General features: G+C 39.9%; 1 protein-coding gene across 9 annotated transcripts; it reads right to left on the bottom strand.

Annotated features, from left to right (window-relative positions):
• Window positions 1-31,950: 31,950 nt before the first annotated feature.
• On the bottom strand, window positions 31,951-55,475 carry ASNS (asparagine synthetase (glutamine-hydrolyzing)). 9 transcript variants are annotated; one of them, XM_077998057.1, is made up of 15 exons: window positions 55,350-55,475; window positions 54,676-54,996; window positions 52,929-52,964; window positions 52,053-52,324; window positions 47,427-47,664; window positions 42,409-42,594; window positions 42,048-42,149; window positions 41,478-41,605; window positions 39,906-40,032; window positions 38,553-38,659; window positions 37,775-37,875; window positions 36,444-36,525; window positions 36,192-36,347; window positions 35,456-35,665; window positions 31,951-32,209 (listed from the first exon to the last, which is right to left on the bottom strand). In XM_077998057.1, the coding sequence occupies exons 4-14, from the start codon at window positions 52,299-52,301 to the stop codon at window positions 35,456-35,458; spliced, it is 1,686 nt and encodes a 561-aa protein (XP_077854183.1). In that variant the 5' UTR covers window positions 52,302-52,324; window positions 52,929-52,964; window positions 54,676-54,996; window positions 55,350-55,475; the 3' UTR covers window positions 31,951-32,209. The 9 variants fall into 9 exon arrangements, with proteins under 9 accessions (XP_077854183.1, XP_077854184.1, XP_014989796.3 ...); XM_077998058.1 differs by lacking the exon at window positions 52,929-52,964; XM_015134310.3 differs by lacking the exon at window positions 54,676-54,996.
• Window positions 55,476-72,089: the final 16,614 nt, after the last annotated feature.

Genomic DNA, 72,089 nt, shown 5'->3' with positions numbered 1-72,089 from the left:
TATGTTTAAACATTTGCAATGGAATAACATTGTGTCTTCCTCTATAACTTGCATCTTTTGTTCAAGTTCAAACCTTTGAGATTGTCCATATTGATGTATGTACTGGAGTTGATTCCTTTTCACTGCAGTATAATTTTGCTGTCTAACTATTCCACATTTATATATGGATCTTACTGTTTATAAACCCTTGGATGTTTCCAGGTTTTTGCCTATTAAAAACAATGCTGCTTTAAACATTTAGGTAGCCATCTCCTAGTACATGCATGCCAAAGTTTCCCAGTACTTGGTAGTAGAATGGCTGGGCCATACAGTATAGTCATGTTCAACTCTCCTAGGTAATGCAAAGTGTTTCTTAAGAGTGGTTGTACCAATCTGCATGCTCACCAGCACTGAATGAGAGTTGCCACAGCTCTGCATCTTTGGCAGCACTTGGTATTATCAGTCTTTCTAGCTTCTGCCAATTTAATTGACTCATTCGGCAGCATTCAGTAGCACTTCTCTCTTTTTTTTTTTGAGATGGAGTTTTGCTCTTGCAGGCTGGAGTGCAACAGTGCAATCTTGGCTTATCACAACCTCCGCCTCTTGGGTTCAAGTGATTCTCCTGCCTCAGCCTCCTGAGTAGCTGGGATTACAGGCATGCACCACCACATGCAGCTAATTTTGTATATTTAGTAGAGACGGGGTTTCTGCATGTTGGTCAGTCTGTTCTCAAACTCCCGACCTCAAGTGATCTGCCCCGCTTGGCCTCTCAAAGTGCTGGGAATACAGGCGTGAGTCACCGCGCCCAGTCCATACTTCTGTTCTTTTTTTTTGCCCATTTCCTCTACTGGATTGATTTCCTTTTCCTTATTTATTCATAAGCGTTCTTTATCTCTTCTGGACACTAACCCCTTGTTAGTTAACCAGGGTGCTGAAAATAGGTTTTCCCAGTTAATGGCATATCCTGTCCCCCTCTTGATGGCATCTTTGATGTCTATAAGTGAGATAATGCTGGTTGGTTGGTTGGTTGGGGGTTGGGTAAAGAGGGCTTACAGGGAATACTAAAAGCTTGGGGTTGGAGCAGGTAGAACAAGAAGTCATAGTAGCAAGGAGAGTCAGTGTCTGGTATGAGGTTAGAATAAGCTGGTCTGGGCAACATTTAAGTATAAGTGAAGATGGCACCAAATTACACCCAGGTGTTTTCCTCTAGACACCTGATCTACATTATTTTCCTTTGAATGTAATGTTTACTAACATTTTTTAAGTTAGCTATATTAGGGGGATTTTTGTAAGGAAGAAAAGCATGCTTGCCTCCACCCTAGAGACCTTCCAGAAGGCACTCTCACAAACTTATGGCAGCATCCTCTACTTGCAGATTTATCTCTATGGAAGCAGGTGAATCCGAGGAAAGCAAAATCTTCACATCTAAGCATAAAGTGTGACAGTGAAAAATATAGTGGGGCTTAAGGTTTGGTTTTATTGTTTCATTTTTATTCTGTTTGTTTATGACAAATGAGCATTCATTCATCTTATGTATTTTTTCCTTGTAGTCTTCCTCCCATCTCCTTTATAAGTTCTTATTATATCGCATCATCGGAGCAATACATTAATTCACAAATGTTTTGAGCACCAGCCAAGCACTGGGTTGCCCACTACCACCCGCAATAAAACAATAAATGAAACTGGTCACTCCCCTCAAGAAGCTCAGCCCCTCATTACCGGAATGAGATAAATCTCATATTCTGGGTGAAAACAAGGTGCTATGAAAGCAAATAATAGGGATATCCAACTCAATCTAGTTCAATCTCATTACCTCATTCTGAAAGTTAGTTCTCCAATAACATTTTTGAACAAATTCATTCCTCCAAATCTCCCCCAAAACCCTGGCAAACACTGATCTTTTTTATTGTCTCCACATTTTTGCCTTTTCCAGATTATTATACAGTTGAAATTATACAGTAGGTAGGCTTTTCAGATTGACTTCTTTCATGTGGCAATAAGTATTTAGGTTCTTCCATGACTTTGTGTGGCTTCATAGCTCATTTTTTAAAAATCAATGAATAGTATTTCATTGTCTGGCTATAACATTTGTTTATCCATTCACCTTGTGAAGGATGTCTTGTTTGCATCCATGTTTTGGCAATTATGAATAAAGTTTCTATAAACACCTGTGTGCAGTTATTGGTGTGGAAATAAGTTTTTAACACATTTGGAGAAATTCCAAGGAGCGCAATTGCTGGATTGTGTGGTAAAAGTATACTGTATTTATTTTTGTAAGAAACTGCAAATTGTCTTCCAAAGTGGCTATACCATTTTGTATTCCCACCCGCAATGAATTAGACCTCCCATTGCTCCACATCTTCACCAACATTCAGTGTTGTCAGTATTTTGGATTTGAACCATTCTAATAGGTGTATAGTGGTATCTCATTGTTGATTTAAGCCCCAAAACATTTTTGTTTCTGAAGAAGTAATTGACTTCTCTAACTACAAACTTTGCCAGACTCTTCATCAGAGTTTTTGAAGGAATTTTAAAACCCTCTCAGAAGTTAATATGAAAAAGCAAAAGGCAAATGATAATAATCAAGATAAATACGTAAAATAAGAATAAACTCTCAGGAAAATATGTATATATAATTTGCTGCCTTTTTCTCCTATGTTTATTTAATTGCTATCCAACCCAGCTTCATCTAACCTTATGTCAAAAATATCCCTGAGTTTAAAAGATTTAACTCCAATTTTGAAGGAATTTCCATGGTGAGTAAAATACTATCAAACAATACTGCATGTTATAGAAAAACTTGTTGTGAAAGGAAGTGTCAGTCGATGTGGCAAACTTCGTTGTTGTCTTATTTTAAGAAATTGCCACAGCCATCCTATTCTTCAGCAACCACCACTCTGATCAGTTAGCAGCCATCAAACATTGAGGCAAGACCCTTCACCAGCTAAATGATTATGATTTGCTGAAGGCTCAGATGAATGTTAGCATTTTTCAGCAATAGCATTTTTAAATTTGAGAAAACCCTAATATCAAGGTTTATTATAAAAGCTATAGTAAATAATACCTAGTAGTGCTGGCATTAGAATAGACAAGTAAATAGTACAGAATCTGGATGCTGCTAACGTACCTACTGATATATAGAAACAGGTTGCCTTCACAGATCAGTGGGAAAAGGATGGACTTTTCAACAATTGTGTTAGGACAATGGGTCATCCATATTTAAAACATTATTTATTACTTCACATTTTATATACAACAACAAATTTCAATGGATTGAGGACTAAATTTAAAAATCAAAACTTTAAAACTTAAGACAATTTGGAAGAACATCTCTATAACCCTAAGGTAAAAAAGTACAATCTAAAAGAAAAGATCAGCAATTCAACTAAATTAAACAATGCCTATTTATAGAGAGACACCATAAAATAAAAGAGAAGTCACTGGTTGTTATGTATAAACTGATAAAGAACCGGAGTCTAGAATAAATAAATAACTCCTATGAGTTAATAACTGTCCCTTGCAATAATCTGGATAAGTTTTACATGCACAAATTCTATGGTCTAGAAATTCCACTCTTAGGCATTTACCCTAGAAAAACTCATATACATCTATCAGTAGGAGGATAAATAACGAATTGTGGAATATTTATTCAATGGAATACTATGCAATGATTAAAATGGGTAAATTTCAAAAACATAATGTTGAGCAGAAATAAGTGAGCTTTGCAGAAAGTATATACCCTTAATTTAAAAACAATTTTTTTTTTTAGATGGAGTCCCACTCTGTTACCCAGGTTGAAGTGCAGTGGCATGATCTTGGCTCACTGCAACCTCCACCTCCCAGGTTCAAGCAAATCTCCTGCCTCAGCCTCCTGAGTAGCTGGGATTACAGGTGCACACTGCCATGCCCAGCTAATTTTTGTATTTTTAGTAGAGACAGGGTTTCACTATGTTGGCCAGTCTGGTCTCCAACTCCTGACCTCAGGTGATTCACCCGCCTCAGCCTCCCAAAGTGCTGGGATTACAGGCATGAGCCACCACACTTAGCCTAAAAATTTTTGATCTATAAAACAATACTATATACATTGACATCTGCATATGTCATAGAACTCTCACAAGACTAGTAGCAATGGTAAACATGAAATTCAAGATAGTGCTTACCTCTGGACAGGGGCCTCAACAGTATGTGTACTATGTTATTTTCCAAGCTTAGTGATGCATATATAGGAGTTTATTAGGCTCCTAATCCTTGTTTCTATGCCTGAAATAGTTCATATTTAATTTAATTAAAGGTTAAAAATCTATTTGTTACAAAAAAAAAAAAAAGAGAGAGAACCTAAAATGGATGCTGTGAGCAGGGCAGGCCATCTAAAAGACTCCTCTGTGAAGACCTGGACAAGACTCCACCCTCCTCTAGGTGCACACTCTACACCCAGTTACACTGACTCTGTCAGATGTGACCATGCTTCTGACTTCCATTGCAGGACCACTCCCTTGACCTAGAACCTGGCTGCTCCTTCCTCATATTTGCCTTCAGGTAACACTACTCCTAGTATGCCATGTCTTGTGCCCCCTACTCAGCTATTTCCACCCCACAGCATCTTCTTGTCCTGCCAGGCTCCTGCCAAAAGAAACCCCAGACAGCCTACTCCAGCTATTCCCACTTTTCTCGGGTACATCTCAATTTCATGAAACTCAACTTCAAGAGCCATATTTTACAGACATTTCTGAAACTACTAATGACATGGCATTAATAAAACATCCCTCCCAGCACGAGCATTTACTGAATGTTCTCATTACTGAGCTTCTGATCGTGTCTGCAGAGTTATTTATTTTCTTGAATAGTCCTTGTTCATGTACACAGCTTGCTTTCATTTGATAGTCTGCTTAAATATCTGTAACTCCACGTTTAATAGTTAAGTATAAAAATGCTCCAACTCTTTATTGCCACCATTGGAACTATTTTCCCATACTCTGCAAAATATTCAAAATACTCAAAGCAGAACTAGCATTTGGTGAAATGATGCCATAATATATCATCTTTAAGAGTGTTTTGCTGCACAACACTCCTGCATTACTACCAAAGAACATTGTGAGTTTTGGAAACGTTTGAATTCCCTGAAAATTGGCAAGGACATTTTACAGGGAAATTTTTGGTCTGAGTTACTCATACTAAGTGATGTTCCCACACCCAATATGCACAGAGAAAGAAAGAGAGGTTAACTTAAGACAACAAAGAAAATTTTACATACTAAAAAAAAAAAAAAAAAACCATGATTAGTGGGGAAAAATATTCAAAATGAAGCTCAACAACAGAAAAGACCCTAATCAAAGGGTTGGGACCCTCAAATGTTGAGGTAACTAACAAGTCGAGTTCTGATGTATCACCAACCCTTCCCCTGTGACCACACATTTTCTGTTCCTCTTCTCATTCCCAGTAACTCCTCATCTCACTGTGTCCCTGTGTCCTCATTCTGCCCCCCACTGAAATGAGTTACCGTGGCTATGCCTACCTGGTCTTGCTCTTACTGAGCATTTCTTTTTTTTTTTTTTTGAGACGGAGTCTCGCTCTGTCGCCCAGGCTGGAGTGCAGTGGCCGGATCTCAGCTCACTGCAAGCTCCGCCTCCCAGGTTCACGCCATTCTCCTGCCTCAGCCTCCCCAGTAGCTGGGACTACAGGTGCCCGCCACCTCGCCCGGCTAGTTTTTTGTATTTTTTTAGTAGAGACAGGGTTTCACCACGTTAGTCAGGATGGTCTCGATCTCCTGACCTCGTGATCCTCCCGTCTCGGCCTCCCAAAGTGCTGGGATTAGAGGCTTGAGCCACCACGCCCGGCCTACTGAGCATTTCTTAATACCCAGAATCTGTCCTTCCCTTCTAGACCACCCTCTAAACTTACCTGCTCTGTGTACCTTCTACAAGGGCTTGTTGTATAAGTCTGTTCTCACACTGCTATTAAGACATACCTGAGACTGGGCAATTTACTGAGAAGAGAGGTTTAATCAGCTTACAGTTCTGCTGGCTGTACAGGCTTCTGCTTTTGGGGAGGCCTCAGGAAACTTACAATCGTGGCAGAAGTGGAAACAAGCATGGTCTTCAAGTGGCCAGAGTGGGGGTGGGGATGTGCTGCACACTTTTAAACAACCAGATCCCAGGAGAACTCTATCACAAGAACAGCAAGGAGGAAGTCTGCCCCCATGATTCAAACAGTTCCCACCAGGCCCCTCCTCCAACACTGGGCATTACAATTTGACATGAGATTTGGGCGAGGACACAGAGCCAAACCGTATCACTCGTTTGTTTTCACAATGGAAACTCATCCTCTCTGAAGTAACCAATGGAAGATGAAAGTTTGCCATCTTACCTTTTATGGCCATTTGCATGAGCTCTAATCCAAATAAATGAATCTATGGTGGCAAAATTTTACAAGCCATAAAAGGAAGCTAGGAGAGAGATTTTGGAGGCTAACGGTGTTTTTTTTTTTTTTTTTTTGGTGCTTCTTTTTCTCTAAGTTTCACCAGCTGAGTAACTGATAACTCCATCTGCTCCTGAAGCCACATAGAACGTTGGTCTTACAGGAATGGGTACAGTCCTGTTTCTATGTTTATTTTTTGTGGTTACCACCCCAGGAAGATCTGGATTATGCTGTGCTACCATGGAAGCACATTGTATGGTACCATGGACCATACAATGGACCATCACCAACTCTCTGCCTCTAACTCAGGTCCAACCTCCCAGGAGAGCCAGCTTCCAGGACACGCAGCTAAAAACACTTGGGCATCTTGGATGCTGAATGCTCACCTTAGGCCCCACTGGATCTCCCTTCCACATCTGCCTCCACAGTCCACCAGCTCCAGGTGTGCTTGGCTTCCTGTTTGATACATTTTGGTATTCTTCTCTCCAGCTCAAATTTGATCTGGCCTCATACTTTACCCATATACAGTGTCTAGCTGCCCCCAGGTATCTATCTCAGCTGAGTCAAGCCTGACCTTGAGACTACCCCAGGGCCAGCCTATCTGGCTGGTGCTTCTCACTGGCTTTCTCAAATCCTCACTCTAATCCCTGAAGGTAGAGCACAGTTCTTCAGTTCTGTCTCTGTTACTGGAATGGACAAGACCAGACTTTGACATGAGTGCAGGAAGTGTTTATCTCCACAGTGATTATTTGTGTGATCTAATTTGAGATGCCATTTTACAGAAAAGTGGTTAGGAGCCCCAACCCTTGAGTTGGACCACCTGGGTTCAATGTCCAAATCTGTTACCTAATAGCTGTTTAACACTAGGAAACTTCCTTGCTTTGTGGGAATGAGAATTGCACTTGCCTCAGAAAATAGTAGTTAAGATCAAATGAGACATACAAATACTATGTCTAGCAAAGTAACTGACATCTAGTAGTGGTCGACATACTAGCTAATACTATTACTATGATCACCAAGTGTTCTAGGGCCTGTGCTTCCACTGTGAGAGATTCACTCCTTTATCAGACCCTCCTCAGACCCATGACACTAATTCATAGTGGACTTTGTCCTTGACAAGAGGACAGTAAGTGCCAGGACACCTGAGGATTGAACTGGGTGTGAAAAGTTGAAGAAGGCAAAGAGGAACAGACAGAGAAAGCTGAGAACACTAAAGATGAACTTTGTCTAATCCACAGTGTGTTGGAGCTGATGCTCCTGACAGATTAGGGCCTGAATCTGTTACTGAGAATGAAAGGGGAGATTGTATATTGCACAGATAATTATTATGGTACTTCTGTGTTAAACTACTCTGGGAACACGATTCACGAGAGATATGTGTGCTAGGAGTGCCATTACATAAAACACAAAGTGAAGGGTGCCTTCTGGAGCTGTGTGACAGGCTGGCCCTGAACTAGCAAATATTCACAACACTCCTTGACATCCATCCCACAATCACCCCTCTAGCCCCACACCATTGCCAAAACCCCACTCCAAAGTGAAGAATGAATAACTAAGCCAGTGGTTCTCAACCGGGAGTGATTTTAACACCAGGGAAATATTTGTTTGTCACAAGTTGAGGGGAGGTTGCTACTATCATGTTAATGTTATCTCATGAACACAGGCCAGAAGTGTCGCTAAACATTGTCCTGACAATGCAAAGAATAACCCCTACAACAAAGAATTATCCAGCCTTAAATGTCAATAGGGCTGGGGTTGGGAAACTCTGCTCTAAGGCCATCTAATCATGGTGATCTTTCTCCTTGCCAGTGAATAATTCAGGTGTCGCAGGGTTGGAAGCTGAAGAAAAGGCAAAGTTTGTGCAAGGGTTGCAATGGTGACAATCCATAACTGCACAGGTGAAGTGACCTTAAGATGATCAATTAGCACCACTCACACTCCTGCCTTAAGGATTTCGCAGAAAACTGAAGTTCTACATCCATTTTGCCTAAGTCTTGAGGGGTAGAGAAGCCCGTTACTGATATTTAAGTTGTATTTTTATATTTTTAATTATATGTTAGTTCTAGAAAAACACATCTATAGTCAGCTCCCAATCAATCAAAAAATAATGAGTCTTCTGTTTCTAAAGCCTTGGTAGATATAAATGTGGGATATGCTTACTTTTGTTCTCTACCTGCTGACTTTCCTGGGACTTGAACGTAGTCAAGACTTCATCCCTCCATTTTTCCAGGCACTAAACAAGACCATAGACTTATTGAAAATAGATTCTTCATCTTCCATATATGTTTATTCCCATATCTGAAACACAGCCTGGTACATAAAAAGGACTTGAAAAGATTTGTTGAAGACCGAATGAGGGAACACATAAATGAATGTAGTCTGGAACTTAGATCCCAACTTATTACACTGTTTCTCCTAAGAGTAGGTATCATCTCCACTTGTATACATTACTGGTATCTGATATCAAACATGACTCCAATGTATCAATTTCCTATTTTTTCATAGGAAGTTTTCACCTATCTCCTTGCATTTCTACTTAGCATACTTGTTTGTCTCTTGTCCATCATTCTCTTCCCAAGCCTCATGAAATTCATGAAAGCCCTGGCCAGTTTTCTGTCACCTTTGTGTTGAAGCACTGGTCCAGAAAAGCTTCTCATTCTCTATCCCCACTGTTGGAGCTGCTCCACATTTTTCCCAGGCAGAAGAGCCTCTCCCCAGGTCTGGTCCAGCCCCAGCGCAGATCTTTGCCTGAAGTGAGCCTGGGTGTTTTCCCACCTCTGTGAGTACTTGCTGCTCACCGACTTTCCATCCACAGTGGTCACAAATCCCCAGAATACTTACCTCTTTGGCTTTCTTCTTCGATGATTTTCTCCATCCTATCTAGAAACCCCTCATCCTCTTTAACCAGAGGAAGAGACAAAGGTGTGCCTCTCTGCACATCTTATTATCTAATTTTTTTTTTCATATCTTGGATTCTCTTGCACAGCTACGGAAGGAAGAAAGCCCTGTGTCCTCTCTACTTTCTTCCTATTAATGCCACCCTCTACCTCAAGTATTATTTGAATATCATTGTTTGAAACCAGACTTATTACTTAGCCTAAAATTGAGAGCACATATTTAGACTGCTTAATCAGATTAGGTTAATAAATATGTTTTTTTTTTTTTTTTTTTTTTTTTTTGAGACCGAGTCTCACTCTGTCGCCCAGGCTGGAGTGCAGCGACATGATCTTGGCTCACTGCAAGCTCCGCCTCCCGAGTTCACGTCATTCTCCTGCCTCGGCCTCCCAAGTAGCTGGGACTACAGGTGCCTGCCTTGGCCTCCTGAGTAGCTGGAACTATAGGTACCCACCACTATGCCCAGCTAATTTTTTGTATTTTTTAGTAGAGACGGGGTTTCACTGTGTTAGCCAGGATGGTCTCGATCTCCTGACCTTGTGATCCGCCCGCCTCAGCCTCTCAAAGTGCTGGGATTTGTGAGCCACTGCACCTGGCCAATAAATATGTACTTTTAAACTGTACTTGAACACTCTAAGTACTGAGGAGTTTAAGCAAGCAAAAATATGTAAACAAACGTTAAATTTAGAGAAAGTTTAATACAATGCATGATGTTACAACTAAGCAGAGAGAATAAGCTCACATTAAAGAAGTGGTGATGTAATGTACTTTGTGCATTAAAAGTGAATTGAATTTCTAAATGTCAGTGTCTTGGTAGAAAAAAAGCAATTTAATCCTTATCCCCTCTCCCCAGTCTAAGGAGTGGGAGGTTTGCTTGATAGAAGAAGAGGATACAGATGGTATAATAAAGTCTTACACTATTCGTTGATGAGAACTTTTATGCCGCACCTTCTGCCCCATGTATGGGCAAACTGTTAAGAAACCCGGGATACTTCCACCTTTGGCTCCAGCAGGAAATTCAAATTACACAAGTGTATGAGTCCGTTCTCGTGCTGCTATGAAGAAATACTCGAGACTGGATAATTTATAAAGAAAGAGGTTTAATTGACCTACAGCATGGCTGGGGAGGCCTGGGGAAACTTACAATCATGGTGGAAGGGAAAGGAACACAGCCTTCTTCACGTGGAGGCAGGAAGGAGAAGAATGAGAACCAAGTGAAGGGGGAAGACCCTTATAAAACCATCAGATCTTGTGAAAACGTACTCACTATCATGAGAATAGCATGGGGGAACCACCACTGTGATTCAATTACCTCCCACAAGCTCCCTCCCACGACAAGTGGAGATGATGGGAACAACAATTCAAGATGAGATTTGGGTGGGGACATAGCCAAACCATATCGACAAGCCTCTGCCTATGTGCAATTCCAATCTAATCCCAACCCCACCCACTAATCACCACAAAAACTCCAAGCCATTCTCCTTTCGTTGCTCTCTTAAGCTTTGCTCTCCTCAGAAAGCCTCATTATATAAATAATAAACATTTCAGACCTTGTGTCTATGTAGCATCATTGATCTTGACATCAAAACTAAATTGTAGGTGGGGGCCTATTCTGCTTCTGCAGGGTGGTAACAACATATAGTATATTTGAATATAAGAGACACATTCTTGCCCCAGGACCTCACAAAGTAGAACTCTTCAGTAGCAATAAAGCAAAGGAGGTTATGGTGGGTAGCAGAAATTCTCCCAAAGTGTTTGAGTAGGACTAGTGAAGGTGTAGTTTATTCAGAGTTTATCTACCCTCTCTGCCATGCACTGTTACTATGAAATTAACACATTTTTGCTATAGATGCTGATGACCATCCTGAGTCTGATCAGCTTCCTTGGAAGAAAACCAAAGAGAAGCAAAATGTATCTGTGCTCTTCATTGCTTCCACACAAAGCAGGAAAAATTCAGCCAGAAGTGCATAGTTTGGATATGTATGCTACAAGCAGAGATTATTTTGTCACAAGGGAGAGATTTTTTCATGTTGCCTATAATCTTAGGTTACTTTCCCCAAAACTTCACACAAAATTATTAATAACTATTCATTGCTTGGCTGCAATGTTTCCATCTTATTGGCAGGTTTGATGAGATGAACACTGCAGACTCTGAAATCAGGCTTATCAGATTAAAATCCAATCTGCCAACTGAGAGGGAAATGTTCAACAATTTGATGAATATGTGGAATAGAAAAATTGGTTTGTCTCAAATATATAGAATACTGCATTTGGTAAATAGAGAACAAACATCCTCTAAAGAAAAAAAAAACTTTAAAAATGCATTTCATTTTCACTTGGAAATGCTTTAGAAGCAATGCATTAAAAAGTATACTAAGAGCACACCAGAAGTTCTTTCTCTTTTTCTTTTTCATATTTTATTATTCTTATTTTTTCTGCATCTCAGAAACTGGGCATGGAACAGCTCTGAAAGATGGAACTTCAGAAAATTATTCTTGTCTGTTTTGTAGTTTCACAAGTCATTCTGTATCCATTTATTCATTTCCTGCTAGTGACTAAATGAATGTCTTTAATGTCTCTTTACAGATGAGAGCCCAGGAGATAGGCAGACAAGAACTTTATCACTGATCACCACCAACCAGTGATTACTGAGCATCCTCCATGGTCATGACAAGATATAGATGACGGGAAACAAAAGCAGGTTAATCTGGAGAATATTACACTTCCTGTAAAGCTGGAACTTGTCTTCTGGAATAGAGATGTTTATAAGAACAGAGACAGAAATATTTAAGTAATTTTTTAAAACTGAAAAGTAACAGCCAGTAGTTACTATGCCTTATTCACTCCACCATCTAACATAGCACCTAGTATGTAGTAGGCACATAATAAATGCAAAAGAAAATAAACATGTGAATTAGAATCATTAAGTAATTTTGCTGGCCATCAAAATTATTTTACATTAACACACTGATCAATTAAAGATGGAGACAGCTAAATCATTCTACTGTTAAAATTAGTCTGAGCAGCATGCTCTAAATTACACTAACAGAAAAATGCTCATTGAAAATAACTGTGAAGAACATCTGTATACATCTCCCTGGATACCTGGATAAGAGTTTCTCTAGGATATATTCTCAGCAGTGGAGGTACTGTTTCAGGGGTATTCTTATCTTTAACTTTTCTAGATACTGCCAATTTACACACCAAAATTGGTGTACCAATTTAAACTTCCACAAGCCAAATAAAAAGGATATGCATCAATCCATATCTTTGCTAACATTTGGGCTCATTATGTTTTTCAAAAAAAAAAAATTTTTTGGGGATAGTCTTGCTCTATCACGCAGGCTAGAGAGCAGAAGCCTGATCTCAGCTCACTGCAACCTCCGTCTCCCAAGTTCAAGCGATTCTCCTGCCTCAGCCCCCCAAGTAGTTGGGATTACAGGCACACACCACCATGCCCCGCTAATTTTTGTATTTTTGCTAGAGATGGGGTTTTACCATGTTGGTCAGGCTGGTCTTGAACTCCTGACCTCGTGATCCGCCCACCTCGGCCTCCCAAAGTGCTAGGATTATAGGCGTGAGCCACCTTGCCCAGCCATGTTTTTCAAATGGGCATAGTTATGGTAGTTTTATTTGCATATTTTTATTTCTTTTTTTTTATTATTATACTTTAAATACTAGGGTACATGTGCACAACGTGCAGGTTTGTTACATATGTATACATGTGCCATGTTGGTGTGCTGCACCCATCAACTCGTCAGCACCCATCAACTCATCATTTACATCAGTTATAACTCCCAATGCCATCCCTCCCCCCTCCCCCCTCCCCATAATAGGCCCCGGTGTGTGATGTTCCCCTTCCCATGTCCAGGTGATCTCATTGTTCAATACCCACCTATGAGTGAGAACATGCGGTGTTTGGTTTTCTGTTCTTGCGAAAGTTTGCTGAGGAATAGAAATCCTTCTATCATAAAGATACATGCACATGCATGTTCATTGCAGCACTGTTCACAATAGTAAAGACATGGAATCAACCTAAATGCCCATCAATGGTAGACTGAATAAAGAAAATGTTATACATATACAACATTGAATACTATGCAGCCATGAAAAATAATGAGATAATGTTCTTTGCAGCAACATGGATGGTGCTGGAAGCCATTATCCTTAGCAAACTAATGCAGGAACAGAAAACCAAATACCACATGTTTTCACTTATAAGTGAGAGCTAAATGATGATAACACATGGACACATAAAGGGAAACAACAGATACTGGGGCCTATCAAAGGGTGGAGGATGGGAGGAGGGAGAAAATCAGAAAAAAAACCCATTGGGCATTAGACTTAATACCTGGATGACAAAATAACCCTCATGACATGGGTTTACCTATATAGCAAACATGCACACGTACCCCTGAACTTAAAATAAAAGTTTTAAAAACTTAATAATTTTTTAGTAATTCAAATCACACAAACAATGCTTTCTGACCATAATAGAAATAAAATAGGAAATCAACAAATAAAGAAATGCTGGAAAATTCTCCAAATACTTGAAAACTAAATCACATACTTCTAAGAAATCCACAGGTCAAAGAAGAAATCAACAGGGACATTGGGAAGTATTTTGAACAGGTGACAATACATTTCAAAATTTATGGGATAGTGTTAAAGAATTACTTAGGGAAACTTTTAGCACTTCACATTATGGTTATTTTCTCAGTAGATCTATAGCCCATTTCTTCAGCTCTGTTCCACTCTTCCTCATTATTTTTTTCTGCCCATGTGAGGAGGGAAACTATGCTTTGATCTTCCTTGTTCTCCTACTAGTTATAATTTGTCCACTAAATTAACATGTATTGAGAATCTACTGTTGGCCTACAGTGCTGGCTCAGAGTAGGAGCTTTACAAATATCTACTGAATAAATAAATGAGGTAATTTCAATTTGGAGACAGGGAAATAAAAGAAATAAAGAGAACTTGCAGCTCCATTGTCTATTGCTAAATCAAAACATTTTATATTTAGGTTCATACTACTCATAAGATTGATCTTCATTTTCTTTTCTTAAGAGTCCTTTCAAAAGAGTAAGTCACAGAATCACAAATCTAATCTGGTCACATCAAATGCATAAGTCTTTTCTAGCATCTCCCATAAAATCTGTCCAGCTTCCTCTGAACACCTCCAATAAGACTATTCAATATGTGAATTGAAGAGTCAATTCAATCTACTAATTTTCTAGACTCATGATAGTACAATGGTTTGCATTTACCTTTCCAAACTGAATTGTAATTCTGATAAAAATTTAAACATAATCCCTGGCACTGGGTTTGAGTTCTTCTAGCTCAAGTGACCTGTCTCCATAACCCACAGTCATTTGCAGAAAGGCAGAGCTATCTTCACTCAGTTACTTCAACCTCCGAAGATGTGAAGTATCTCCAAAACTTTCATTTTCTCCCTTTGGAAACTTACTGGAAAACACCTTATTTAGATGCATCACCTTCTACATGTTTGCAATTTTATCTTCTACACACTCTTGATATGCCAATTCCCTGAATGTACACATCTGAAAGCATATATTAACCTCTTTAGAAGGTAAAGCAATGCCCAATGATCATGGAAAAATTATTCTGATCACATTCCCATTTCCCCTTTATTGTTTGGTGCAGACTCATCTTCTGAGTCTGCCTTAACATGGTTCCTGTTCATTTCTTTGGACCATTTTAGTGGACTCTTCCTAGACTTCTACAACTCCACTATATCTTCCTCAGATTTGCATACATTATCCAAGAACTTACATAACAGAAAGGTAGTGTTTGTAGTTTGATTTCCATTACCTTTTTGATGATTCCTTCCATTTGGACTGTATCATTTGTTGTCTGTATTCCAGAATGTATCTTGCCAGTGTCTGCAAAGAACAATCAACCATTACTGACTGCTACATCCTGTTCTGGAGCTAAAACTTAGAGAACAAAGTTTATCATATTCTAAGTATATTTTTGAATCTAATTTTCCAAGACATGTTACTTGATTTGTTCACAATAATCAAATTTTGTTGTTAAATCCTCGTCACTATTCAATAGTTTGCATACTCAAGTGAAATTAATTTCATAACTCTTCTGTGTTCCATGTCTTGCTAACTATTATTTTAAACGACATTATATCAAGCATGTAAATTCAGTCCTCTCCCCCAAAGACAGGGTGTGACTCTTACTAATTTTTATTAGAACACAATAAACCCTGCAATTAACATAGCACTTTAGACTCCCGGGTAAAACCAACACCTTGTATTTGGAATGACAAGTTAATAATCACTGCCATCTGCAGGCAACAGAAAAAATCCTCTGGTTTATACCAACTTGTTTGATCAAAGGCAGTTTCAGGTGAACAAAATAATTATATTTCCAGGGAACAATGCACTAACAGATAAAAACGCACTTGTCTACTTCCTGCCCTCTACATTTGCATTGGCGCAAACAGCACCCAGAGCAATCAGAAAAATAATACTGAGCAAAAGCAGTTGCATTGGCAACCATGAGGTCACAAGCTTTACTAAAGAATACAGAACGAGAGTATGATGAAATGGGAAAGAGAGGTATCCCCAATAGCATTTTTTTAGCATCACTAAGATTATAACTACTATCAGTTTACAAGTCCAATTAATTAATTCCAACCCCCTCTGCAACTCTTTCTGAGCAAATCAGTAATTTAACTTACCTGATAACTCAAATTGATAACCAGTCACCTGTCTAGTGTCCATTCTCAACTCAAGCCTATGTTATCTTGACAGATTGGATAAAGTAATTTAAACCTTATTAAAGCAAAGGTTTGATGTATTCCAACCCGTTACGTTTGCATATATAAATACACTGTGGAAAAAATACTACCACATCTCAGCTGGAAATGTGCTTTGATACAATGTTTTCAAGAAACAGTATTTTTTAAAGATGTCTTTGAATAGTCTAACAGTTTGTCTCAATGGGAGCTGCTATTGGCAGTCAGGAGTAACAATTCTTCATCGTTCTGTACATTACAGGACGTTTAGCATTCCTGGATCCCACCCACTAAGTGCCAGTAGATTGTCCCAGTCATATATGTGTGGGAACCAGAAACGCTCCCATAGATTTCAGAATGGCCCCCAAGGAAACAGTGCTGCCCTCTCTCCCAATTAACAACCTTTGGGAAGGCTTCCCGAAAGAAGTTGAAGGATTTAGTAATTACCCTATTGTATGGTCAAGCATTTGAGAAACTCTAAATCAAAGAAAAGAGAGCTAATTCTAGAGGATAATTTCCAATGAGCAAATTAAAGTGTTCATCCTTGCTTCTACCTCTTTCTAAATGATGCCTAAATGATTTTCTAATCTAAAATTAGAAAGTTTAAAGGAAAAAAACTTATCAAAAAATAAGATAAAATAAAAATACTTATGAAATGTTAAATTCTGTGTGACAAAAACAGAATACAAAATAAAATACAAATATGAAACTAGAAACACAATTGCAGGGGTTAATAACTTAAATATACAAAAAATCCCTACATAGCAATGAGAAAAAACTAATGTCCAATAAAAAACTGAACTGAGGAATTAGCAAGCAAACAATAAGAAAAATGGCTAATAACATTAAAAACCATATTTAACCTCATTAGTAATCAAGGATAAATAATATACATTTAAACAAAAATGAAATATAAATATATTTATATGCTTTACCTACAGTGACAATAAATTTAAATGAAAATACTCAGTATTGGTGAGGATTCACAGAAGTGCAAGAATAGGGACAAAATTGATGTTGCCCTTATGAAGGAAATTTAGCCATAGCTAGCAAAGTCTTAAAATTTTGCAAGTCATTTAATCCATCAACCCCAACTTTGGCAATTTACACTAGGAATATAATTGTGGTTGTGGGCAAAAAATTGGCTACAATATTGCTCACTGATTCTCTTTTTCTTATTTTGTGGGTACATAGTAGGTATATGTATTTATGGAGTATATACGATACTTTGATATAGGCATATGATGCATAATAATTAAATCAGGGCAAATGGAAGTGTCCATCATCTCAAGCATGTATCCTTTCTTTGTGTTACAAACAATCCAATTATATTCTTAGTTAATTTGAAATGTACAATAAATTATTATTGACTGTAGTCACCCTGTTGTGCTATTAAATACTAGATCTTATTCATTCTGACTATATATTCATAGCCATTAATCATTATTTTTTGTAACAAAAGAATAGATACACATATATTTTCAAGAATATGAAAATTTAATGAATAAACTATGGTATATGTAGAAAATAAAATAGTATGAATTTAAAATAATGCCTTTGAAAATTATTTAGTGACATGGAAAACTGTTCTTAGTATATCATTAATGGGGAAAAGCAAGGCTCCACACCCGTGGAGATTGGTCCCAGGATCCCAGTGGATATCAAAATTCAAGGATGCTGAAATCCCTGATATAAACTAGCATAGTATTTGCATCTAACCTTCACACAATCTCTCAGATACATCAAATCTTCTCTAAATTACTTATAATACCTAATATATTGCAATTTCCAGGTAAGTAGTTGTTATACTATATTGCTTTTTATTTGCCTTACTTTCTATTGTACTGTAAAAAAATTTTCCAAATATTTTTGATCTGTGGTTGATTGAACTCACGAATGCAGAACGGCAGACACAGAGGGCCCACTGTTTGTAAAATATGACCTTTTTGTAAAACTTATATATGCATGTGTTTATATAATCAGAGAGAGAGGGGCTATATTTGTCTTGTAGAGAAAATCTTGTTCTTCTTTGCAAACTCAAGACCTGGTATGGTGCCTGGAACAGAGTATGTGCTAAGAGTGTACCAAGTCAATCACATATATAAATAAATTGGTAATAAAAGACATTCCCTAAAATGCTATTGGTTATTGACGCTGAGATTAATTATGTTTTTCTTTCTTCTCTTTGTTTATATTTATTTTGGTGGTTTTATACAATGAGCATGGATTACTTTTGTGATTTCAAAAAAAGTGTAAGTCCTACAGAAAGCTTTAATTTGGTTGGAAAGAAATTTGTGGATCTTAAAGGGAAGGATTTCAGTCATGCTACAGCAAGTGTGCCTCTATTAGTCATGATCAACACCTTCTGAGCCGTAATTTGAGCTAATTTAAAAGCCTACTCACCTGCTGGGATTTTTCTCCCATAGAAGTGATTCCAGGCCACACACGGTGACTCATGCCTATAATCCCAGCGTTTTGGGAGGCTGAAGCAGGAGGATAGCTTCAGTCCAGGAGTTCAAGACAAGCCTGGGCAACACAGGGGAACCCTGTCTCTATAAAAAATAAAATAATTAGCCAGGCATGGTGGTGCATGCCTGTGGTCCCAGCTACTCAGGAGGCTGAGGTGGGAGAATTGCTTGAGCCCTGGATGGAGGTCAAGGCTGCAGTGAGCCATGATCGCACCACTGCACTCCAGCCTGGATGACAGAGGGAGGTACTGTCTCAAAAACAAACAAGAAGGAGAAGAAGGGAGGAGGGGGAGGAGGAGGAGGAGGAAGAGGAGGAGGAGGAGGAGGAGAAGAAGAAGAAGGAGGAGGAGGAGGAAGGAAGGAAGGAAGGAAGGAAGGAAGGAAGGAAGGAAGGAAGGAGAAGAAAGAGGAAAGAAGAAGAAGGAAGAAGGAGGAAGAAGAAGAGGATTGAGTCCCTCATAGACTTCAGAAGTAAGATGAGGTAATAAACTACTGAATCATCCCACCTTACACAGGAAGCTGGGACAGAGTAACTAAGGAGAAGAGCCCCTGGGGACACCTCAGAGAACAAGATTCTAGTGCCAGTTAACAGGTAACTCAGATGGTGAAAGCATTATAGACAATGATGTTAGGCTCTGATTTTCTCTTTCACTTTTGCGTTGGCTTTAATTCTTATTTGAAGCAATGTGTGTATCTTCAACTAACGACAATGTTACAATTTCAGGGACAGTTCAGTTGCTTTAAGACTTAACATTTCTGGCTCCATCACATCCCTTGTTTAGAAGGCAGTGGCCTAACAAATATTGCCTTAGAGAACCAAAGAACAAAATGGAAATACATTTAACAAGTCCAAATTTTTTCTTTTTTTCCCCTTGGATGTTTTCTATTCTTCTGTCTCCAGTTCACATACTCTTCCCCATCCCATTCACTCAGCTATTCATCCCATTCATAAAGCTTTTAAAATTTCAATTATATTTTTCGGTTCTGAAATTTCCTTTTGGTTCTTTTGTATATCGTGTTTCTTTGCTGAGACTTTCTATTGCTTTACTTGTTTTAAGCATCTATGTAATTGCTTGTTCAATAATATATATTTTTAATTATATTTAATTTTTACGGGTACATAGTAGGTGTGTATATTTATGGGGTACATGAGATATTTTGATATGGGCATACAATGCATAATAATCACATCATGGTAAATGGAGTATCCATCACCTCAAGCATTTATCCTTTCTTTGTGTTACAATCTAATTATACTTTTAGTTATTTTAAAATGTACAATAAATTATTGTTGATGCAGTCAAAAAAAAAAAAAAAGAAGGCAGTGGCCTACTACAACAAACAAGCAAGAGTGCCACCTCGTGGCAACTCACTTAATATACACATGGTTCCTGAGAGCTGGAAGAAATTTAAGAAAAAGAAAAGAGGTAATAATATTGCAGATTGGCCTAGCATGCCTCAACAGCTTCAGTGCCCTGAATTGCAAGGGTTTCCTTCTACCTAGGATTTTAGCTTTCAGAAGTGTGACAGTTTTGGTCAGCGTAGAAAAAATATCAACCTGAATTGCCGTTATCTCTACCATAAATTACTAAACACGAGGCTCTTCTGGAGATTAACTACTGATCTCTGATAACATCGTTTATAACATAACTGAAATTATCTGGTTTCAGGGAGCTATTGTCCTCTCCTCATCACTTATTCTGTTATTTAATGAACATTTATTGAACACCTTTATTTTCCAAGAACTGCACTAGACTCTGGGAACACAACATGAGAAAGATACATTCTCCAGCTGGTGAAAAGCTCATACTCTGTTAAGTAAAATTTCTAGAAGGCCATTGGTTTGAACTAAGCTCCTGCACTAGGCCCCAAGAGACCAACCAAAATGGAGTAACCCGTGCTAAAGGTCCACATCACCAAACTGAAACTAAGTTGTTAATCTGACCTTCTGAGAAATTAAGAAAGAAAAAGAAATAATAGCCAAATCCCCAAACAGGCCAGTTTTAGCCAATACGATAAGAAAGTCCCCTCTGCTTTAACCCTTACAAGGAAAGTAACCTGCTGTTAACCAATCTGCTTTTTGTATTATGCTGTTTCCTTGTTCCTGCTCAAGCTTTTAAAAACTGACTCTTCCATCACGCCCTACAGAGCACCACTCTATTTTTTAGATGAGATGCTACCTGACTCATGAATTACAAATAAAAGCCAACTTGATCATTTAACTAAACTTGTTGCAATTTTGTCTCTTGACATTTACCATGAGACACTATGCTGAATCATGTTGTCAACTAGACACCACCATCATCCCTTTTAAGGTCTTCTCCCATAATCCATTTACGTAGGACGTGGAGTTTCCCATGGAAGTCCCTCAAGATTTGGAAGACAGAAGAAAAAGAGACATTTTATCCTCTAGAGGCAACTGCATCCTGCCTGACGCAAATGAGAGATTCAGAGTGGCTCCCTGGGGAGCTCTTGAGACCCCCCCCCATCTGTGTCGCTGCTGCACTGGGAGGCAGTAGGGGGGCCTCTCAGAGATTCGTAAGACTTGCGGCAGCTTGCTGGGAAGTTCCTGAGAATCCGCTGCCCTGCTGCCTCAGGATGACATCTCCAGTGTCCGCTTCCTTCCCACTGGCTTGCCTGGCCTTCAATACTCCCCAGCTTTTCCAATAGTCAAGCAAAGCCGGGCGCGGTGGCTCACGCCTGTAATCCCAGCACTTTGGGAGGCCGAGGCGGGCGGATCACAAGGTCAGGAGATCGAGACCACGGTGAAACCCCGTCTCTATTAAAAATACAAAAAATTAGCCGGGCGCGGTGGCAGGCGCCTGTAGTCCCAGCTACTCGGGAGGCTGAGGCAGGAGAATGGCCTGAACCCGGGAGGCGGAGCTTGCAGTGAGCCGAGATTGCGCCACTGCACTCCAGCCTGGGGCACAGAGCGAGACTCTGTCTCAAAAAAAAAAAAAAAAAAAAAAAATAGTCAAGCAAGCCCCTAATTCCTAATAACCCCTTCTGCCCGCAAAACATGGAGTGCCTTCTGTTTTCCTGACCAACCCTGACTGACTCAGACACATAGCTAGATAATTCACATAGCTAGATAATTCTACAACTTTGCTATAGTGTCATGAAAACCAGACTATATCAGATTTTATGAGAACAGAGTAGCAGGAAAGTATCTCAGCTTTAGAGGATTGAAGGAGGCTTCCCAGAGAAACTGACATCTAAGGTAAGTCTCAAAGATTAATAGAAATTATCTAGGTGCAAAGAAAGATTCAGAAACTAAGGTATTTAGAAAATAAGTTAGGTTTTAGAAGGGCTGGATAACCAAAAATAAAACTGTATTTAAAGCAGAAAACACACAAGACTAAAAAAGTTACCAAACTTACAATTAGCATGTTGATGAAGAATAAAACAACAGTTTTCCTGCATGATTACCATTCCTGTAAAGCTCATTACACATTTGTAGAAATCGGTGTGGCAAAATGCAGTAATGCTGTTGGTGCTTCATCCACACCAAACCCTTACCAGATTGGTACTCCAAGTTCGCCAGCTGCTGTGAATGATAGCCACAAATGGCTCACAACTGCAGCCTTCTCTGAAGAATTGCTATTCACCCGGAAGTTTCTGGAAGACTCTGACTTCCTCCAAAGGCATTTGCAGGTGAGGGCTGACATACAGGCCTGCAAAACCTGGCGCCCTCACCTGAAGGTGATGACGACTTTGTTATGCCATTCAAACTCTGTGGGAGCAGGCTAAGGCTGAACTACAGCAGAAACTTCATCTTTGCTTAACTTTTCCTCTGTTGTATTTTCTGCTTTCCTCACTTCTTTTTTTGTTCATTTGGTTTTTTGGGTTTTTTGAGACGGAGTCTCCCTCTGTCCCCCAGGCTGGAGTGCAGTGGCTCAAACTCGGCTCACTGCAAGCTCCGCCTCCAGGTTCAAGTGATTCTTATGCCTCAGTCTCCCCAAGTAGCTGGGATTACAGGCGTGCACCACCACACCTGGCTAATTTTTTTGTATTTTTATTTTTTGTATTTTTATTATATGGGGTTTTGCCATGGTGGCCAGGCTGGTCTCAAACTCCTGACAGGTGATCTGCCTCCCTCGGCCTCCCAAAGTGCTGGGATTACAGGCATGAGTCACTGCACCTGGACTGCTTTCCTCACTTCTTGATGTGTGGCAGAACTGCAGACCATTTGGAGTTGCCTGAGCATGCAAACAAAGCATGGTGAGTTATGAGCTAGAGAGATAGGCATTTAACCTAATCACGTAAGGACTTCTTATAAGCTGTATGAAGGGAGTGTGAACTTTATCTTGAGTGCCATGATCTTGCAACATTTGTCCACACCATCAGTAAAAAATTTAGATCATGATATATGTTTAATTATTAATATACTGACATGTCATACATTTTGTAAATGATGTACAAAAATAGAAATTTTAAAGGAAAAAAATGAAAAATAGAAGTTCAGTTTCCCCTGCATTTCAACAGATTACCTTGTACCCTGCCTTAGGTGACATGTACCACTGTGGGGACCATAGAGGCAGAGAGGGAGGTTGGTCAACTCTTTATTCCACACCTGTGATCCCATTAGGCTTCTTGTCTTTAAATCAATAATACAGATCTGTCATTTTTTTGCTGGGATGTGTCTCTAATGCCTGCTCTTGTGGAGAGACACAGTGGAGATTTCAGGTAATCTATTTCCTCTACTGATGGGCGTCTCACCTGAGAAACACACACACACACACACACACACACACACACACACTTCAAGCAGTTCTTTACCAGGGTTTTTAGTGAAAAAACCTAAATAATACAGATGTAAGAGATGGGATTGAATAGCAGGTGCCCCCTGCACCCAGTAATAAATCAGTGTCTCTCCCCCACTGACTTTTTCATTCCCCATGCCTTAAGAAGGCATTGATCTCACTACACCTTCTGGATGGGACAAAAGAACTTTTCCGAGGCCATTGAAAACCATCCTGTTTGTACCTGTCTTCTCTGCTCCATGTTACTCCTTTCTCCCGACTATCTCCAAGTCTTTCATGTCTAGTCCCCATTCCCAATGCCCCCATTTTTGCTAGACTGCAAATGTTCTCTTAGAAGTAAGCAAGTCCCAAAATATCTCTTGGGTCACACACATTTTCACAGTCTCCTGTTCCATTTGTGAATCCATGCCAGCCATCCTCGCTCATCCACTCATTTCTGCCGCTAGGCAGAGGCGTATGGGAAGCCTTTTAACCTCAGGAGGAGCAGAGGATGGCTGGCAGGTAACCCTACTCTTATTGTGATCTTCTTTTTTCTCTGGTTATCTCTTAGAATCTGGCAAAGGAAGCCTCAGACATCTCTCCCAACAAGCAGGAATCTCCCATCCATAGTGCCACAGGATCCAGGTAATAAATTGTCACCTCCACCACCAGCATCACTTTGACCTTACTAACAGTTGTGGGTACTGGTACAAGAGTACAAATGGAATCCCACATATCGCATATCTAAATGAGCAAAAGTTATAAATAAGCAAACACAACTGCTCAATAAAATATGTCCCATCCTACCACCTTGACAAATACATCGTCCTAATGTCAACATTGAAAAATATGAACGATTTGTATGACTGGAAGTCAGTATGGTCCAAGGCTGCACTGTTTGTGTCTTTCTCAGACCCTGGGTTGCATTGCAAAGCCAACTTTCTTCCATGCTCCTGACATTAAAGTATGCCACGCCCAGTGTTCCTTCCTGATCTGTGACTCACCTGGCTGGTGGTGGGGAAGGTAGTCTCCCAGCTGAGATAGGGAATATAAGAGAAATTGGGGTGTGGGAATGTGAGATCTGAGTTGAACAGCAAAATTTGTGATAACACCAGAGGATGTGTGGAGGTGCCTAACAGGAAGTCAGATATGAGTCTAAGGTGCTGATATATTTGTCATGTTTAACACCAAACCATCTGATGAAGTTTTAGTTCTAGGGGCAAATAAGAACGGATGGGAGAATTGAGATTGACTCTATTTCTATTACTCTATCAGTTGTTCCACAGAATAAAAACATCTTTGTGTCTTTCTGCAAAATAGAGACATAGATGTCTTTTGAATAAGTACAAATGGTACATAAATCAATTAACATCTTTATTCAGAGTCTTTTACCCTCACGATTCCAAATTAAGCTTCATACTATATTTAAAACTAAAGCACTATGGTTCATGACCACTGGGAATTAAAAATTTTGTCAGAGACAAGAGAATCAAGACACCTATATATGACAGGGCAGATACATAGGATGGGGTTCAGGACATGCTATCCCAAAATATAATACCTTGGTACACTGAAAACTGGCAGAAACAGGGAAGTCTCTGAGTTTCCCCTGCTCCCCTTCTTCCCTGGAGTAGATCATAAAACCTAGGAAGGATTTCTTCTTTCACCTTTCCCTGAAGTAGGACATAAGGCCCTTATGGAAGAAGTGTCCTCTACACGCAGAGGAAAGGCATGTCCTTATCTCTAAAGATGAAGGATCACAAAGGAATCTGAGCAAACAGCCCTTTAAGTTTCCCTGTTTGTTGCCATCAGATCATGCCCTCTTTGTCTTATCACATTTCTCAACTGTCCGCTGTTCATCAAATCTAACATAAAAATATACTGGCTAAATCATTTATTTGGGTCTTCATTTCTTATGAAGTTTCTCATGTCACAAAAAATTTATATTAAATAAATTTGGCTGGGCACCGTTGCGAGAAGTCAGGGACCCTGAACAGAGGGACCAGCTGGAGCCGCAGCCAAGGAACATAAATTGTGAAGATTTCATAGACATTTATCAGTTCCCAAATAATACTTTTATAATTTCTTATGCCTGTCTTTACTGTAATCTCTTAATCCTGTTATCTTCGTAAGCTGAGGATGTACATCACCTCAGGACCACTGTGATAATTGTGTTAACCATACAAATTGATTGTAAAACATGTGTGTTTGAACAGTATGAAATCAGTGCACCATGAAAAAGAACAGAATAATGGCGATTTTTATGGACCAAGGGAAGACAACCATAAGGTCTGACTGCCTGCGGGGTTGGGCAAAAAGAGCCATATTCTTTTTCTTGCAGAGAGCCTATAAATGGACATGCAAGTAGGAAAGATATTGCTAAGTTCTTTTACTAGAAAGAAATATTAATACCCTGGAGAAGGAATGCATTCCTGGGGGGAGGTCTATAAACAGCTGCTCTGGGAATGTCTGTCTTGTGCAGTTGAGATAAGGACTGAGATACGCCCTGGTCTCCTGCAGAACCCTCAGGCTTACTAGGGTTAGAAAAACTCTGCCCTGGTAAATTTGTGGTCAGACCAATTCTCTGCTCTCGAACCCTGTTTTCTGTTAAGATGTTTATCAAGACAATACATGCACCACTGAACATAGACCCTTATCAATGGTTCTGTTTTTGCCCTTTGCCCTGGGATCTTTGTTGAACCCTTATCAGTGGTTCTGCTTTTTCCCTTTGTCCTGTTCCCTCAGAAGCATGTGATCTTTGTTAGACCCTTATTAGTAGTTCTGCTTTTTGCCCTTTGAAGCATGTGATCTTTGTACCTACTCCCTGTTCTTACACCCCCTCCCCTTTTGAAACCCTTAATTAAAAACTTGCTGGTCTGAGACTCAGGCAGGCATCACAGTCCTCCAATATGTGATATCACCCCCGGTGGCCCAGCTATAAAATTCCTCTCTTTGTACTGTCTCTCTTTATTTCTCAGCCAGCCAATACTTATGGAAAATAGAAAGAACCTATGTTAAAATATTGGGGGCAAGTTCCCCCAATAGGGTACAGTGGCTCACGCCTGTAACCCTAGCACTTTGGGAGGCCAAGGCGGGCGGATTGCCTGAGCTCAGGAGTCCAAGACCAGCCTGGGCAACATGGTGAAACCCCATCTCTACCAAAATACAAAAACAATTAGCTGGACATGGTGGCACATGCCTGTAGTCTCAGCTACCTGGGAGGTGGAGGCAGGAGAATCGCCTGAATCTGGAAGGTGGAGGTTCCAGTGAGCCGAGATTACGCCACTGCACTCCAGCCTGGGTGACAGAGCAAGACTCTGCCTCCTAAATAAATAAACAAATAAATAAATGTGTATGCCTTTTTCTTGTTAATCTGTATTTTGTTATAGGAGCCTCAGCCATGAACCTAGGATGGATGAGGAAAATATATTTTCCTTCCCTACACGTACAGCCCTTATTCTCCATGGAGTAGAGTGACGCCCAACAAGAAGGCGCTCAACACAGGTTTATTGAAGGAATGCCACAATGCAGAAGTGAAATAAAACTGCACAAAATTCCTTCTGGTGTTTAACAATGTTATGGTCTTTATATTAAGAAGAGGAGTCAAGGGAGGGCTACTGATTCTGTGAGTTATACAGAGTATGTGTAGATTAATCTATCTAGATTAATTTCAGCACATAGGACATGGTTTGTTTGACCTGAAAATTCTTAAACATTGTAACCGACATTTTTTGGGAGGCTGAGGTGAGCAGGTTACCTGAGGTCAGGAGTTCAAGACCAGTCTGACCAACATGGAGAAACCCCATCTCTACTAAAAATACAATATTAGCCAGGTGTGGTGGCACATGCCTGTAATCCCAGCTACTCGGGAGGCTGAGGCAGGAGAATCGCTTGAACCTGGGTGGCAGAGATTGCAGTGAGCAGAAATCACATCATTGCACTCCAGCCTGAGCAATAAGAGAAAAACTCCATCTCAAAAAAAAAAATAATAAAAATGACCATTTTAATCAATATTTTAAAATCAGGAGGTTTTTTTTGTTTTGTTTTTTGTTTTTCACAAAAATCTGGATTTCTGGATTCTCTCACAATAAAAGACCACCAGTGTTGCCACATGGCATCAAAAGGCTGGATCTGTGGAACAGACTGCCTGGGCTTTCTTTGCCTTTGGCCACAGCTCCCCACCCCTGCTCAGGAGGCTTCACATGTCCACCTGCCTGGCCCGTTGCAGCATATCAGTGTGTAATTTCTGGTTGGGTGATAACATATCACATTATATATCACATGGTCCATATGTCTACTGGCGTCATCACAAACTTTTCTGCTGTTCTAAGTCCTTTCGCATTGCTACAAAGGAATACCTGACACTAGGTAACTTATAAAGAAAAGAGGTTTATTTGGCTGACAGTTCTGCAGGCTGTACAAGCATGGCACCAGGATCTGCTAGGCTTCTGGGGAGACCTCAGGGAGCTTTCGCTCATGGCAGAAGACAAAGGAAGAGCAGGCAGGTCACATGTCCAGAGAGGGCGCAAACAGTGGGGGCAGGGGTGGGGGGAGAGTCTAGATTCTTTTAAACAACCAGATCTCATGTGAACTAACTGAGCAAGAACTCACTCATCAACAAGGGGATGGCACTAAGCCGTTCATAAGAGATCTGACCCCATGACCCAAATACATCCCACTAGGCTCACCTCCAACATTGGAGGTCACATTTCAACATAATTTTGGAGGGGACAAGCATCTAAACCATATTACTGCACAAAGAAGAACTCACATTTCCCCTCCTTCCCCAGTGGCCCTCCCCAACCCTTGCTTCCTCCTGTATTCACTATCTCAGCTAGGGAGACCACCTCCCCCACCACTAGCCAAGGTGAATCAGAGTCAGGGTGGAGCACAGGGAATAGTGTTGGGCAGATGGAAGAAAGGTGGCTTTGCAATGCAATCCAAGGTCTGTGACATTACGTATTACATGGCACAGTATGACAAAGATGTGTACAAGGTCATTAGCTGGGGTTTTGGTTTTAATCTGTGACCACGAAAAGTGCTAAACTACAAATTAACAGATGCACAAGATTCAGATGTTAAAACCGACAGGAAAATTATCCTGTTTGTGGGACAGTCAGTTGAGTATCATCTTGCTCCACCTTGTGGTCATCTGGGAGCATACACCTAGATAACTCCTGTGCCAAATAGATAAAGATAATTGTATCCACAACAGATAATGTCTTACATTATCCTTGGTCACAGGATAATGTAATAGGATTGCTATAAGGTTGCCTTTGGTGTGTTTAGCAAAGCTCTGAAGCTAGCAGTTCATTGAATTTGATCTGGTCAGTTGGTACAGAGCCCCAGAAACCCAGCCACTTTATGCAATAATGAATCTTTTTTTTTTTTTTTTTTTTTTTTTTTTTTGAGATGGAGTTTTGCTCTTTTTGCCCAGGCTGGAGTGCAATGGCATGATCTTGGCTCACCACAACCTCCGCCTCCTGGGTTCAAGCAATTCTCCTGCATCAGCCTCCAGAGTAGCTGGGATTACAGGCATGCACCACCAGGCCTGGCTAATTTTGTATTTTTAGTAGAGACGGGGTTTCTCCATATTGGTCAGGCTGGTTGCCAACTCCTAACCTCAGTTGATCCGCCCACCTCGGCCTCCCAAAGTGCTGGGATTACAGGCGTGAGCCACCGTGCCCGGCCTCAATCATTCTTTTTAACTGTGTTTTCTTCTCATTCCCTGAAATGGACCAACACACATGCTTGGTTCTTCCCTGCCCCTCCACTTTCAAACCTGCTGCTCCATAACTTCCAACATTTCCACTGCAACCACTACCTGTCAGTTCAATTCTGTGAAGCATAAAGTTAATGGATAGAGGATATAGCTTTGCTGGGAGGAACTAAAGGCACTTCTTGCACAGAAAGAAGGTCATTGTAATGGGGGCTCACCAAGTTCTATGAATCATCTGTCTACATACAAAAATTGCCTTATAATATAGAACTCTTTTCTGTGGTATCCATTATAATTGACAAGCAATATCATGGCCACAAATTGACCATCTTCTTGTTCAGTGTTTGGGCTGTTTGTACACTGTTTCTTCAACCATAAAATGGGGATGGCACCAACAGTGGTTGCCTCCCAGAATTGTCATAGAGACTGAATATGGTCGTATACCAGTGTTAGGTGCAGCGTAAGTCATCAGTACATGTTAGCTGGTATTATGTGTAAACTAAGTGCTCAATACACATTTTGTCTTTTAGCTACATTTGCATAAACTGAGACAAGTCAGGGGTTAGTAGAGTGGGTGATTATGAAAATGAGTTTATGTAGATTTTTGCTACATTCAAAAAGCAAATAACAGATTTGAGGTTGTTCACATCTTTTCTTACCTTCCAGAGTAAAAAGGATCTCACTTATGTAAGAATGCACATTGTGCAGGTGTGTTTAGGCTAGGGGATCAAAGAAGAGGGAGATAAAAGGTTCACAAAAACAATACACATACAAGTTCATAGTGGCCTGTACAACAGTCATATGATGTCTACAAGTTAAAACTGCTCACTAACTACTTATAGCAAATTATTAAAACTGCTCACTAATTACTTATAGCGAATTATAGAGCTACTGTGCTTGGATGATTTTATGAAATAAAGATGTCCTCTCTTCAATTTAGCACAAAATACTTTCCCCACACCAGTACCTTTCAGAAAAGGCATAAAATTGCCTCCAGAGAAAAATATGTGTTGTGGCTGCCACCCTGTGGTTTTGTTTTATATTGTAGCCCTCAGATAGTAAATAAATATTTTATACTGCCACAACCAATTTCTAAAATATACTGGCAATTTCTAGGTATGGTTTTCTTCCTAGTATTATTAAAAATTCACCAAGTTGCAAAGAGGACTATGAATTAATTTATTGGTATCAATTTATTGACGAGGTAGGGCCTGAAATCAGGTAACAACTCACAAAGATCAAAATCACATCTAAGTCACAGAAGATCTAAATTATTCCACTGATGCGCACACATACACGCTCATGACAAATTTTAAAAATTAAAATAGTATCTTATGCTTAAATTTGTAGATATCCTAAATAACTTAGGAGCTACCCATAAAATAGACCATATACTCCCATTAACAAGACAGAAGTAGAGAAAAAATACGGAATTATATTTTTTTCCATGTACATAATTATATTCTATAGTCTATCCCTTTGAAAAGTAACAGAGTAGGGGTTAAGCATAAGGTCTCTAAAACCCTGAAACCTGGGATCCAATATCCCACTTCTATTACGTGTTAGCTATGTGACCTCAGGCATGCAATGTAACACCTCCGTATGTTGCTTTCCTTATCCACAAAACATGGATGAGCTCAAAGGAACAAACTTCACAAGCTGTTGTGAAGACTGATTATACCTTTTAGAGCAGTCCTTGGCACTCAGGAAGGGTAACCAATTAATGTTAACACTCACTCTGTATAACCACAATTATAATAGTATGTGGCAAATTGGCTTTATTGCTAGAAATCAACTCTTCCCCTTCAAACTGTTCTGTTTCTCACCTGTGCTCAGATACTGGTTCTCCCAGTTCTTTCAATCTGCCTCCTTCTGCCAACACATTGATGTCTTGGCTGCTGGTGACCTCTGAAGGGTAATTTTCTGCTGGAGTTGGAGGCCCTCAAATGACTGACCGCAGGATGTCAAAATGGCTCCTGAGTAGGGTTTGCTATATTTCTTCTGTTTTATCCTTTTTAAATATGTTTTGTTGTTGCTGCAGTTATTCTATTCCTGCTGAATTATATAGTGGACAGATGGGGAGATCACTTTTTTCTTAGTTCATGAAGTACCATCTCCAGCCCTGAAATAGATTTCTACATAAGTACATCACCCAAAGATCCTAAACTCTGGGCTTGGAGTCCTTGCACAGTGGAATTCCTCAGTTGTAACCCTCCAAAGGGGGTGAATATATTTCTTTCACAGGAGAGTGAATTCAATATTTTGTTACTGAAGAGCAGATTTGGGGAGTCGCTAGTGCTATTCTCCAGATATTTTATTTTCCTTTCTGGTACATGCTCCCTTGAAGTTAGGTGTGGCCACATGACTTATACATAACGTGAACAAAAGTGATGTGTCACTTCAGAGTGGAAGCTTTAAGTTTCAGTAACTAATTCACCACTTTATCCCCTGCCTTGCTGATGGTGGAATTATGTCAAGGTTGTGCCTCCATCAGCCTGGGTTCCAGAGTGCTTATAACCCCCTCAACAATGTGCAGAGCCCTCCATAGGCCAAGGTGGACATACAGTTTGAGGAAAACAAAAAAAACCCTTTTGTGGTAATGCACTGAAATTTTGGGATTGTTTTTTCAGTATCACCTAGCCTATGTCATTACAGAAAAAAATTAGCCTCAGTGCAATCCCTGGGAGATTCCCTGCAATCCCGGGTCTTGCTCCCAATAAAAGCCCTTTTCCTTAGTCTCCCAACTCACACCAGAGACCCAGACTATGGTTTCAGGCTGACATTACAAGACAATATTTAGAAAAGAACAACTCAAAGGCTCTGCAGTCAACCTACCTGGCTAATTTAAGGTTCCACCACTTACTAATTAGCCAAATGAGCAATGTATTTAATATGTGTAAAATGGGGATAACAGTGTTTATCTGTTTCAGTTACCATGCCTGTGTAAGAAACCACAGAACTTAATGGTGTCAAACAGGTTTTTATTATGCTCACAGATTTGTGAATGAAGAACTTGGACAGAGCACGCAGCAGGGATGGCTCCTCTCTCCTTTCCATGTGTGGGCTCCTGGTAGAAGACTCAAAGATTAGCAGCTGGAACCATCTGGAGCCTCACTCCCTGACACAGCTGGCAGTTGGTGGCCGTTGTTGGCTGTCGACTGAGCCCTTTGCTAGGGCGGTCAGCCCAAACTCACATGCAGCCTCTCCATGTGGCCTGGGTTTCCTTATACATCAAAAGACAGAAAGCAGAAGCTACATCACTTTTTGTGACCTTGTTTCAGAAGTCACACAGCATCACTTCCACTGTATTCTACTATAAGGCAATTGCAAAATCTTGCCCAGGCTCAAGGAGAGAAGAAATAGGCTGCTTCTTCAGAGGGGCAGCCAGGCTCTGGAAGAGTACACGGGACCAGGAACACTGCTATGGCCACTTTTAGAAAATAAAATCTGCCACACTTCCTAAGATTAGAATGAGCTGACACAATAAAAGTACTTCGAAAAGCTGCTAATTACATGCTTGGTATTGATTTTTCCACCACACAGTCTAGAACCACATATAACTGCCTCCCTGCCCAGCTTCCACTTTGCTTCTTTGTGGCCAGACTTTCCCTTCCTAGGGACCTGCTCCAAGGATCCTTTATCAAAGATTCTATACCAAACTAAGGCAATTCCAAGACAGGAGGCATTCAGGAGCATGCTCTGACTCTGTGGCCTCAAGATGTTCATACCACAGTCTAATACAAGCAAATTTCCCACAAAGTATAATCCTTTGGAGACTGGGCTATCATAAGCTTAGGATTAATTCCTTTTTATATTTTTCCTTGTAAAGGACTTAAGAAACTTTCAGGCCTTATGTTAACCAAGATCATCTACCACACATGTACAATTGTCCCTTTATAGCAAAAGATCTTCAAGAAAACGTTAAAACTTTACAAGTAGATTTTAGGTGGATTTTACTTTTTTTTTTTTTTAAATAGAAGTGTATCATTCTGTCAAACTATATGGTACCTTTTAGCAGATTTTAAGAGAAAGTGAAATAAACCTCTAAAGGGCAGGTCATTCACGACAGTGCTCACATCAGACTGAAATGGCAGAATGACATCAGCTAATAATCTTTTAGTTTATGTTCAAAAGAACTGGACTATTGGTTGTTAGAGATGCTGTGTAGATTAGTGCCTCCTTGGCACTAAATTACCAATATCCAGGAAAACAGGCTTGGCCAATAAGTGAGCTAGTAAGTCATGTGCACAACAACTCAAAGGCCACCATTTCTTCAAATCTTCTACAATTTAAATTGCAAAAGAGAGAAAAAGCTAGCTTTATTCTTTGTGCCAATAACCTTCTGTAAGCCTTGGGTGTAGTTTGAAATCCAGAAAGGTGCTACCATTATAATTGACCTATAGTTTGCTGCTATGAAATTGGCTTAACTAAGTATCTTTACTATCAAACTTCTGGGTGGTAACTAAATATGCCAGATCTCAGTCACTAAAGTTAAAAATCTAGAGCCAAACCCCACTCCCTGGAAAACTGGCAGTTTGGGGTTTATGTCATACATTAATCTTGTCATGTACATTGTGTAATCATTCTCAACGAAGTTTCCCAAGTATTTTCGATGTCACTTAGCTTGGCTGTCTGAGGCTTTACCAGGAATAAATATGCCTAGAATCAAATCATTCTAGGTTTAGGCAACTTAAGCACCTACAAACACAAGATTATTATTAAAAGTCATCTACTAGGCCTGGGTACAGTGGTTGACACCTGTAGTCCCAGCAATTTGGGAGGCCAACGTGGGTAGATCACTTGAGGCCAGAAGTTCGAGACCAGCCTGGCCAACATGGTGAAACCCCATCTCTACTAAATATACAAAAATTGACCAGACACAGTGGCACCTGCCTGTAATCCAGCTACTTGGGAGGTTGAGGCACAAGAATTGCTTGAACCCAGGAGGTGGAGGTTACAGTGAGCTGAGATCACGCCACTGCACTCCAGCCTGGGTGACAGAGCAAGACTGACTAAAACAAAACAGAACAAAACAAACAAACAAAAAAGTCATCTAGTATGAATGATATTTCCTCAGTTTCTCAGAGATATTCTTTAATCATAAAGGCCTACAGCTAGCCTAAAATACACCCTTCTTCCAACTTACCAGACAATTTTCTGCTTAATTTCCTCCATTAAGCATCCTTGTATTACCTGTACACAGGCAATTCCCTTTTCAAAAGTTTTTAAGAGCTAAATTCACCTTTATAATGTATTTTGAAATGTTGTCCCTGAACAATCAATGAGCATTCAAATGAAAATCTTCTACCTGTTCTTTGAATGTGTTATTACACTTTCTCTTTCAAGTAGGTTTAGACTTTTACCAGAAATGCTTAGTTAGTTTGATTGTTCCTCTAGACAGCAATCAACAAACTATGGCCCACAGGCTATATCTGGCCCACCATCTGCTTTTATAAGTAACTTTTAATAGAACATAGCCATGCTCGTTTATTGTATTTATTTTTTTTTTTTGAGACGGAGTCTCGCTCTGTCGCCCGGGCTGGAGTGCAGTGGCCGGATCTCAGCTCACTGCAAGCTCCGCCTCCCGGGTTTACACCATTCTCCTGCCTCAGCCTCTGAGTAGCTGGGACTACAGGCGCCCGCCAACTCGCCCGGCTAGTTTTTTTGCATTTTTTAGTAGAGATGGGGTTTCACTGTGTTAGCCAGGATGGTCTCGATCTCCTGACCTTGTGATCCGCCCGTCTCGGCCTCCCAAAGTGCTGGGATTACAGGCTTGAGCCACCGCGCCCGGCCCATGCTCGTTTATTTACATATTGTCTATGTAACTGCTTTTGCACTACAATGGCAGAGCTGAACAGTCCCAAAAGAGGTACACAAAGCCTAAAATATTTACTATCTGGTTCTTTATTAAAAACAAATAAAAAATTTTTAAAAAGCCTGACCCCTGCTCTAGGACAAGTCTCCAGAAGTGGCTTTGGCTCCACATAAAAGAGAAAAAAATGAACTACTATCTTGCAAAATACAGCTGTCATGAACTCCTATAGAAGACTCAAGTCTCAAGTCTAATTAGGCAGCTGTTAGGAATGTAGGCAGAACCAAAATAGTGTAGTCCTTTGATGACGTCCCTAAGATGAGGCAAGGACTGGAAGGAAGCCATACGGGTACAAGACGCAAATGTCATCTAAAGCAGATCTGCCAGGAGAGGGCTGTGAGTTCTTGCAGACATCAGATCCTTTTCCCTTTTCCTAGCTTACCCTCCATTTTACTGTGATACAGCAAAAAAATTTTAGTTACCTCTTATGAAGAGACTGTATGAACATAAATGACTATAGCAATGTTTTAGATTTAGGACTTTTATTTTTTTCACACCCAAGTTAACCTGAGTTGACTCTCATTGTTCCCCTATCTACCCATAGTCCCCATACAACAACAAGAAATATTTGCTTTCACATTACAGCATAAAGACCACCTAAGCTTTGGCAGCTGACTTGTAGTGGGTCAGTGTGCGGGCAGAAGGGTCAGTGGCATTGATCCACTTGGGCATCCAGTAATGGCTCAGCCAGTCAGCCCGGCCTGGGTAATGGCGTTCAAAGATTTGACGGTAGTAATATCCTTCTTTGGTTTTAGGAGTATTGAAGGGAAATTTCTGGGCTGCATTTGCCATCATTGCATCATCAACCTGTAAGAATAAGCATATAGGAGCAAAACAGTTTTTTAAAATGGCAGGAAATGCTTGTTGACTCTGGTCTCACAAAACAGAAAACATTCAGATAAGACATGACTGTAAATTGTATGAGACCCTTTGAATCACCCATCACTTAGAAAATGCTAAAGTATTCATAATATGGATAGCTGCAGTGCCTTTTAAAGAACACTCATATGCATATTTTTAATACGTAGTGGCTCTGTTTTAGTCATTTGTGCCTAACAAGATCTGGCACCCAGCAGGTGCCCAAATATCTGATAAATGAAGATCAGTGATGATAAGTAGTAAGTCTCCTCTCTTTTTCAATTCCAGATGCTACTTTATAATCCTTCATGCTACTTAATTCTTATGTAATTCCTATGAAAGAGATAAGTGTTTACAGAGACTGTGAATCTCTCTGACAGGGACAAAGCATTCAAACTAAATACAGAATGAACAGCAATGACAGCTCTGCATCCAAACTGTCGCATTCCTAAAAACGTTTTTAAAGACATTATACCTGATGTTCAACGTATTCCTGTAAAATCTTAAACCAGGAATTCTTAACTGAAGTTATTCCATCACTGAAGGCTTCTTTTGGTCGCCAGAGAATCTCTTTGGGTATCAGATTGGACTCCTCAAACGTCTCTCTCAGGAGATGTTTTTCTATCCCATTCTGATATGAAAAAAAAAAAAAAAGGAGCATCAGTTAAAAATTACAAACATAATCTGATGGCAATGGACAGTTTTTATCTTGAGTTGATTTACCCACCTTTGGAGTTCTCATTTCTGGTGGCAGAGACAAGTAATAGGAAGAAAATCGATGATCTAGAAATGGGACTCTCAGTTCAAGGCTTAAAGGAGAAAAGAAGAAAATCTAAATTAAAATGGGTATTTAGTGCCTGTCAGTTTAGGTTCTGATTCAGTTTTCCCATCAATTCAACCAGATCCTAAGAAATGTTAAGGTCATACAGTCACATACAAGCCTCCTAATGACTGCTCTACACTAATGAATAAATACCAAAAAAAAAAATCTTCATTTAAAATAATTATATATATATATATATATATATATATATACACATACACACACACACCATGTCATCGAGGGAGTAAAACTAACTGAGACTATTACTTTTACTTTCCCTTCTAGGAATAGTTGAATGCATATTTCAAAAAGCAGAAAAAGTTACAAATCATGAGTGACCCAATCATTAAGAAAATACCTTGCCTGAACCTTTCTTACTCAGTGTTTTCTAGGTGAGACCATCTCTTCTAACAATTGTGATGACAATACAGTATTTTTTTTTACCACTGATTAACAATTCACATACAATATGCAATTTAAACCAGAGTCCCACTATATTTCATCAAATTCTGTATCACCGGTTTCCTGAAGCCTAGTGACTCTAGTTAGGACAAGTAGAGAGGATAATAACCAGATTCAGTTCATTCCCTAAACCCATGTTTAATTATATCCTGATCTAGGTGTGATTCAGCAGAGGCAACTAAAACATTTAATGACAGTTGTTTATCCTGTACAGTAAAAGTCTTCAGTTCTTCAACGTAACTCTAGACAACCAGAAATGATACCAAAGAAACCTGGCTCGTTATAATGTAATCAAACCCCTTGCATCTTCACTACCCTATCCCCTCAGGGTCACTACAGCACCAAATAGGCATGGTGGGCACTCAGTACTTGTCACATGATGTTTATAATCTTTACTTCTCTTTAAAACACTTAACAGTAGCTGCTGCAGCAGCCTTCCCTCTTCCATCTTGGTTGTTCAGATGTGAGCAGAATGTTCTTACCTTTTAAAGGTGAAAACTCCAACTCAAACAACCTATGGAAGACGACTTCTCTCCATATACCACAACAACACTTTGAAATGTGGCCTAATTCTTTTGGGACAAAGTGAAGAAACAGCTTCATTTTCTCTATAAAAGTCACACTTTGTAACATATAGCCAACTATATGCAACATATAGCCAACCAGCTGTTGATTTTTATTTTTTCAGGGTATTGAGCTTTTTTTTGTTTTGGTTTGGTTTTCCTTTTTTTTGGTGTTTGTTTTTGTTTTACAGTAGCCTTTAAAAGTATTACCCGTGGGCAGCAGTAGTTCGATCTGCGCGGAGGACATCAAACAAATAGAGTTCCCTCAGAAGCCTCTCACTCTCCTCCTCGGCTTCTTCAGGAGAAGGAGCCTATTTCACAAACAAAAACACCAAGAGTTTTGCTTTTGGCACACAAAGCAGTTTTTCTTTCTCCCTCTCCAATCCTAAAGTTGGATAAGACAAAAAGTTAAACAAATTTAGGGAAGGGAGTAAATAACTGAACAGAGGTAAGCAGTGCTTTACAAAACATGCCTTCCTTCCTACCAAACTGCTAATATTAGAATAAAATGAACACACTGGGCAACAGTCATAATTCCACAGGATGCTAAGAAATGGCAGAAAGGTGATTCTCAAGCTTAACTAGTTTTATTTATTTATTTTTGGCATTTTTTTTTTTTTTTTTTTTTTAAGAGACAGGATCTTGCTCTGTCAACCAGGCAGGAGTGCAGTGGCGCAATCACAGCTCACTGCAGCCTCAATCTCCTGGGTTCAGGTGATCCTCCCACCTCAGCCTCCTTAGTAGCTTGGGGGTATAAGCATGAGCCATCATACCCAGCTGTAACTAGTTTTAAAGAATAAAAATCATCTTACACATTAAAATTTCTTTCTTCCTCAAGAGATAGAAAGCAAACATTATCAGGTTCCCTTTTGTAACCTCACGAGACACTCAAAGCTATTACTGTCATACTGAAAGATGATAGAAATAGTCAAACATTTCATAGTTTTCTTAATATAGCACGAATATTCCTCCACTTCAGAGTGGTTACCTTGTGAAAATATATGTAACCCTGCGTAAGTTCATCTGATCCTTCTCCAGAGAAGATCACCACGTTATCTGTGTTCTTCCGAATATACTTGGAAATTAAATACATACCTTAAATGAGAGAGAGAAATTAACTTTAATGTCAACATAACCTTCCACAAAAAATGCCTTTGATTTGATTTTTGGAAATAATTGAATGCGTTACTACCATACTGGACTTCATATTAGTATACAGTAGTTTCCACAATAATGACCTTGTATTTACAAGCCATTTATATGTACTTAATCCAAAAGCACTACTGTAAAATAAAATAACCCAGAACCATTCTGTCATTTTATAAAAACAGGTTTTAACATTCTAATGTTTTTAGAACAAGAATGTTCACCTCAAAACTATGCTAAGCTGAACAATGACTCAAATACCTAAAAATCATGCCTTTCATAGTGGTATTATGACACAAAAATAAGAATAGCCATTTTGGTGGTTTAGTGTTAATTTTGTTAGGTACTTTCCCCCTGCCACTCCCCATTTACCAGATTTCACATAAAGCTAGGGAGACTATATAAGTTATTAAACTTGCCTCCTTGGTCCTGCACTGCATCCCTCTAAACCAGTGTTTCTTCTCAGCCTTGTTTTTATTATTACCTCAGCTAGAGAGCTGAGGTGATAGACACTTATTTTCCTAACCCCACCCCAGCCCCATGAAATTCCAATACCAGAGCTATCCTGTCTATCTGCTTATTTATTGTGATGTTTTGGAGGGCCATAAACCATCGTAATACCAAAGATATTTTTGCCCTCCAAGGCAAGTCTCTCAAGGGAGGCAGTAGCATACAAAGGTTCATTAACATTGGATCAGTCTAATTTGGGGTACACTTCCAATCTCAGTAGATATATTATCTACAAAATAAAATTAATATTGTTTACAGAGCAATGATAGCTAGTGACTGGTAAGTTGTGTGATGGAATATTTACCAAAATATATCTAAAATGAGTATTTCTTATCAAAAATGCATTACCAAATAGACCTATTGCCTCACTGTATACAGACTGTAGTCCGAGAAACTCTAAGAGAAATGGGAGGCAGAGGGCAGAAAATATGTATCTGCTCCCTGGGGAAACACCAGCAGTGATACCAACAATGTGGAGGTTGAACTATGTATTTATTGTTCCCTTCACTCCAAAAGAGATTCAGAGAATTCTTAAGTGGTCTTAAATAATCAGTAACATAGGGATTTAATTTGTATTCATCCTTAAATAACATTTTTAAACTACAGCTTGAAATAAATTTTTTAAACCTTACTTTTTTTCAGTATTAGAAAAAGCTTTTTATTTAATAATATTATAATACCTTACCTACTGAAGCACGAACTGTTGTAATGTCGTAAGTTTCCAAGGAAAATATGACTTCATCCAGAGCCTGAATGCCTTCCTCAGAGTTAAAAAGGACTTCATAATGTTCACTTCCGATATGATTTGCCACCTTATTATATAAAGAAATACCCATTTATTTGTTAAAGAAAATAACTTCCCTTGAAAATCAAACAGGACGGGAGTTCACAAAGCTTTATGAATTAACAATGGTGGGAAAAAAAGAAAAATAGTTTTACAGCCCACCACATACAAGCCCCATCCAGCACTGTTTCCTCGCCTGCTTCAACTCCACCACCAGGAAGTCCGTCTCCCCTCAGCTCCTCTGGTGCCAAGGCTTCAGCCATTCTCCCAGTTGGCACCTCCCTCCCTATTTTACCTAACCCCCCTCATCTCTCTCTACTCCAACATGGTCCCACTAAGCTTGGTCTTTTTTGGTCCTTCTGAAATGCCTAATTTTATATCCAGGATGTTATTTTTATATAGAATGGCCGCACCCCTCATTCTACTTTCCTTGGCTATTTTGATTCTCTCGGCATTGATCACTTTGCATTGAGACTACTCTCTAGCTTTTTCTCATCCATGCTATGAAAGTTCTCCATAGTGGGAACTAGGTCTCCCGCCCACTGAATACAGACAAGCTGCCCTCTGCCCACAGTATTCTAAATACAGTACTTTTTAAAATAATAATAACAGCTAACACTCATTAAGTACTTACTACATGTTAAGTTCTATCCTACTTACTTTACATGAATTATATCATTTCACCTTAAAATTTCCCCATAGCAGACACTATTATTTTTGTTACATCAATGAGTAGAGCCAGGATTTCAAATCACAAGTCAGGTTCCAGAGCCTGCAGTGTTAGCCACGATACCATGCCTTTACATTCTTTTTTAAAAAACAAATGAACAAACAAAAAACCTTTTTTTAAAATTTTTCAAGACGGCATCTTGCTATGTTGCCCAGCCTAGATTTGAACTCCTGAGCTCAGACATCCCACCACAGCCTCCCAAGTATCTGGGACTACAGGTGTGTGCCACTGCACCTGACTTATGCCTTTACTTACTTTATTTTTTTTTGAGACAAGGTCTTGCTCTATCACCCAGGCTCTATCACCCAAGAGGCTAAGACTACAGGCAGGCGCCACCAAGCCTGGCTATTTTTGCATTTTTTGTAGAGATGGAGTTTCATTACGTTGCTCAGGCTGGTTTCAAACTCCTGACCTCAAGTAATCTACCTCCCCCAGCCTCGTAAAGTGCTGGGATTACAGGTGTAGGCCACCATGCCCAGATACCTTTATTTTCAAAAGAGCATAATTATCATCATAGGGTCTTTGTGAGAATTGTATGGGTCATAACAGATAAAAGTACACAGAGGACAGTGTACAACACAGTGCATATTCAACAGCCATTTCATTCTATTTTAATACATTTAATTTAAAACAATTGTCCCAGTCAATACAGCAGCAGAAGTAGAATCATCCATTATTGACTCCATTTCCATTCTAATAATAAGTCTACTCTAACTACACAAGGGACAGAGACAGTACCTTACCTTTCTAGCAGCCAGTAAATCGGGGCTGTCTTCCATGCCAATTGCAAATGTCTGGAGAGGATACTGTACTTGGGCCTCTTTCAGCTGCTTCAACAGGGTGGCAGCAACCAAGCTGGAGTCCAAGCCCCCTACATGCAAAAGGGGAAGTGGAAGTGTCCTAGTTATGTGCCTTGCATAAGACAGGGACAGAAGATGTATATTCCTGATAAACACCAAGATCATACTTTTACCATTTAAAACCCGCAAGTTTTATAAGCTGAAATCAACTTCAGTAAGAGAAAAATATACAAACTGTGATAATAGTAGCATTTGAATTGGTTAAAAATCACTACACAGAATTCCAAACATCCACTGGCTCACTCTTAACACCAATAACATAGCTACACTGTAACTCAAGTTGCAGTATGACTATGACTATTAAATGCAGCTTATAAAAAATGTTTCCATCTGATAATGAAGGAAAGATTAAATCATACAGAAAATATTTTATAGTAAAAATAAAAGGGATGACTACAAATCATTTCAATTAAACACACACGAAATATAATTAGGTTTTTAAATTGATTTCACCTGATAAAAGGCAGCCAATCCTTCTGTCTGTCATCAAACGTTTCTTTACAGCATTATTAAAAAGGATCCTGAGGTTGTTCTTCACAGTTTCTATCTCAAAACCTATAAACACAGCAAGTAAACCAAACAGCTCCAGAAAATCTTGGGCTGGATCAGTTATTGAAACGAAATACACAATCATCAACATCTATCATGATGGTATTTACTCAATGGTGGAGTGTGCCAAATCGTAATGTGTTCCCTCCAAACAAAATAGGAAATAGGTTTTGAAACTAAAATCATTCAAATGATGGGAGAGTACAACTTATAATTTTTTTTCCCTTGGAGAAGGATGGGGAATAGGTGGATGGGTGTCTGCTACCTGGAAAGAGTTTGTCCACATTGTCATAGAGGGCATGCAGGGGTTCATCCCGACAGTGATGATATTTAACCATTTCCACAGATGCAACTTTGCCATTTGGCTTTAAATCCAAAACTTCATAGTGCCCAGGAAGAAAAGGCTCCACTTTTAAAAAGGGAGTCGTGGAGTGTTTCAATGTAACAAGACCTACAAATTCAAAAAGATACCTTTATTCAAATTAGGTAACTCTTCCCAATAACTGTCACGATTAGTTAACATCCTCTACATTCCTATTTATTTTCCCTTTTTAATACAAACACATGGCCATTAAACAAGCAAAATAGGAAAAATAAATTCCTATTTTCCTAAGCCCTACCGTCTACTTACTGGAGAGATCATAATGGCATAGGGATATACTGCCAAATTACACTAACTTTTAGTAATTCAAAGAAATAGAAAAACCTCCAGTGTTCAATTTCTTCTTCTTAGATTTCTAATCAAGAAAATCTATTTTCTATACCAAAGCAAATATATACAAAAGGAAAAGACATACTTATGAAGCAAAGGGATGAACTAGAGTCCTAATGTTATGATAGTCTGGTAGTCATTTGTCGTCACTGAGTTATTTTCAGAAAATAGCCGGCGGGGCGTGGTGGCTCAAGCCTGTAATCCCAGCACTTTGGGAGACCGAGACGGGTGGATCACGAGGTCAGGAGATCGAGACCATCCTGGCTAACACGGTGAAACCCCGTGTTACTAAAAAATACAAAAAAACTAGCCGGGCGCGGTGGCGGGCGCCTATAGTCCCAGCTACTCGGAGGCTGAGGCAGGAGAATGGCGGAAACCCGGAAGGCGGAGCTTGCAGTGAGCTGAGATCCGGCCACTGTACTCCAGCCTGGGCGACAGAGGGAGACTCCATCTCAAAAAAAAAAGAAAAAGAAAATAGCCATGGTTCCCAGACCTTTAACAAGTACAATGATCCACTCTTAGCTACTTTAAAGTCAGATATGATGACATCTATCCCTTAACTAGTTGTTATACACTATATGTGAATAAAACCATATAACTTAAATTTCCTCCATAAATTGTCACAGACAGTACCCAACCTCACAACACCATGATCTTTGACACAAACATCAATGTTTTATTGTAGATTGTAACAGACTATCTACATGGAATACCCGTGATTTACAATTTGAGACTGTCTACCCAGCCAGTAACCTGTGTAGCACTGAATTCAAATACCAGAAAAAGGACCCAGATTCCCTCACCAGCTAGCAGAGCTCAAGTGAGCTACGCAGCCCAGACAGGGAATGGGGAGTAATTAAAAGGTTTTAAGCAGGCAGCACTATAATCAGATGACTTTTCGACAGGTTATTCTAAAAGCATTGAGAAAGGAAAACTATTGCAGTATTCCAGATGAGATAATTTGGTCTGGAAAAGGACAGTGTCAAGGATACAGAAAACAACAATCAAGGAATTTCAGAGGGTAAACTGGATGTGATTCTAGTTCCATATCAAGTGATCATCAGGCTCAAAGAAGGCCCAGGGCAGTAGGAGGCTGCTTTTCCCCGCTGTTCTCTTTACCAGGCTTGCCCAGCAGTCCTGGCAACTGACATACATATATATACTTGCTCTGTGCCATCTGATCACAGTAGAAATGCCTGAAAATAAGCCAGTTGCGGTATCAGCACAAACACTGTGACTAGCGTCCTAAGTACCCCTTTGACTGATCTCATTATCCCTGCTTTGGCCAATATTAAATCTGAAAATTAAGTAACAAAGGATTTAAAGAATGGCAAAAAGAGGCAGGGAGAGAGATTTTAGGATGTTACTACTGTGTAGGTAAGGAATAAAAAATAAATGTCTTCCTCAAGTTTACCATCAAAAAGTGCTATACATGATTTGTAAGTATTTTCTTCCAACTTGTGGGCTGTCTTTTCATTTCTTGATGGTGTCCTTTAGACGTGCAAAACTGTTTAATTTTGATGAAGTCCAATTCATCAATTTGTATTATTGTTTCTGGTCTCATATTTAAGAAAGATTTGCCAAATCCAGGGTCATGACAACTTACTTCTATGTCTGCTTCTCAGGATTTTATAGTTTTAGCCCTTACATTTATGTGGATTAGTTAAAAGTGGATTCATTTGATGCATTTTTTTGTATCCATAGTTTTTGTATATGATGTTGGGTAAAGGTTCAACTCCAGGTTTTGCATATGTTTACATATCTGGTTGCCACTGTGCCAGTTTTTGAACTTCTTTCCCCACTGAATACTCTTGGCACCCTTGTCAAAAATAAGTTGATTATATATGTATGTGTTCACTTCTGACTCTCAATTCTATCCCACTCATCTATACATCCATCCTTCTGCCAGTATTATACTGTCCTTATTACCATTGTCTTGTAGTAAGTTTTAAAATCAGTAAGTATGAGTTCTCCTACTTTGTTCCTCATTTTCAAAGGATTGTTTTGGCTATTCTTAGTCCCTTGCAATTCCATATGAATTTCAGAGCCAGCTTGTAGATTTTACAAAGAACTCATCTGGGATTCTGATAGGGATCAAGTTGAATCTGTAAATCAGTTTAGGGAGGACTGCCATCTTAATAATGTTAAGCCTTCGATTCATGATCATGGGATACTTTTCCATTTATTTAGATCTTCTCTCATTTCTTTCAACAATGTTTTATAGTTTTCAGTATACAAGTTTTGCACTTCTTAAATTTATTTCTAAGTATTTTATTCTTTTTGATGCTATTATAAATGAAGTTGCTTTCTTAATTTAATTTTCAGATTGCTCATTTTAAGTATGTAGTATTCAGTTAAAGTGTGTCAAACACCATTGATTTTTGTATATTGATCTTGTATCCTGCAACCCTGATGAACAGAAGGGATTTCTACCTAGAATACATAAGAAACTATTACAATTCAGTAACAAAAAGACAAAGTAACCCAATTAGAGATGTATAATTCAAGAACGGATAAACAAACTGCAGTGCATGCAAACAAATGGAATATTATTCAGCAATTTAAAAAATGAGCTATCAAGCCATGAAAAAACACGGAAGAACCCTACATGTATACTGCTAGGTGAAAGAAGCCAGTCTGAAAAGGCTACATACTATATGATTACAACTATTATATGACATTCTGGGAAAGGCAAAGTGAAAGAGAAAGTAAAAAGATCAGTAATGACTGGGGCGGGATTTAGGAGGAAGAGGACAGGAAGGAATCAATAAGTGGAGCACAGGAGATTTTTTAGGGCAATGAAACTGTTCTACATAATACTGTAATGGTGGGTACATGGCATTAAACATTTGTCAAATCCAAAAATCTATAAAACACAAAGAGTGAACCCTTACATAAACTATGAACTTCAGTTAATATATAAGTATCAGTTCATCAAATCTAATAAATGTAGCACAGTAACGCAAGATGTTAAGAGTTGGGAAAACTGGGCGGGGGCACTGGAGGGGGAGCATATGTGAACTCTCTACATTTTCCTCTCAATTTTTTATAAAACTGCTCAAAAAAAAAAAAGTCTATTATGTTTTTCAAATAAAATGATCCCTAGCAGGAAAAAAAATGGCAAAGGATCTGAACAAATATTTCTCCAAAGAAGATACACAAATGGCCAATAAGCATAAGATAAGATGCTGGACATCACTGTCAACAGGAAAATACAAATCAAAATCACAGTGAAATACCACTTCACATACCCTAGGATGGCTAGAATTAAAAAGTCGCACAGTAAATGTTTGTGAAGATGTGGAGAAACTGAAATTTTAATACACTGCTGGAGGGAATAAAAAATAATGCAGCCATTTCAAAAAATAATCTGGTAGTTCTTCAACTGAACATAGTTATCATGTGTGCCAGCAATTCTACTCCTAGATATACACCCAAGAGAAATGTCTACACAAAATCTTGTATACCAATGTTTATAGCAGCATTATTTGTAATAGCCAAAAGGGGTAAACAATGTCCTAAATGTCCATCAACTGACAAGGGGATAAACAAAATGCAGTGTATCCATGTAATGGAGTATCATTTGGCCATAAAAAGTAAGTACTGATACATGTTACGGCATAGACAAATCTTGAAAGCACTATGCCAAGTGAAAGAATCCAGTCACAAAAGCCCATATGATATATAATCCCATTCATATGAAACATACAGAATAGGGAATCCAGAGGCAGAAAGACTGGTGATTGCCGGGGCTACAACTGCGGGGGTGCAGATAATGGATATGGAGAGATGGAATTCAAAGCTAAAGGGCACAGGAGGCAGGGTGTTGTGGTGCATGCCTATACTCCTAGCTACTAGGGAGGCTGAGGTGGGAGAATCGCTTGAGCCCAGGAGTTCAAGGCTGCACTAAGCTATGTTCAGACCACTGCACTCCAGCCTGGGCTGGGCGACTGAGCAAGACCCCATCTCTAAAAACAAAAACAAAAACAAAAAACCTAGTTGATCCTGCCAGCAAAAACTAAGCTAAAGGGCATAGGATTTGATTTTTTTTTTTTTTTTTTGAGGTGGAAAAACAATTCTAAAACTGACTGGAGTGTTGGTTACCAACATCTGTGAATACACTAAAAACCACCAAACTGCATACTTCAAGTGGGTGAATTACATGGTATGTGAATTATCAATAAAGCTGTTTTAGAAATCCTAATATTTGCTGTGCTATAACTGCAGCAAAGTACCACAGTGCAATAATCGCAGAGTCAACCCTACCATTATAGTATGACACAGGAAAACTTAAAACTGCACTTAGGATCAAGCTAGACGTAGCGCATATTAGCATAGCAAAAAATAAATGACTGCACTAAAGAATCATCCTTCAAGTATTACAGAATTTAAGTGCTGAAAAGGAGAGTACAACTCCTCTGTTTTTTTTTTAAAAAAAAGGTTAAAGACTCATAACTTAATTAGTCACTTGTAAAATTCTGGATTGCTCTCTAAGAGATTTTCAAATATAATTTAAAAGCAAACATACAACCAAGACAATAATGAACGTCTATAGAAAAATTTATTATTACCTTTAGCTTCTGAACATACAGCCAAAAATCCATCTTCTGTCATTGCTTTAAACAAAGGTCTGACTCCATATGTATCTCTGCCCAGGAACACTTTCTTATTGGCAGTATCCAGTAAAACAAATGCAAACACACCATCCAACATACAAATTGTTTGCTCAATTCCTCCTTTGTCATAAAGATGAAGGATTATCTCACCATCCACGTTGGTCTGGTATTCAAATTCAAAATGGCGTTGCATCTTATGAAGCAATAGCAAAACCAAAATGTTAGATTCCTTGTACATTCACTAATAATTTCTTATTGCCAAGTTGCTTCAGTATTTCTGAGCTCTATAATCCTTTCATGCACTTTGGTGATTTAGGAGAATCACAGCATTATCAAACTAGGGTTTGCTTCAACTCATAATCTGCAAATTTTGTTCAACATAAAGCTGAACCCATGAAAATTTTAGTTGCAGTCTGAGAAAGAGAATATAATGGGAATGTGCCAGAATAGTAACCTATGAAGGGATGAAAATGCATATTGTATACATACTATGTATGTAATACATATATATTCAGATTGAGTCTCCCTTATCTGAAATGTTTGGAACCAGAAGTGTTGTGTTTTGGATTTTGGAATATTTGCATATATGTGAGATATCTTGGGGATGAGACTCAAGTCTAAACATGAAATTCATTTATGTTTCATATATCTTATACACATAGCCTACAGGTAATTTTAGATAATATTTCAAATACTTCTGTGCATGAAACAAAGTTTGTGTACATGGAACCATCAGAAAGCAAAGGTATCACTATCTCAGCTACCATGTGGAAAATCTGTGGCTGTTTGCCATCATTGCCCATCATTCCTGACTGAATTTATATGCTACTAAAGAACAATCATTTTTATACACTTATTCATACGTAAGTAAAAAATATGACCTACCATTAATACAGTAAGAAAATAATAAGTAGCATAGTAGTATCACCAGAATACCTGTATCAGCAGTTAAACAGCTGTACAAACAATGGCAGGCTTTCAGACTCCACCGACAATGCTGTGTTTTGATTAAAAGGTTACTGTACACTGTATCTTTTTTTTTCCTTTTTTAGGTGAGAAGAAATATCGGAAGCAGCTGAGCAACTAGGAAGAGGGTCCTCTGAGGTTGAGGAGGCACTTGGCCAAATGACTTTTGTTAAGTGTTTCTCCAGAGTCATCTGCCTCATTAACAACGGCTTCTGTCTTGGAAGTCTCTCTTTGATTTTATAGACTGGCATGACCTCTTGTTCTGTTATGAATGCAGGTAGCTCTAGCCTTTCAATATCTCTATCACATATTTTCATCATGTAATCTAAACCTTTACACTACAGTCCAATTTCTCCTATAGCTTGACTTTCTGTGTTATGTTTCTACTTTTCCTTATCATTGCTGCTCAAAGAAATATCTACAGGTCTTTTTGACATTTTCAGTATCTTAACACCACAGAGCAGAAAATAAGCAAAAATACACAATGGGTAATGCGCAGAGGTCCCATCTGTGGGGATCCTGGATCCTGCCATTGGCGTGTCCAGCTTGCACATGTGCCATTCTATTATCCTTTGTGGGCATGCTTGCACGAGGAAATCTGGGCATGTGTAGAAAAGTTATACTGCAGCTGAAGTGGGCTGAGAAGGTCTTTTTTTCCTAGGGCATGCCAAATAAACTGTGTGTTTTACACCTGCATTTTGACTGTGACATCAAAATGCACAGTAGTATCATGTCAGTGCTCAAAAAGTTTCAGATTTTGGAGCATTTCAAATTTCAGATTTTCAGATTAGGGATGCTCAACCTCTAAATGTAAGTTAAGATAACAGGTTGCCTGGTTGCCATGACACTAAAAAACATGTCTTCTGCACCTAAAAATTTTTGGTTTGAGAAGATAGTATTGGCTAAGAAGTTCCTCCAGTTCAGCTTCAAAGTTCTAGCTAGAAAAATGTAAAGCAAAGGGACAAACATCATTTGGCACCATTCCATGAAAAATAAATGGCTACCTCACAATAACAGATACATGATCCAAAACAAAGTTGCTGGTCCCCAGGGGTGGACGACAATGCCCAGGGCTTCCACCACTGCAGTAGCATTAAAGCTACTCCTTACTTATAGACAAAATGATGGTGGCGCTTTATTAGTCTGCATGCCCCAAAGGAACAGCAAAGGGACTGTCTGCCACTGCACGCAGAATAGGAAGGTTTGATTAGGCTACTCCCCAATTCTGACACTCTCCACCATCACTGGCAAACTATGAGGATGAAAAGTCCTGGATGTATTCCTTTTTGAACCTTGTACTCAGGTTTTTGGCTGACATTAGAGAAAGAAGAGGTTTAAATCAGGTGGAAATCCTAGATAAGCTTAAAACATGCTTTCAAATTTCAAAAAGTAAACCTATCATGTATGTGCATGACCCATAAATACGCTTCACACTCCATCCAGCTCACTCCATCATTTGTGAATCTTTTGTCTATAAGCCCTCACTGAACTGTCCAAAAATGGGCTTTGCCTCCAGTGACTGTAAAGTCACTACCTGGTCACCCCTCTCTGCTCTATCAGGGATGATCTGTAACTAGCAGGTGGGGTCTGGAAACAGTCTTCTGCTGACTGTTCTGGGCTGAACTGCCTGAAGGGTTAGTGACTATAAAGCATTCACTGATATTAGCAAGCAACAGCTTCCAAAATCTACCTTGCCCACCTCTTTGGCCTAAACTTTGCAGGTAATTTATTTAAAAGGGAGAAGGGTCCTTTGGGTAATGGATGTATTGCTTCCTACTCCCCTGAAACCAAACTCCAATGCTGCATCTTAGATAAAAGCCCTCAAATCTTACCTCCTGAACTCATGCTGTCATCTGACTTGGCTGCAGGCCCCTGATACTCCCCTGCAGGGAAAGGGCCTGCTCTTTGCTCTAGCCTTGACCCCATTTCTCCTGTTTTTCATTCAGTCTCCCTCTACTCCCAGCACACCTCTGACTGTATTTCATTGTAGTGGTAAACTTTATTTTTACCAAAAAGGAGGTGTGTGTGGGGGGGGGGATTTTTGAATACTTTATATAAGCCTAAAATACACATTCTGTTCATTAGACAGTTTGCTAGCTGCCCCAACTACATAAGCTTCGATGCTTATGGAACAAACTTCTCTACTTTTACAAATGAAACATTTGGCTAATTCAGAATAGAAATTAATTATTTTCAAGATATTTAACTTCTTGTAACTTTTTAATGAAAAGAAACAACACTGTTCAAGTGAAGCAGGGCGTTTCCTATTTCATTTAAGGGGAAAGCCAAGCTGACAATGCCATAGCACCACCTAGCATTCTCACGTATGTGACACTGATTTGACTCAGAAAGAAAAAAGTTGTAATACTCTCTTCTTCCACCTCCCACTAGCAGGAAAGTACATTCTTGCCTTTCCTTTTCACCATTTCATCTCCAATCACCTAGAAAAATGATGTCTGGTGCATAGTAGGTCCTTTAATAAAGGAATAAAGAAATGTGTAAAAGGAATCTCCTGAATAACTATTTTAAAACTTTTTAAACGAGAAGACTGTTATTAAGAGTGTTCCTATGAGCAGGCAACAAACAATGACAAAAGCTTTTGTTCAGAGATAAAAATGTCCAAAATGTGATTAGGATATAAATCTCTATCAATGCATGACAGGGTATCTATCAAGAAGTCTCAAAAAACACCAAGAAACATCACAACCAAATGCATGAACCTTGAATGAAATCTAGCTCAAAACAAACAAAAACCAGCTATAAAGATATTCTTGGTAACACTTTGAGTGGCCAAGGTGGGCAGATTGCCTGAGCTCAGGAGTTCCAGACCACCCTGGGCAACATGGTGAAACCCTGTCTTTACTAAAATACAAAAAATTAGCTGGGCATGGTGGCAGGTGTCTGTAGTCCCAGCTACTTGGGAGGCTGAGGGAGGAGAATTGCTTGAACCTGGGAGGCAGAGGTTGCAGTGAGCTGAGATCGTGCCACTGCACTTCAGCCTGGGTGACAGAGTGAGACTCTGTCTCAAAAAAAAAAAAATTCTTGGGACACTTAGGGAAATTTCATTTAAGAATAAACTGGATATTAGGTGGTATTATGGACTCTTAGGTTTAATAATGGCATTGATGTTATGTAGAAGAATGTCCTTATTCTTAGAAGATAAATGCTTATATATTTAGGAGTGTCATAATATCTGTACTGTACTCTCAAATGATTCAGCAAAAATGTGTGTGTGTGTTTGTGTGTGTGTGCAAAAGAAAACTCAAGCAAATATGGCAAAACATTAATGACTATTCAATCTAGGTGCTCGCTGTTCTGTTCTTTTCTATATGTTAGAAATTTTTTCAAAATGAAAAGCTGGGGAGAAGGAGAAAAAAATTCTAAGAGTCAAAGAAACTGAACTGTAATTCTCAGTTTTATCACTTCTTTTGTGACCATGTCATTTCACTCACCTTTTTATTCATCAGTTCCCTATTTACATACTTAGAGCAAATGAGTTAATGAACATAGAGTGCCTTGCAAAGTAAAAAGCATGATACAGAATATGTAATATCATCGTGACCAACAAACTCTTAAGTTTAATCGCATCCAGACATCTGGTTTCTTTCTCCTTACCTTCTTATAGTTGTAGATTTCACCATTGTAACAGAGCCACAAATACGGATATTTCTTCACTCGAATTGGCTGCATTCCAAACAGCGGATCAACTACTGCCAATCGGTGAAATCCAAAGCAGCAGTTGGTGTATCCATTGACATTCTCAAAACGGAATGCATCTGGCCCTCTGTGTGCAATCTTCATAGCACTCAGACACTGAACAGAAAGGCAGTCGTCACTGCCAAACAGGGCCCAAATGCCACACATGGCACAATGAAGCTATAAGCTCTCTATGGAGATAAAAGCAGATAAATCAAAAATATTCAATATCCAATCCCAGTCTGCATTAAATCTTGATTCCAGAAACATGCATAAACCACTTCAAAGACTAAAATTTAAACCATCTTTTCTATAGCGATTCCCCATTAGGTTGGCAGGCACACGGGAGTAGAGGATGATTTAATTTACTTACAGGTATTCAGAAAATATAGTGACCTCTACATTCAATGGGCTACAGCAGCTTAGCACCTAGTCAAAGCCTGCATCTCTCCCACCTTAGGATTTAGTGGTTGGCTAGAGCTGGCAGCATCTAGGCCACATCTGTCTCTGCATTCTAAGTTTGCTTCCAAGATATAGATACAAATCCAGGCTGGCTCCAGCCTAGCCAGAGATCCCAGCCCCACTCTCTCCATCCCAAAATCCCTCAAAGATCCAAGAGACTTTCCAGATTACTAGAGTCTCCTCTCAGGTTGTCTTGACAGTTAAATGCCCTCTCTTTATCTGAACTAGCTGCAGGTACAATATAATGTATACAACAGAAAATCATACTGCTGTAAGTGTAATACTAAGATACACAGCTCTTTTAAGCATTTCACCATATTACATCTAGGTTACCTCTAAGTGATTTATTCAGATGTGATTGAAGAAAATCTAAAGGGAAAAGAAAACAATTTAATTTGATATCAGATATCCTGGCTTTATAACAAATAAAACATTTTAAGTTAATAGAAGATACAAAATGTTCACTATCAAAATGTCCCAAGTGACAAAAATGTTCTCAAATATTTCTGTCTCAAAGTTGCATTGTTCAGTAAGGAAGCAAATCAGGTGGGACATATACAGCAACAACATCCCTAATAAAAACTTGGCTCATCCCTATAAGCCAGGAAGCAAGTAAGTCATCCTCACATATGTTAATTACTTTCCAATTTCCAATTCTCAACTGTGAAATAAAGCGCTATTTGGCTGCTGCCAGCTCAAAATGACTGTTTTTATTAAAACATCTCTAACTTGAAAAATAACTATTTTGGTGTTTTTTTTAAAAAAACTGCAAATTGCAGCAAATGCCCAGATAATTTGGGATAAACACCCTAAGGAAAAAATATATATTCAAGTTGCGTAAGTCACTTTGAGCAATCCTTTGGTGATATTTCATTTATATCTAAAAGCACCAAAGGTTTAGCTGGCTTTTCCAGAAAACCAGAACCAAATAATATATGGTTATAATGAAAATCATCTCAAGCAATTTGGAAATGAAGTACCACATGTCCTATGCTGTCCCTTCCATGCACTTGACGAAATAGCCCAAATAGCCTACAACAAATTATTTGAGATTTACTGGAAAAATTCCGTAAGATTTAAATGAGATGACTACTAATAAGCCATCTGCCTTTGACTCTATACCAGTTAAAAATGGGTTAGGAAAGTGCTTTGAAAATCAAGTGTGGTCATCAGGGAATCATTTACCTAAGTTTTCTTAACACCGCTTAGTGAATCCCTGTATTAATCCTGCTATAATAAATACACGCTAACCTCTAAACTGGAGGGGAAAGAGGGAGAACAAAGGGGCATGTAAAGTACACTTATTTTTTCTAGTAGGAAAAGTCCAATTAAAACTATAACCTATTATTTTTATTGGAATCGGTCTTATAGAAGGGCAAAGTTCCTACTACCGCAACCTGTTCTCAATATTTTTCTTATTTCTTCTTAAACTTCTAGAGCAGTGCTGTCCAATAAATATGTGAGCCACGTATGTAATGTTAAATATACTAGTAGCCCCATTAAAAGAAAAAGGTGAAATTAATTTTAAATATACTTAACTCAATATGTCCCAAATAGTATCATTTTAACATGTATGTAATCAATATAAAAAATTATCAAGCAGATATTTTACACTGTTCTTCCTACTCCAACGACAAAATCCAGTGTATTTAACACAACACACCTCAATTAGGACTAGCCAGCATTTCAAGTGCTCAACAGCTACAGGTAGCTAGCGCCTACCGAACCGGACATGGCAGTTTCAGGGCATTTAATTTCTATTCCACTTTACGTTACTTAAAACTTCACCCTCTCACCTTACTTTTATGTTAAGATGTCAGTAAGTAACCAACTACAGACAAGTTCAAGCCCTATTTTACCTCTAATTACTCTTACAGCAATGCTATGAATCATAATTTAAAATTAAAAAAAAAAACTGCTGTTAAATTATTAGTCAAGCGCCCAGGGCAATGGACAGTAAAGAAATAATGTAGGCCAACGGCCGAGAAGAAAACTGTCCTTTTATTTAAAGCTATAACAATCATCTGAAGCCAGCCCTGTAAAATGACATCCACTAAAAAAGGCACGCTAGTTCTTCTACCTTTTTCTGTACTTGGCCGCCTGTGTCCCTAAACAGACCTCTTCTCGGCAGGGTTTGCTCAGCAAGTCACTTGTTAAGTCTTGCAGTCTACAGAGAGGGGTGGGAACTGGCAGGGGTGGCGGGGTGAGAGGGGAGGAGGAAGGTGAGGGGTCCAGGTGAGGACGGGGGCAGTTGAAGGGGAAAGCACAGACACCGAGGCGGTAATAAAGCCAGAGTCTCTTCTTCCTAGATCAGGACCACGCGACGCCTGACTGCGCCCTGGCCACCAGCACGCTCCGACCAGTCCGCCGCAGGGGCCCGGACTGCGAAAATGTCCACAGGCTTCGACGCCACATAGTAAAAAAAGTACACATGTAACATTTACAGGGACTCAGACCGCCGCTGCCTTCTCTCCGGAGCAGCCCGGCCTCCCGGTCGTGGTTCCCTCTTGATGCCTCAGGGGACCAGGACAGAGAGGTCCTTCCGCTACCTGCCAGTTGCGCAACAATCGCTAGGCGTCCGCCCCGCCCTCTCTACCGCAGGAGCCGCAGCATCAGCAGGCGTCCCCGAACTGCGTCTGCCGGGTGCCAGGCTTAAGGACGCATCCTCCTCCCCCTCCTCCCGGAGCAGCCGCAGGGCACACCAGGAGTGTGCTGGCGCTGGGCGCACGGCGCGGAGCGCAGGGTCCGGCTCACCTGGGCGTAAGCAAGTCAAGGAGATACGGTGAGCGGGGGCCGGGCAGCGGACAGCGTGCTGGGCGGCGAGACTGCGGGCGCTTATACCGACCTGGCTCCTGTAATGCGTGCGGGAAGTTTCATCATGCCTGCGAGGACCAACCAGCGCGCATAGGGGCGGGGCCGCAGGGTGGCCAGGGCGGAGCAGGATTGAGTGGGGCGGTGGGAGGGCGCAAGGAGGAGCTCTTTTGTTTCCAGCACATTGCGTCTCAGTGCACCTGTTTAAGGATAGCCTCAGAGATCCGTCCAGACTACCTGCTGTTCTGACAATTAAGGAGTTTTCCGTACTTGATTTGTTCTTAGGGAAATCATCACCGTTTATTTGTCGCACTACCGTCTGATTTAGTATGCAGTGCAGAGAAAAGCTTGTTCTAAGAAACTGATGCGTGAGGCCTAAAATGTCCTTATAAAATCTATTAATAAATCGGGGCCAAGAGTGGTGGCTCACGCCTGTAATCTCAACACGTTGAGAAGCCAAGGCAAGAGGATCACTTGAAACCAGGAGTTCAAGACCAGCTTGGGAAACACAGCGAGATCACATCTCTACAAAAAATGGTGGCACACCTTGTAGTCCCAGCAACTCAGGAGGCTGAGGCAGAGGGACAGCTTGAGCCCAGGAGTTTGAGGCTGCGGTGAGCTCCACTCCAGCCTGGGCGACAAAGGGAGACCCCCATCTCTAAAACAATAAAATAAAATCTAAATCTGATTGATACATGAAGCCAAAATACATCAGTGGTCCTTAAACATTTTAAGTACAAAGATTCCTTTTAGAATCTCAAAAAGTATTTTGTCAGCCTGCCTCCACAAGATGATTATGTGCTTTTAAGTATCTCTTTGATGAAGAAAAGACATCACGATTTAAAAGAGTATCATAACACTCTTAAATCGTATTTTGCTAATTGCATCAGCACTGAAATAAATTGAGAAATAGTAAAATTATATGTGCATGACCTACTATGATCAGACTACAGTCAATGCTCGGGGAGCATGCAGGTTTGATATCCCCATACAACGCATTCCCGGCTAAATCAAAAATGCCAACAATTTAAAATCCCTAAGCGCAGAAGATGGAGTAGTCACTTAGTAGTTACAGGCAAGAGCAAAGATGAGAGATGACTTGTTCTAAGGATCATTCTTGCTGGAAAGTTTTCAGTATCAAACAGACTTTGCTGTATCCTAATTGATGTATTTTAAACCTGAGACCAATGTGGGAAAGTAATGTGGGAAAGCAATGTGGGAAAGTAGGTCTTCTATCTACATTTTACAAATCTCTCCCCCATTCTTAAGAAGGTTCTTTGTAATTCTCCCCACCCTTGAGAATGTACTTTGTGAGATCCACCAATGTACTTTGTGAGATCTGCCCGCAAACCATTGCTCCTAACTCCACCACCTATCCCAAAACCTATAAGAACTAATGATAATCCACCACCCTTTGCTGACTCTCTTTTCGGACTCAGCCCGCCTGCACCCAGGTGAAATAAACAGCCTTGTTGCTCACACAAAGCCTGTTTGGTGGTCTCTTCACACGGATGCGTGAGACAAAAACAAAAAGTGAGTTTGGGTGCAATGGTTCACGCCTGCAATTCCAGCACTTTGGAAGGCCAAGGCAAGAGGGTGGCTTGAGGCCAGGAGTTCAAGACTAGCCTGCTCAACATAGTGAGACCCCCCCACCCCCCGCCGCGCCATCTCTGGTCTCACACACATACACACATGCACAAATTAAATTTTATCTAAATATTTAAAAATTGTTTTAAAAGTGAAATATTTACATGGATTATGTGTATATTCATTTTGTAGAACTATAGATCTCATGGAACTGGGAACTCTTTACTCTTCCAGCAAAACATTTATTTAGCCACAAGTAAAAGAAGACCAGTGATTTAACCTGTACCCACAAAAAAGAAATAAGAAAATACTGCTAAGGCTGGGGCAGGGGTGGGAGAAAGAGATCTAAAAACGTAAAATTTTACTGGGAAGGATCACTAATTAGAATCAGAATAATTACTGTTTTAAAGCAGTTAAGAAAAGAGCACACTGAACCCAGGGAAGAACTAGATATGATTCAGAGTCGAGCACACAGAACAGATGGTATCTGAGCTGATACTGATAGAATAACATTAATAAGGGCATTCACTGCCATTTATTCTCTCCTAACTGCAATGCATTTTGTATAAGTTATTTGTACTCTTCACATCAACCATGGAAAATAATAATTATTCTTGTCTTTTGACGTTAAGGAAGTGGGAAGTGGTGTAAGAAGATAAATTAACATGCCAACACCAAACAGCTCAAGTTCAATGACTCAGGAGTACCCATGTCTCCCCAAGAGGTTGCTCGGCAGGCAGACCAGGTAGAGAGAGCCCTTCTAAGAAGTGACAGTGAGACGTGAAACGTCTCAGTGTGTCTCTGAGAACAACAGAAACCAGTACGTAGACCAATTGGAAAAAGCCAAGGAAGAGGCAGGAATTTCCTCTTAAGAGAGCAAGAAAAATAAACAGAGCAGGACTGAGGGAAGCCATGGGAGATGGGCAGAATACCATGCATTAAGTGAGAAAAAACAACTTTTACTTTAGAATAGGAAAGGGGGAAGGAATGGTGGTGGTCTAGGTAAGCCTAGAAGAAGAGGAGAAGGCAGCAGAGAAAAAATAAACAAGACGTATTAGGGTTCTCCAGAGGATCAGAACCAATAGGATACACATATATGTAAAAGGGAGTTTATTAGAGAGAATTGTCTCACACGATTACAAGGCAAAGTCCCACAATTAAACATGGATTATGTATATATTCATTTGGCTCAGTCCAAGTCCAAAAGCCTCAAAACCAGGGAAGCCCGCAGTGCAACCTTCAGTCTGAGGCTGAGGGCATGACAGCCTCAGGGAAGCCGCTGTTGCAAGTCCTAGAGTCCAAAGGCGGAAGAACCTGGAGTCTGATGTCCAAAGGCAGGAGGAACGGAAGCAAGCTTACTGCACGGGAAGAAGAAAAAAAGAGGCTTCTAAGCCAGAAGCCTCAGCTAGCAAGGTTATCCCACCTTCTTCAGCCTGCTTTGTTCTAGCTGCTCTGGCAGCTGACTGGCTGGTGCCCAGCCACCTTGAGGGTGGGTCTTCCTTCCCAGTCCACCAACTCAAATGTCAGTCTCCTCTGGCAACACCCTCACAAACACACTCAGGAACAATACTCTAGGCAGCTCTCAATCCAATCAAGTTGATGCCTAATGTTAACCAACATACAAGATTTATAAGCTAAGTATGTCGATGATGATATATAAGTGCTGTGGAGAAAAGCAGAACAGAGAGGGGAAAAGGAATGCAGAGAAGGGTTTACAAGTTTTAGAAGAATTCATACTTATAAGCCCCTGTTTTCCATAAAAAGCAGGAGGCTCATCTTCTGCAGGTACTGAAGGGTTTGGGATGGTGTGAGGGTGAACTTGAAAATAACAGACAAATATCAGAGTTAATGAGGGGAAAAAGAAAAGATGGATGGGCATCATGGTGGTCCAGTAAAGGAGGAAAACCAAGCATGAATGTGGACTGGCACCGTCAGAGAGGGCAGAGCCTCCGATAACTTGGGGCAGTCTGAGAGCCAGAGTCAAGACGTCGGGGGAATGGACCAGGTTCTGTGTTTGGCACAGTGTGTGTGGAAGAAGGATAAGAGGGCTGGGGAGGACAGGTACAGTGAGTGTGCCTCCACAGGGATGCACTTTTGGTATGTTCTATTATTGCTCAAAAATATGCAGTGCCCTTCCCTGGGAGAGGATTATGCTATATCTAGCCCATTGATGTCAGCATAGCCAGGTGACTTGCTATTGCCAATGAAACGTGAGCAGAAGTGACAGGTGTCACCTGTGAGCAGAAATTGTAAGAACCATGATGTAGCTCAACACCAACTGTTTTCCTCTGCCAGTATTCCAGGTAGGAGGAACTCCCCCAACCAAGGACCCAGAATGAAAATTATGTGGAGAAAGGTCACAACCTACCATGATCAATATGTAGCTGGAGTGTGCAAACAAACTTTTCTGGTTGTAAGTGTCTGAGACTTGGGATCATTTGTAACCGCAACATAACCCAATCTAAACTAGCTAATAGAGCTTGACTATTTTAAGCTGGAAGGGAAATAAGTAAAGCCGTAAGTTACCTAATTTTTTGAGAGCAATAACAGGAGCTGATGATTAGAGTCTTGGTCGCAGGCTATGGGAGAGAAGTATGGGAGTGAAAGAGACAGATGAACTGGACATTTTCATGGGCGAGGAATGTATAATTTTACAGTGTTAAATAAAACAATGAATGTAAGATTATCTAGCCCAGGTCCCTGAACACAATGTGTGTTAAATAAACAAAAGCTTTCTTCAAACAGAATTCCCCTAAGCATTTCCAGGTTGTGCCCTGTCCAGACATAGATATGCCCTGTGCAGTCATAGATGCTGTTTATAGATTCTGAACTAGGAATCAGGAACCCTGGAGTAACAGGCCCCCAGAAAATCAGAGTCGAATTGTTAGTCCAAAAGCTTGACAAAATCCACCTTCATTGTCTTCCAACTGTATCTCTGACTTCGCTCTCCCTAGTTCATTACATCCCAGTAATATTGATCTCTTTGCTCTTCTTGAGCACGTTAAGGAGAGGTGAATGGGGTTTTCAGCTGCTGAAAGTTAGACTTGTGGCTACAGACCAGACTAACCCCTTTTCCTTTGTGTGGAGGTTATGATTAGGACTGTCAGAGGAGAAAGTTAGGGCTTAATTTTTTCATTAAACTAATAATATATTTTGAGTATCTATTATGTTATGGGGCATGGAGCTTATTACATTCATGGTGCAGAGGAAGAGAGGAAGTTAACAGGACACATAAGTCACATATATAAATGAAGATAAGTGCTATGGAGAAAAACAGAGTAGAGGAAAAAATACCATAATGGGGCCCGGGCATTGCATTATGTAATATCATCCTATATAGTCTGCTATAGTCCAAATAGTCTGCTATCATTTGGTTTTCTCATTGGATAAGATGTTATGAACATCTCTCCGGGATGAAACGAAAACATTCTGCACTGCTGTAGTGAAAGGTCCTCAGAAGGGAATCATTTTGTCATTCCTGAGGCTTGTTAGATATGACCAACCCATCCACCGCATCTCAGTCATAACTACTCTAAACAACACCCACCAAAGGGGGAAAGGACTTGCTGGAATCCAGCCATCAGTACATCCTTGCAGCAGCTGAAGACTTATTTCACTTTTACCCTAATTTGGCCATCATAACAGCACCCAGCCCAATATTCCAAAGCTTAACACCATAATGTTAAGGTTCTTACCACCATAATGGGGACCACTGTTTCCTAGGAGGTACCAAAGGGTTTCGGAGATTGCAGATACAAATGATGCTCACTGCTATATCTGCAGTGCAGAAAGCTGAGAGCAAAAGTGGTTAGATGCCAAAGCTGCCTCTATGATCTGGATGCTTCCTTTAAGAAACTGGCACCTGGTGTAGGCTGTATGCAGACTGGCCAGATCAATTGTGGGAGATCTTGAAATAACAATCATAGCTTCTGTTTATTGACAGTATTTTGGGTCACCTTTTCAAACTGATTTATTTTTGTCCACTGCTAAGTAACTGACTTAGAAGCTGAACTCACAGGGTATGGCAGGGTCAGCCCCACCCTCAGGAAATCCTTCAGACCAAGCGTGCCTCAGCCATCAGGCCCCAGCATAGACAGAAAAACATATCTCCCCACGGCATCTGGCTGTCGTCCAGAACATCTGATGACAAGACAAAGGTGAGGAGGACTGAGAGGAAATTATCAGAGCAAGCAAATAACAGTCTGAAATTCGGGCTTCTCTGTGAGGCTACCTCTGTCCATTTGTATCTCTGAACATAGTATGTGGAGGAGTTGGTTTAGTAGTTGAATGGTGGCCCCCAAAATATATACACATGTCCCAGAACCTATGAATGTGACTTTATTTGGAAAAAAGCATTTTTGCAGATGTAATTAAGTGAAGGACTTCAGGATGAGACCACGCTGGATTATTCAGGTGGGCCTTAAATCCAAGGACAACTGTTCTTAAAGAGACACACAGAAGGGAAACAGAGAAGGCCACATGAAGGCAAAGATTGGAGTCATGCAGTCACAAGCCAAGGAACCTCTGGAGCCACCAGAAGATGGAAAAGGCAAGGAAGGGATCTTCCCTAGATGCTTCTTAGGAAGTGTGGCTCTGCTGACACTCTAATGAGAGACTTCTGGTTTCCAGGATTTCAAGAAAATAAATTTCTGTTGTTTTAAGCCACTTGGTTCATGGTAAAGCATTACAGCAGTCCTAGGAAACTAATATACTTGATGACTCTCTTTAGCTTGACCGCACCTTTGATGTCTACCACCAAGACAAGAAGAAGCCCAGGCAGCAGCACCACTGCCAATCCTAAATGCCTCTGCAATTGTCATGGCCTCCATTTCAGGTGCGCTCCCTGTCATATTTAAACTAAGGGATCTCTTGCACCTCTATCCTCCCAACAACCACCCAGGTTGGAGCAAACTACGTAATCATTAAAGAGATTCTCCATCTTTATGGACTATTCAGCCAATTATCCTCCAACCTTCCATTCCGATGGATGCCTCCACTTTGCAAGGCACCATTCAAAACTATCTATGCAATTACCAGATACCCTTCTGATACACCCCTCCAGACACCTTGGCTCTTTTACCTGCTCAGACTGTATAGAAATGGGCTACAGTGAATCAGTAAATTGTTGTTTTCCTCTTACAGAACAGCCATTTCCCTGAAAGATATCATTTCCTCCTCCACCTTTTCTCGGGTCTCTGCTGTTTTTGACACAGTGCAGAGCCAAGCACAATGCCTGGCACATAGAAGGCACCAAATAAATGCTTGCCAACTGAATAACTAGAGGCCAGGCAGCTTAGGAACACCCAGGAAGATAACCTAGAACCCACAAAAACTTCAGGGAGTGCTCTAAACACTTTCCCACTGGCACTGCTACCACTGGCCTCCTAATACATTTCACCACTCTCTTTAGCTTGACCCTATTTTTGATGCCTGCACCTAGTAACAGTGGCTATTCTGGCCTTCCCACAGTGAGCACATGGAGCTTGCTTCGGGCAAAGTCTTCCTGCCAAAGGGAGAGGAATTTACAAGGTGAACAAGCAAAACTTCAAGCACAACCTCTACCTTCTGGCTAGCATTCTGCCTCCTGCCTCTTTGCTGTTTTGGCCTCCCTGGTTCCATGCATTGTGTTCAGACACCCAGAACTCTTGTCTCTTAGTGTTTGGATCAGCTTCTCTACTTAATATTAGGCTCACAAGCTCTCATGCTGTGTTTTGGGAGTGTGATAGTATGAAATATATACTTGGTCTTTGTCTTTGGTTTCCAGCACAAAGCTTTAAAAAATAATAATAATTTTTAAGAGACAGGGTCTCACCAGTGGCGTGATCATAGTTCACTGCAGTCTTGAACTCCTGGGCCCAAGTAATCCTCCTGCCTCAGTATCCTGAGTAGCTGGAATGATAGGTACTTGCCACCATGCTGACTCCTGACAGAATTCTGAAACCCTTGGAATTTCCTGAGTGACAGGGGTGATAGGAGCATCTTTTGTTATCATAGCAAGCACCTTTCAACCATATCTGAGTTTATGCTAACAATGTGACTCTTGGAGGATAAGGACTGGTTGTCCTAGGAACCAATGAAGTGATTAGATGGTTGGAACTTTCTCCCCCACCCCTCGACCTCGTGGGAGGGGAGAGGGGCTGGAGATTGAGGTAATCAGCAATGGCCAATGATTTAATAAATCATGCCTATGTAATGAAAGCTTCATAAAGTGCCTAAATGATGGGGCTCAGAATGCTTCTGGATTGGTGAACACAGCCAGGGGCTGGGAGGGTGGTGCACCCAGAGAGGGCATGGAAGCTCTGTGTACCCCCATACATTACACTATGCATCTTTTCTATTTGGCTGTTTCTGAGTCATATCCTTTAAGATAAATTGGTAATAGTAGGTAAAGTGCCTTCCTGAGTTCTGTGAGCTGTTCTAGCAAATTATCAAACATGAAGAGGGAGTCTTGGGAATCCCCAATTTGTAACCAATCAGTCAGAAGCATGGGAGGCCTGGGACGTGGGATTGGTTTCTGAAGTGAGGGCAGTCTTGTGGGACTGAGTCCTTAACCTGTGGAATTCATGCTTACTCCAGGTAGATGGTTAGAACTGAATTGAATTCTTGGACACCCAGTTGGAGTCTGGAGAGTTCAGGGAGAGAGGATCTGTGCTATGGTATCATACAGATCAAATATGGGAACCTCAGCTACATTACCTTCAAGTTGTATGACCTTGAGCAAGTCCCCTCAGATTCTCAGTTTCTTCAATTGCCAAGTGGAAAAAAGGTAAGAACTATGTAGTCTTGTTTGGAGATTTAGGAATAATGTGAGGATTAGCAAACTGGCAGGGTAGTTCGAACACAATAAAATTTCAAAATACATCAGCTCCTGTTATCATTGGACTATATTCATGTTTGGCCTCCAAATTCATGGCATTTAATGAAGAAAGGAGTTCTTGCAGAACCCTGGGCAGCCTCGGTCACTCTTTCAGACCTGAAGAGGTGAACAGAATACTCCCAACTATTCCCAGATGTTTCTACAATTCTCTCTCACTGAACTGGGGATGGAAATAACAAAAGCCATTAGAAAATACTAGTTTGAAAATATTAACTTTCTTAGCACTTAATTTTATCTCTTGCAAATGTAACTTTCTAGTTTTACACAATATCAGCAGATGTAATTCAAAATGCCTTACCATAATACATCAGTCACACAACGTTGTGATGTACTATCACTGAATTGTACACTTTAAAATGGTGAACTTTATCTCAATTAAAAAAATTTGTTTAAATGTGGCTGATACAGGAGTTAAGAAGAAATTACTTAGGCAGATAGTGAGGGCACGGACATAAGGTAAGGTTTTCCTTTTAATGAAAAGCAGCCCCAAATTATTTTCCTTTCTAACAAAGAGCAGCCTGTAAAATCAAGCTGCAGATGATGCTGGCAGTTGTGCCAATCAGAGCAGACAAAATGGTGCTGCCAAAGGGAAAGTTCACTTGCATAATAAGGTTATGTTGAGGTGGCCAGCCTTCCCCCGTCCCCGACTATGTAAACGTCATACCTTATCAAAACCAATCTGTGAACCCTGTGTAAATTAGACACTGCCTCCTCAAGCCTGACTATAAAATCTGGCACATCTGCCACTAGCCGGCCTTTTCCTCTCAGAAGTTCCCTCTCTCTCTAACTAGAGAGAGAGCTGTTTTCCTTTCTCTTTCTCTTTCTTTTACCTATTAAACCTCCGCTCCTAAACTCCTCATGTGTGTCCGTGTCCTAAATTTTCTTGGTGTGAGATGACGAGCCCCAGTTATTTACCCCACACGATGTAGCTGCTGCACAGTGACTGATGTTGTCTCCAGGATCAGAATGTTGACCTGGAGTTCATTTTAAAAACAGGTTATTGAGATTCTGATTCTCTAGGTCAAGATAGAACTTGGTCATCCATGCCTTGTAAAAACTCCCTTAGAGATTCAGATGAGCCAGAGTTGAGAACCATTGATTCATGATTTAAAATATCTCAAAATTGGGCAAACGATATGAATAGAGTAGAAATTGCACTTAAAAAAAAAAAAAAAAGACTGTTGTTATCTGGCTAAGATGGTTGGATTCTGGGGGCATTCTTTTCTCTATCATTTCTATTATTTGAATTACGATAAAGTTTGGGTTTTCTTGTTGTTGTTTTGGGGGATTTTTGAGACAGAGTCTGACTCCTGTTTCCCAGGCTGGAGTGCAGTGGTGTGGATCCTGGCTCACAGCAGCCTCAAACTCCTGGGCTCAGGTAATTCTCTCACCTCAGCCTCCTGAGTAGCTGGGAATACAGCCACACACCACCAAGTCTGGCTTTATTTTTTTAATTTAATTTTTAGTAGAGATGGAGTTTTGCCATGTTGCCCACACTGGGCTCATTAATACAAGGCAGATTACTCATGGGCTCAAGAAATCTGCCTGCCTTGGCCTCCCAAAGTGCTGGGATTATAGGCATGGGCCCCCTACCCAGCCTACGTTTGAGTAATGCATTTAACTATGTAAATTACACTTTTCTGTGGGTTTTTATTCATTTTGTTTTTAGCAAGAAGTATCTGTTTAGTGGTAGGGGCAAGCTTGGGAGCTACGAGGGGGGAAAACACAACATGGTCCCTATAGTACCCCCTGGATTCTTCTTCATCAGGAAAGGATGAGACGAGCTGGGGTAACATAGCAAGACCCCATCTCTACATTGAACCTCTTCCATTCAAAAGGGTCCCAACACCAAAAGCAATCCCAACAAAAGCAAGCTTTGATAAATGGGATCTAACTAAACTAAAGACCTCTGCACAGCAAAAGAAACTATCAACAGAGAAACAGACAACCTACAGAATGGGAGAAAATATCAGCAAACTAGACATCCAACAAAGGTCTAATATCCAGAAGGTATAATGAGCTCAAACAAATCAATGAGCAAAAAACAGCCCCATTAAGAAATAGGCAAATAACATGAATTTTTCAAAAGAAGACATTTATGTGGCCAATAAGCATATGAAGAAATGCTCAACATCACTAATCATTAGAGAAATGCAAATCAAAACTACAATGAGATACCATCTCACACCAGTCACAGTGGCTATTATTGTATTATTATTATTATTTTGACAAAGTCTCACTCTGTCACCCAGGCTGGAGTGCAGTGGTGCTATCTCGGCTCACTGCAACCTCCACCTCCTGGGTTCAGGCAATTCTCATCCCTCAGCCTCCTAAGTAGCTGGGACTACAGGTGTGCGCCACCACACCTGGCTAATTTTTGTATTTTTAGTAGAGACGGAGTTTCGCCATGTCGGCCAGGCTGATCTCAAACTACTGACCTCAAGTAACCTGCCCACCTCAGCCTCCCAAAGTGCTGGGATAACAGGCTTGTGTCCCGATGCCCAGCCACAATGGCTATTACTGAAAAGCCAGAAAACAACAGATGCTGGTGTGGCTACACAGAAAACCGAATGCTTATACATTGTTGGTGGGAAGGTAAATTAGTTCAGCCACTGTGGAAAGCAGTTTGGTGATTTCTCAAAGAACTTATATCAGAATTACCATCTGACCCAGCAATCTCATTATTGGGTATATGCCCAAAGGAATATAAATCATTCCACCGTAAAGACATAGGCACACCTATATTCATTGCAGCACTATTCACAAGAGCAAAGACATGGAATCCACCTAAATGTCCATCAATGATAGACTGTATAGAGATAATGTGGTACATATATACCATGGAATACTATACAGCCATAAAAATAATGAGATATGTCCTTTGTAGCAACATGGATCAACATAAATGTAGCTGGAGGCCATTATCCTAAGCAAACTAACACAGACAGGAACAGAAAACCAAATACCCCATGTTCTCACTTGTAAGTGGAAGTTAAACGTTGAGTACATATGGATACAAAGAAAGGAACAATAGGCATTGGTGCCTACTTGAAGGTGGAGGGTGAGAGGAAGTTGAGAATTGAAAAACTATCTATCAAGTACTATGCTCATTACCTGGGTGATGAAATAATCTGTACACTAACCACCCCTCCATTGCAACATGCAATTTACCTATTTAACAAACCTGCGCACGTGCCCCTGAACCTAAAATAAAAGTTTAAAAAATAAAGTAGTTGTGAAACTCATTAAAAGAAAAAAAAGGGTCCCCAAGCACAGCTCAGCATCCCTTTGTGTCCTGATGGGAGGTGGGCAATGGGGATATGAACTTTCCGGGATGACTGAGGCTCTTCAGTGAAGCAGAGTGCTGCGAGGTCTGGAGGAGAGAGGCTATAGAGGAACAGGCAGGGTGCAGCAGACAAAGCTCCAATGCTCAGTTGTCTCCAGCTCTCCCTTTGACCTCCTCCCCTCACACCACCCACCACCCACCCCACTTCCCCCCCAACCCATCTTCCCCCCGACCTCCAAGTCTGCTTGTAACTGGTATATGAATGTAGACTGCATAGTACCTCATTTCTGAAAGGGCTTGCTGCTTCCAGGAAGATTTCACCTAAGGCAAAATCTTACTAGATTTGCAAGCAAAGAACAAACAACCCCATTAAAAAGTGGGCAAATAACATGAACAATGACTTCAAAAACAGACATTGGTGCAGCCAACAAGCATGTGAAAAAATGTTCAACATCACCAACCATTAGAGAAATGTGAATCAAAACCACAATGAGATATCATCTCACACCGGTCAAAAGAGGCAGGGAGAAAGGGAATTGGATGGCAGAAATAAAAGGAAGTATTAAAGCTACATCTGTGAGCCAGACAGAAAAAAAAGGACTGAATTTTAATAAAAGAAAATATGTTCTTACTAGGTTCTTCATTTCGTAGGGTAGGAGAAGGAACCTCATCTCTGGCTATTTGGAGTTTGCCCAGTTTGCCGTTATGTAAAAGAAGATGCTTCTGGATTTGTTTGTATTTCTTTGAAGGATATAATTACTACTTGTTATTATCCTCCTCTACATTTCATTTCTCCCTCCTCCTTTTGATTGTAAACTCTGACTTTTCAGATCAACTCAAACACTGCCTGAGTTGTTACCACATAAATACCTGTTGAATTACTAAGTGATGAGTTGAAGTGGAAAATGTAAGAAATGTAGAATCTATAAAAGATTTGATGAAGCTTTTCTTGTGGTTCCCAGGAAAATACATTCTTTTTTCCTGAAGCTTCCACAGCTGATGTCCCAGCTTTTAAGACTAAAAACTGAGTTGAGGTATGAGTCTACTACTAGGCTGTGAGGTCCTACTGGCTCCTTCAAGCCATGTTAACAATGGCAGGTTAGGAGGCTAGAATATTGAGGTCTAGTCCCAGATGCATATAGTAGTATATTACTATACTGTATATTCAGGCTTCACCGGAATGCCTCTTTTTGAAGTTAATAAAACACCACAGGGAATTTTTAATTACTTTAATTGAGCTTTTTAGAATGTGGAATTTATTCCATTCCAGTTTCGAAGACTCTAGTGTCAGTATCCCCATCTTCCCCTGCACCAATTACCTATTTCCACTCTGTCACTCATACATTACCAAAGTTTTTTATGCAGAATTAACACAACCTAGCCACAAGGTCCACAGCCAGAAAACAGGTATGTCAAAGAGTATTAGTTAAAATGAAAGAGTATTAGTTAAAATGAAAAATAATCAAATCGGTATATAGTTATGCATGAGTATCTTTTTTAATGTCAAAAAATTGAGCAGACTCATATGACAATCGTTGTGCATTTAGTTACCCATTGAGAAAAAAATGAGTGACTTTTTTTTCCTTTTTTTTGAGACAGGGTCTTGCTCTGTCACCCAGGGTGGAGTGCAGTGGCATGATCTTGGCTCACTGCAGCCTTGACATCCCTGGCTCAGGTGATCCTCCCAACTCAGCTTCCCCAGTAGGTGGGACTATAGCCCTGTGCCACCATGCCCAGCTAATTTTTTGTATTTTTTAAGAGATGGGGTTTTGTCATGTTGCCCAGGCTGGTCTCGAACTCCTGGGTTCAAGCAATCTTCCTACCTTAGTCTTTCAAAGTGCTGGGATTCCAGGTGTGGGTCACCACACCAGGTGGGATAATTTATTTTTAATTTAGTGAATGTATTTAAAATTTAGTAAAGATTTTGAAACTTGTTTTCTTCAGTATAAGAAGTATCTACATATATCTTAAAATATAATTATTCATATATGTTCATGATATGACTGACAGGCAAGGAAGGCAAGGCCATTTATATCTATAAATCCTCTTAGAACACAAATTCTCTAAGAACACAAATGACTCTGTACGTGACAAGGGCCATGGGAGATTTTTAGGTGGAGTGGAATGATGAGATTGACTTTTTGAAAAGCTAACCTTGACAGCTCTAGGGAGAACCAACTGCAGTTGGGAAACCAGCAGCTCAGAGATCAATTAGGAAGCAGAGGAGAATGCCAGCTGTGCTGGGATGTAGAGACACCTCTGTGGTGACTTGGAGACCAGCGGAAATGATGATGGAGAGAGAAAATCCAACGTGTTCTTAAGGGATGGTCTGAAGGAGAAACCCTGATAATAAATATCAGAGAAGGAGGTGTTGAAATAGGGACAACTGGAGGGTAGAAAAGGGGTTGAAATGAGGGACAAGTAATATGAATTTAGTTTAATACCTACTAAGGCAGAAGTGCCTGAGCTACATCCAGTAGGTAGTTGGATGTCACAGTCTAAAATGAAGGAGATCTGAGTTAGAGGTTTAGAAGATAATGAAATAAAGTAGTTATGTAACAACAGCTTCAAAGTCAAATAGACAATGAGTTCAATCAAAGTTCTGCCATGGGATTAGACGAAATTTGGGGCCTTACTGAGCATACCTTTCTTCATTTTAGAATGAAAATGGTAATTCTCAGAAGAGTATTTGGTATGATTTGGGGAGACAAGGCAGGTACAAAAGTTAGCAAAGTGCCTGGCATGAGTACTATAGTAAATGCTCAGTAAATGTTAGATGCTGTTACTATTACATAGGTTATTGAGTCATGAATAGAGTAGGAATTGAAGCCAGGATGGAAGCTGATAACCCTGAAGTATGTGAGACAGGAGAATCAAAGACAGGACCTTGGGGATGCCAACCCAGGAGGGGCAGGCAGAGCTGGAGCAGGCAAAACAGACTAAGAACACACAGAGACGGGGGAAGGAGAATCAGAATTGCGTGATAACCTGGAAGCCAGTGAAAGAAAGAGTTGCAATGAGTAGGAGGATGGTCAGAATCATATTTAGCAGATAAGCAGCAGAAAATTAACCATTAGATCTGTCAATGAGGATGTCTGTCTTGACCTGAACAAAGAGCAATTTGAAGAAAGATAGGGTAGAGGCAGTGCACAGATACAGCATTCAGCTTTCCTATCAGTCTGAAAGCTTAATTATTAAAATAGCCATATAATTCTAAAAGAGTGAATATGATCTAGCTATAAAACCAGGCAGGGACTAATCACTAATATTAACACTGCTGAAGTGGATCTCCTCAGGAACCTTCCCCTCAGTGTGTGATCATGCTAGTATTTCTCCCATCTTAAAAAAGTAAAAACAAAACCAAACAACACAATAACAAAAAAAAAATCTCTTAACTTTACAACTCTGCAGCTCTACTTTCTTTATTCTACTTCTGCTCCATTTCTCTCTTTACCTTCACAGCAAAACGCTTCCAGTGCTTGGTCTAAATTCCCCATTTCCAATTTTTTAATATTCTCTCTTACACCTACTCCAAAATGGCTTCTCTCTGACATTCCAGCAAAACTCTTTTCAGAGTCACCAAGGACTTCCACATTGAAGAATCCAATGGCTAATTCTCAGTCCTCATCTTAGTTGCCTGATTAGCAACATTTGATACAGCTAATCACCTCTTTTCTTTAAATATTTGATTCATTTAGTTTCCAGAATGCACATTCTCTTGACTTTCCTCTTTTTTCATCAGCCACTCTCTAAGCCTCCTTTCCTTGTTCCCTTTTATCATCTTGACCTCTTAATATCGAAGAATTCTAAGCTCAGTCCTTAGACTTCTCCAATATATATTTTAAATCTACACTTCTCACTCAACAATCTAATCCAGTCTTGTGACAAAAAAAAATTATATGCTGGTAACTCCTAAATTTGTATTTTAAGCCTAGAACTTTCCAGAAACTCCAAACTACTACATCCATCTTCATTTTAAGATTTTTATTTGAAACCCCTTTTTTTAAAACTGTGCATTTAAAAAATAAATATCAACAAAAGCAATACATCATCTCTTTTAATTTTTATTTTAGGTTTGAGGGTACATGTGAAGGTTTGTTACATGGATAAACACATGTTGTACATATTATTATATCATCATGGTATTAAGCTCAGAATCCAATAGCTATCTTTTCTGCTCCTCTCCCTCCTCCCACCCTGCCCCTTCAAGTAAACTCCAGGGTCTGTTGTTTCCTTCTTTGTGTTCATAAGTTCTTATCATTTAGCTCCCCCTTATAAGTGAGAACATGCAGTATTTGGTTTTCTGTTCCTCTGATAGTTTTCTATAGATGATAGCCTCCAGCTCCATCCATATTCCCACAAGAGACATGATCTCGTTCTTTTTTAATGGTTGCATAATATTCCATGGTGTATATGTACCACGTTTTCTTTATCCAGTCTGTCGTTGATGGGCAGTTAGGTTGATTTCATGTCTTTGCTATTGTGAATAGTGCTGCAATGAACATTCCCATTCACATGTCTTTATGGTAGACTGTTTTATATTCCTCTGGGTATACACCCAGTAATGGGATTGTTGGGTCGAATTGTAATTCTGCTTTTAGCTCTCTGAGGAATCACCATACTGCTTTCCACAATAGTTGAACTAATTTACTCTCCCACCAACAGTGTGTAAAGATTCCCTTTTCTCTGAAACCTCACTAGCATCTGTTATTTTTTTTCTTTTTAGTAACAGCCATTCTGACTGGTGTGGGATGGTATCTCGTTGTGGTTTTGATTTGCATTTCTCTAATGATCAGTGATATTGAGCTTTTTTTCATATGTTCATTGGCCACATGTATGTCTTCTTTTGAAAAGTGACTGTTCATGTCCTTTGCCCCCACTTTTTAAGGTGGTTGCTTTTTTTTTTTTTTTTTTTTTTTTGAGACGGAGTTTC

This window comes from Macaca mulatta, chromosome 3 (assembly GCF_049350105.2).
Source record: "Macaca mulatta isolate MMU2019108-1 chromosome 3, T2T-MMU8v2.0, whole genome shotgun sequence".
NCBI lineage: Eukaryota > Metazoa > Chordata > Mammalia > Primates > Cercopithecidae > Macaca > Macaca mulatta.
This window is presented reverse-complemented; position numbering and strand designations above follow the sequence as displayed.

Coding starts and splice junctions, on each gene's coding strand:
- ASNS (XM_077998057.1), bottom strand. CDS start 52,301: ATGTGTGGCATTTGGGCCCTGTTTGGCAGTGACGACTGCCTTTCTGTT. Junction 47,665..52,052: donor AAATCTACAACTATAAGAAG/GTAAGGAGAAAG, acceptor TTGCTTCATAAG/ATGCAACGCCATTTTGAATT. Junction 36,526..37,774: donor CGAACTACTGCTGCCCACGG/GTAATACTTTTA, acceptor TTCTCCTTTAAG/CCTTGAACTGAGAGTCCCAT.